The sequence below is a fragment of the Equus przewalskii genome, chromosome 2 (genome assembly GCF_037783145.1).
Source record: "Equus przewalskii isolate Varuska chromosome 2, EquPr2, whole genome shotgun sequence".
NCBI classification, from domain to species: domain Eukaryota; kingdom Metazoa; phylum Chordata; class Mammalia; order Perissodactyla; family Equidae; genus Equus; species Equus przewalskii.
The window spans coordinates 11,896,674-11,953,945 of NC_091832.1; the positions used below are offsets into that span (position 1 = coordinate 11,896,674).

The 57,272-nt window shown below is 47.5% G+C and overlaps 1 protein-coding gene and 1 long non-coding RNA gene across 4 annotated transcripts; one reads left to right on the forward strand and one right to left on the reverse strand.

Annotated features, from left to right (window-relative positions):
- Positions 1-7,052: 7,052 nt before the first annotated feature.
- On the reverse strand, positions 7,053-29,295 carry FAAH (fatty acid amide hydrolase). Of its 3 annotated transcripts, XM_070609742.1 has the most exons (16): positions 28,971-29,295; positions 28,392-28,688; positions 22,002-22,115; positions 19,810-19,944; positions 19,457-19,590; positions 19,169-19,375; positions 18,892-18,932; positions 18,558-18,682; positions 16,682-16,807; positions 16,047-16,144; positions 14,848-14,947; positions 14,512-14,552; positions 13,707-13,746; positions 13,118-13,226; positions 12,435-12,580; positions 7,053-12,182 (listed from the first exon to the last, which is right to left on the reverse strand). In XM_070609742.1, the coding sequence occupies exons 2-16, from the start codon at positions 28,584-28,586 to the stop codon at positions 12,054-12,056; spliced, it is 1,740 nt and encodes a 579-aa protein (XP_070465843.1). In that variant the 5' UTR covers positions 28,587-28,688; positions 28,971-29,295; the 3' UTR covers positions 7,053-12,053. The 3 variants fall into 3 exon arrangements, 2 of the variants coding, with proteins under 2 accessions (XP_070465843.1, XP_008532664.1); XM_008534442.2 differs by having other exon boundaries at positions 28,392-29,283; XR_011537379.1 differs by having other exon boundaries at positions 11,511-12,182; positions 12,435-12,672; positions 28,392-29,263.
- Positions 28,570-40,823, forward strand: LOC139081908 (uncharacterized). Its single transcript, XR_011537383.1, has 2 exons — positions 28,570-30,802; positions 36,344-40,823. It is a non-coding gene; the product is annotated as an uncharacterized lncRNA (long non-coding RNA).
- Positions 40,824-57,272: the final 16,449 nt, after the last annotated feature.

The window sequence follows — 57,272 nt, forward strand, 5'->3', positions numbered from 1 at the left end:
TGCCTCTTGGTAGGTCCTTTCTAACTCAATGATGTGAATTCAGGGGAGCTGACTAATGACGTGTCTCAGTTCATTTGTTAACGGTTACAGGCACAGTTAGATAACCTAAGAGGCATTACCCGGTTATACACCAGCCATCTAAGCATTCATAGGCCCACGGAGAATGATAACCACCACAAAGATAAATCCTGTCAGGGCACAAACCACTTCTGCTAAGGTGGCACTGTTAATGGACGGATCAGAGTTTTTGATGACAAATCCAGCAGTCTGAAAGGTTACCCGCCTTAGCAATGGCCTGGGAGATATGGATGATGGCATTATCTTTCCAGGCCAATCCAGAGTAAAGGAAAGAAAGAAAGGAAGAAAGGGTTTCACGTTTAGTTAAAGTAGGAAGTCTTGATCTGGCATCTTGAGTGGAAAAAGTCTACATCGATGTCAGCTATTTCTCCTCCTTGTCAGTTTGATTTGGAGGTCTCTAGCATCTGTACAGGACCAGACGTCAGCTGCTGCCTTCTTTAGCTGTGAGATGTGTACCCAAGGTTCAAGTTTGGCTGCCATCTGGGTAGTGAGGAGGACCTGGTATAGTGCTTTCCAAGGAGACTCAGGGCATCCTTTATTCTCAGATTCTCATCCTTTATTCTCAGATTCCAAATCAGAAGGGCAGGAGAAAATTAGAAAATTAGTTTGGAGAGTTTTAGGCAAATATTTGAGGAAACTAGAAAATTTCAAGATCTAGTCCAGTTTACAGGCATACAACAAAACCTCAAAGACAATTAATAGGATTAGAGAGCCAGCCCTGATGGCCTAGTTGTTAAAGTTCAGCATGCTCTGCTTTGGCAGCCCAGGTTCAGTCCCCAGGTGCAGAACCACACCACTGGTCTGTCAGTAGCCATGCTGTGACAGTGGCTCATATAGGAGAAGTAGAAGTACTTATAGCTAGAATATACAACTGTGTACTGAGGCTTTGGGGAGGAAGAAACAGAGAGAGGAAGATCAGCAACAGATGTTAGCTCAGGGTGAATCTTTCCCAGCAAAAAAAAAAAAAAAAGGATTAGAATCTAATATCTACAAAGGGGCAAACATAATTTTCCTCTCTACTATTGCCCCCACTTTTTACCTAAGATAATCACAGTAAAACTAATTTGTTTGCGTTAAACTTGGCCTGATTAGTTACATAAGTGGACTAAGAATAGTGATTAACCAGTTAAGCTCTTTTTAAGACTACGTTGCTGGATCTTTTCATAAAGAATCTCAGATTGAACTCTTAAAAGCTTCTGAGGCCAGGAAGCCAAGTCAAGGACTCGCTATGGGACTTTATCTGGCAAGGCTGCCAGGAACCCTATAAGCAAGATACCAAGCCAATTTTTCCGAGGGGCTTCATTAAGTCAAGCTTAGTTCCTTAAAGCTGTCTGGTCATATCTGAGTCTATGCACATCTCTCAAATATGACATTCCAGTCAAAGCCTTGGTAATATAGCCAATGTTTCCAATTATGTCCTGTTACAAGATGAACAGATTCTTATTGAACTTATGCAAATAACTATGTTGCCATGAAAAAATTACTCGAAAGTTCCCAAATTCTGGAGGGATTAGGTAGGGAGAAAAAGTAAACGTTTTATCCTTGTTTACAAATGTATACTTTACCGAATTGCTGTAAGTCATAGATAGCTTAAGAGAAAAGGTTTCCTTAAATCTGGAAAAACAAAACATTAAGGAACCCGGCAATGTTTCAAACAAGAAGTTATAAAAATTATAATCCTCCTCCTCAGCTCATTTAGTCCCATGTAATTAATACTTGTTCTGCTTGAATCCAGTTTTCCATTAGTTCCGGAAATTCTTACCCAGTTCAGTTTTATGATCTTAAAGTTATCATAAACCTATACTCATCAAAGTTGTTTCCATGAATCTCTTTGAAGATGGAGTACTTTACAGGAACACTTTTGCAAAAGCATCAGTGTAAAACAATAACTCCTTATAAATGACAAAGACTTAAAAATGGCCATAGTTAAGTTTCAGGTGAGAGTTCATTATAACAGAATTGACAAGGAAATTTGGGGGGTTTTTTGTGACAGACAACATTTTAAGGTAATAACTTGAATTATGACTGATAACGTTAAAACAGGACATATCAAATTTCCAAGAATTTCATACAATTTCTGGAACCCTTATAACATATACCTATAAAAATACAACATAAAGAATACTTCTTATTTGGCAGTGCTTCCCACGTAATTTAACATATAGAATAAGGCTAATTAGTTTAACATTTCTCTATTTATAAGAAGAGAGAACAACTCTTTAGAGATGTTCTAGGGACCCTCTGGAAAATTCCAAAGTTACTTCCAGGTCAAAAAGATTTCATTTAGAATTTGATTTTGGGGGGAAGTTTGTCTAAGATATCAAAAGGTTTTAAAAACAGTTGGTCTAATAGGATCATAGGTCACTGTGAAACAACATCCAGTTATCTATTTAACCGGAGTGACAATTAAAGACTTCCAGGCAAATACGAAATTACATAGCTGTAAAAATCTTAGCTCTTTTAATAAAGAAAAGTCTCAGTTTTCCTAAGTACTCAAAGACCTAATAAAGAAGACGGGAAGCACAGGAAACTACAGATCCTCCTCAACTTACAATGGGGTTCCGTCCTGATAAACCCATTGTAACCCAAACTATTATAAGTAGCAAGTACATTTAATACACCTGACCTATCGAATATCATAGCTTTGCCTAGCTCACCTTAAATATGCTTGGAACACTTATATTAGCCTATAATTGTGCAAAATCATCTACACAAAGCCTATTTATAATAAGGTGTTGAATATCTCATGTAATTTATTGAATACTACGCTGAGTGAAAAACAGAATGATTGTAAGTGTGTTGGTTGTTTCCCTCTTGACTGCATGGCTGACTGGGAGCTGTGGCTCACCGCTACTGCCCAGCACCACAAGAGAGTGTCATACCACATATCTAGCCCAGGAAAACATCAAAATTCAAAAAAGTATGGTTTCTGCTGAACATGTATCACTTTCACACCATCCTCAAGTTGAAAAATCATAAGTGGAAACATGGTAAGTCAGGGTCTGTCTGTATTTTGACAAAAGAGAATCTTTGTTCTCTAGGCTGATTACTTAAAAGGTAAAGAAAAACCTTTCACAATCTGTTAACAAAAGCAGACCAAAAATCCAAGAAAACTTTGTCCTTTTAACAAAGAGAAAATGAATTTTTAATTTTTCACTAGCATACTTTTGATATCAAAACTTATATTTTTCTTACTCAAGTAAATTCATTTTAATTTTAGACAGCTGGACCACGCATAAAATTCCTTTCCCAAGATTCATTTTTCACAAACCTTCTTCAACTTTCTTTTTTACTTTCAGATTTTGTCCTGTTTTTCCTCTTTCTCATTCTGAAATAACCAGCCTCACTTTAGGACAAAATTACATCCTTTTCCCTCAACAAAATGGAGCTCCATTCCTCAACCTTCTCTTACCAAAAACACACATCCTATTTTCCTTACATACAGAGATGTTTCTTTCCTCGTTGTTTCTTGTAGCTTTAAACAGTTGTGAATGGTCTGTTACTGACAAATTGATGAATACGTTTCATAATTCCTAATAGTATATTTTCCCTACAGTAAATTGTCCAATGTGGCACAAAACACGTTTGCCAATAGACCCAAATATCCTTAGTTCCTCTAAAAGGAAGCCAAAAGTGGATAAACTTATTTTTAGTAATGTTTCAGTATTTTATTTTATTAGGAGATGATCTAGATATTCAATGAATTTGACTTAACTCATCATTTGACTTAACTTAGCAAAACTTTAAGATTTCAAGTAACCAAAAGATCTTGCAAACTATTTGCTGAAAAGTTCACCTAGAAACTGTTATGCCATTTACATCTATTTAAATCATTTGTTCATAACAATTATGTTTAGATTGTCTACAAAAATTTCACTAAACATTAGACAAAGTCAGTTGTCATCCTAAGTTATTTTTCTGGTTGACAAATTTTGTAGCAGACGTAACATGACTAATTTGATTAGCAAACACAGGTAGAATAAAAGTATTATATTTAATGCTGATAACTCTAATGACATGCCTGTTTTAATTAAACCAACAATCTTAAACTAGCTTTCATTTACTAAAGATGAATCCTAGATCATGTGAACTTGAAAAACATTTGGGTTAACCTTTTATATTAACTTAGTTTTCTTTAGCCAATTAAATAGAGCTCTTTACAAATTAATTTTGGCAATACCATCCAGAGGTAGAAAATATCACTCATCTATAACACATACATATAGACACACATAAACATACAGACAAACAAAGACCTTACGGCTTCTGTTTTAAAATTTTAGCCATGAGTCAGATACAATAAAAGAAGCTGGATCCAGATTTTGTTTCTGAAAGTTGGAATAATCAAGGTTACTCCTCAGATGGTTAAAGCTTTTTACTAATATTTGTGGAGAAGACTTTTAAGATTTGTATTTGTCCTTGACAACTAATCTCGTGGAGACGTGGACTAGATTTTGGCAAGAGAGCTTCTATAGCAGTTTGTATTTTTAAAATCCTCTTTTCTCTTTTTTTTCTTTGTGTTAAGAATTACCTCCCTGAAGTTTGCATTTCAAGGAGATAGCCTAGATAAGAAGATAAGACTTTCCCCGGAGAAGATCAGGTAGAACATTTACATCTCAAAGGCACAGGGAAATAATGCAAACTCCTTCAAGAAGGACTTTTGTTCTCTAAGGCCATAAATTTTATAATACCTACAAGCCTTTTGAGATAAATAGGGGAGGTTTGGGGATTGCTAAAAAGAATAAATGGACTTTGAGTTGTTTGAGCTGTTTCTGGAGCCACACTTCTGGTCCTATAAAGACTCGATTGATAAGACAAGGACAGTTGTTTTTAATTTCTCCAAGAACTGGGTTGCGACTTGAATGACATCATAGGTTGATCCACCCATCCCATCACATTATCTTCAATTTGCTTTTTTATATCAGGGAGATTACCAACTAAGATATAAATCAAAAGATTTTTACGTTCTGTATTTAGAGCTGTTTGTCTTTGGAAAGCTTTAGTAAATACTTTCAAATATCTTGTCACTTTTCAGTAAATATTTCTGGCAGTATTGAACAACCCCTTGGATTTAAGAGGCATCCCAATGAGGATGAAAAAGATATTTTATTTCCTCTCTCTACCAGATACTAAGAGAGAGATGTGGGGGAGCTGACTTTGGTAAGATTTCTTACCCTGAGCTAACTTCTGCCAGTTTTCCCAGGATCCCATCTACAGGATCCAAGTGAAGTTTAAAGAAGAGTGTCGCTCTGGTATTTACCAAAATTTGGCAACATTTTCTATTAATTTTAATTTTAGTTTCCCTTGGCTATTTAAGGGAATAACATAGCAATTGACCAGGAAATCTCTCAGAGTCCTATCAACTCTGGGAGGGGCCTATATGAGGGGGGCCCTCCTTTGTAGGTAGATATAAGGCCACTAACTTCACAACTTCATTCACAGTTTTGTTCCAAAGTCTTGACAAAGTGCTGAGAATGGTGGACTCCTATCCTATTTTCTGCCTTTTTATCAATCCATTAGTCTCAGGAGATAGTCCATTTACAAAAACTTTTGAGGATCCTCCCCAGGTTTAGGAGATTCTTTAACTATGGCCCTTAGTTTAGCCTTTGACCAAGGAGTGAAAGATACCTAAGAAAGATCACCTGCAGCCTCAGGTGGTCTTATTTCAAGAGGTAACTGGTTAATAATCTCTTTAGAGTACAAAGGCAATTCAGACAAAGGACTACTAGAATGAGTACTCAAATAAAGGAGGCTAGAGGGGGAGCAGTAGGAGTTTTATCAGCCTTACAGTCTTTTGTTTTAGGTACCTTATATAGTATTAATTTTTCATTAGCTTTATGCAATGGATCTTTCAATGAAGCTATTTTGGAATTTCGAAACCCTTTGGAGACTTCATCATGCCAATGAAAATAGGTATCCCACTCTGTTTGTTTGAATTGGGAACCCTTGCTTTCAAGTGCACTTCTTAAATGATCTAATTAGAATGTTTCTCATGATGGCCATTGTAATTCTAGGTTGTTTTTAGTAAGATTTTGCCATTTTTATAGATATTTATAGCTTCCAGGTCTGTAGTTCTAAGCATAAAATAAGCTCATATGCCAAAAGGTCATGTGCTCAACTCCTTGGAATTTAAGGGTCCCATTCTTTTTTAATTAAGCTTCTGGGTCTCTTGGAGTCAAACTAACGCCTCAAGCAGATGTGCTGCTGGGTTGGAGATTGTGTGGTGTTTTACAGTGTACCTCATTGCATGGAAATTTTCTTGAGGTTAGTGGGTGACCAAGTGTCAATCTAACCCGTTCTGTGACTAACTTATCCTAACATGGGAGTTTCGGGGTTAGGTGGTGAGCACTTTAATAGCTATTAAATGCTCAACCCATGCCCACCAATTTTTGCGGCTTTTAACTTCCGAGATCCCTGTTAACAATAGCCCTTAGCTCGCGTGCACAATCACATCAGTGGTAACAAACAAGATGTTACTGTGGACCGGCCAGTAGAAGACCTTGTGCATACCACCAGCAGTTCCCAATGGGGAGCTGAGGATTGGGGAAAGGATTCAACCAGAAGACCCCAAAGAATGGAGACTTAGGACTGACTCCAAACAAATAGAGAACTGTAGCTGCCATTAGCAGTTCCCAACGCAGAATGTGGGGACAGAACCAAGGGCCAGGTTTTTTCCCTCAAAAATGGGGAATTGCAAACTAAACTACCAGCAGCTCCCATCATGGAACTGGGGACTGAACCAGCAGACCCAACAAATGGAACTATGGACCGAACCAATGACTAAGGGCTTAGGTTACAGGTGGAACCGTCTGCTAGCTCAAACTGACCTGCCCTAGACTTGAAAGGCAATTAGATCAGGCTTCTGTGACAATGCAGTTCTTGGTTTAAATGTCACTTCCTCCAGGAAGCATTCCCTGACACACATACCCCCCAGGCCAGATCAGGTCCCACTTGATTTACTCTCATAAAAGAAATGAAGCAGTGTTTCTGTTTTATTGCACTTTTAACAAGTGTTTTTGTATAACTAGGCATTTGATGTCTGCTTGCTAGCAGAGTGAAAGCTCCATTTAGCCAGAGACGCTCTCTGATTGGTTACCCTGAGCATACTGTGGGAGGAATTCAATGTATTTATTGGAGCGAGGAGGGAGGGAGGAGTAGGCAGACGGGGGAAGTGGATGAGGACTTGCAGACCAGCAGAAAGCTACAGGTTGAATATAAACTGCAATATATTTGACCTAACGGGCACTAATTAAGATCATGGCAGTAGATGAGATAAATGTTAAGAGAAAAAGGCAGGGACTGACTGGGAGATTTCCTGTTGGGGACAAGAGAAGTGATCGGGAGGGCCAAAATGGGTTCACTGGTAACAAGTCGCCCATTCCTCCCTTCCACAAGCCTTCGCTGGGTACTCACCGAGTACCAGGCACCACACTGGACATACAAGGGAAAACTCCACACAGCCCTGCCTCCAAGTGACCTCACCTGCCTAAGGCACCCAGGTTCGCCACTCCCAATCTATGTATGGAAAACTTGGGAGGGTCCAGCCAGGGCTAGTTGGGAGGCTCAGGACTTGATTTCAAGGGTCCTGAGTACAGTAGATCAGATTGCTCTGGCAGGTGGTCTGGAGTGACACATGCCAGGGCTCCTTCCTTGGCCCTGATCTGATCAATATGTATATCAATATATTTATTGGTGACTCGGATGAAGTTGGAAAGTTCTAGCGCTCAGACTTGTGGATGGACAAGCTGGGAGAAGGAGGCGAAAGAGTTGGCAAGAGAGCCAGGATCCCAAAGGCTCTCAATAGGCTGGAGCCCTGGGATGACCCTAAAAGATGTCTAACAGGGACAAATGGCATGTTCTCTGGCTGTGTCCTAAACCCTAATATCACAACCCCGTGGAGAGGAAGGGAGGGTGGACAGAGACATGACAGACACTCCCTGTAAACAGACACCAGCAGAGGAGCAGTGCATGGACATTGCTTCTGTCCCCAGTGTTTGTGGTCACCTGGCACAGAACCTGACACTCAGAGGGTGTTTAGTGCACGTTCTTAGGATGATTGTGCAAACAAGGAAAGTACACTAAGTTTAGAGTCGGGCATGTGGCTTCAAATCTTCAGCCTTGGACAAATCAGCAACCTCCTCTGAACTTCAGTTTCCCCATCTATAAAATGGAGGCAACAACGCCCATTGTTTCTGAGACGATGGATTATCATCTCCACAGCCTAGGAGAAGCTGGATTCTATTAAGTCACAGTCCCTGCTTTTGAGCATGAACAGACGCACAAAGAAGCCCTTTCAACACAGCCTGAGAGTTGTAAGAGGACGACAACCCTTGCCTTGGATAGGTGGGAGGTGTTTAGGTGAAGACATGAGAAAGAGCATTCCAAGAAAAGCAAGCATAGTCAGCAGACAGCATGGTGGTGGGAGGTGTGCACAATGTCTAGAGCACTGCCTGAGGGCCACGTGCCCACAATGTGGGCACTTAGGAAGGGGAAGAGACCAGAGTGGTTAGCAGCATGGTCAGGTCAAGCATGGCCTTGTAGGTTATATCCAGAGTCTGAACTGAGCACAGTGATACTAAGGGTTTTAGGCGTGATCAGCTTTGCACTTAGAAAGGTCATCCAACACCCATATGAAGCACAATTGGAGAGCAGTCCGGAGGCAGGGGAGGCTGGGCAAGAAGCTGTGGCAGTGGACACGGGGAGCGGGGTATAGGCTGAGAACAGTCACATGACTTAGAGGGTCTTGAGGCCACTGGACTGGTGGTGGGAAGAGGTGGTTGGCTTATGCTATCACTCCTCTGTGCCTCAGCACCATGGGACACCAAGAAGAGCTGGCTGCACAGGCTATAACGTTGAGTGACCAAGGTTTCTATTCTAATTCCCTTGCTTCTAGCTGCTAGACCTTGGGCAAGGTATATAACATTTTTGTACAAATGGGGACAAAAATGCCTACAACAGGGTTAACAGGAGAATGACATAATAACTATAAAGTGCCAGAAGGTAGATGGCTCACAGTAAGTACTTGATAGATATCATTCAGAATACCCTTCCCCTTTTTTCTGATCAAAAGTCACCTTAGCACTCCAAGTATGAAATGATTAGGGTCTTCACTAACACACCTGTCTGCCTCCTTGCCTCCTCTCACTCAACAAACATCCTCCAGAACGAAAGCTCCAGGAAGACAAGAACCTTGTCTGCCTCCTTCATCACTGCAGCTCCAGCACCAGCACGGAGCCTGGTCCCTAGCAGATGCTCACTAATGTTTGCGGAATTAACTGAGTGTCTCACAGGCACCACTCCACATGCCAAGAATACAGTGATGAGCAAGGCAAATCACAGCTCTCAGGAAGCTTGTTTGAGCAGAGGAGACCAAAAAAAACCCGTATGATTCCAGATAGTGATAATGCTACAGAGTACAAAGGGTGACATGTTAGAAAGTGTCAGGGAAGCTGCTTTACAAGTGATCAGGGAAGGGGACACTGGAGCCGAGTGTTCCAAGCAGCGGGGACAGCTTGAAACAATCAAGAAACCACAAGGTGTTCATATGGCTGGAGCACAATGCATGAAAGGAAGAGACACCCAAGATGAGGCCGGAGAACTGGGCAACGGCCATGTCCCACGAGGACACAAGGAAGAGACTGGCTTTTATCCTCAGCAGGATGGGAAGCCATTGGAAGGTCTTAAGGAGAGAAGTGACTCAATCTGATCTATACTTTGTATGGAGAATGGATTGGGGGACAGGCGAGGATGGAAGCAGGGAACCCAGCTGGGTTTTTGCAGTGTCCAGATAAGAGGCAGCGGCTTGAACTAGAGCACAACAGTGGAAGTGAACGCAGTGGATACTTACTTGCTGCAGTGACCACCTCCCCTGCTCCTCAGCAGCATCTGACCCCCTCGTCCACCCTCGCCCCCAGCCCTGACCACCTGGAGAGTAGATGTGTTTGTGTCAGTGTCCACCACCCACAAGCCCAGGAAGCTCTCAAGGATGGGAGTCAGGCCTGGTCGAGCTCCAGCACCGCTCAGCACAGGGCTGGGTTGGCCATGCTGGAGCTCCAAGGGTGAATCAATGACCCAGTGAAGGAATGAAAGAGAGGCACCCCCACTCTGCAGCCTCATGTCTCAAAGCACAAGAACATCAGTAACCAAAGAGAGAAATGGGGCAGTAGAGGGAGGAAGGTGAGGCAGATGGCAGGCAGTTCTATAAAAGGGCACAGCAGTTACGAGGAATCACAGCAAGGTGCAGCAACCACCTGGTCATCCCAATCTGGGTGTCCACGTGGGTTGGGCCCTCTAGTCAGCCCTGAGGTGTGGGGCCTTGTGTCTGCCCTAAGACTGGCCCCACCAAGACAGGGATGCCATTGGCAGAGAACGCAGGTGCCACTGGGCATGCAACCATAAAGAAAGCCCCTCCGGAGTAGGAAAATCAGGATGCAGGAGGCCTGGGGAAGGCAACTTGCCCTGATAAGAATTTGAAGTAGGCCAGGTAGAAGCTGGGGACCTACCCTGCCTGAGCACTCAGGCTCAGAAACATTTCCAGCAAGCAGGGGTGTCAGGGCTGGGGCCAGGACAAGCAAGGGAGCTCTTCTAGCAGGGCCAAGAAGCCCCCAGGGTCTGTCACAGACCAGCCACCCTTCCACCCGCCAGGCAACACAGTCCAGTAAGAGGCGAGCTGGCAGACTGGGCAGAGGTGACACTGAGGTGAGACAGCTCACTCCCATCCCAACTGTCAATTCCCAGACCACCTCCCTCTCCACCTCGGCCACAGCTGTAGCGCAGGCCTCAGGCCCGCTTCCCCAGATTGGGATCATGCAGCAGCCTATCCCTGTCCAGGCTCTGCCCTTCCAGTCTACTCTCCTTGCTGCACCTGTGTGATCCTTCAAGAGCTGCCCTTTGCCCTTAAGACAGGATTCAAGTTCCTGAACTGGGCCCCCAAGTCCACCTTGATCTGGCTCCCACCTATATCTCTGCTGCTTCTCCTGTGCCCATTTCCTCCATCTACCAAATTCATCTTGGTCTTTCAGTGTACTGTCCCTCCTCCCTGAGATGTCCTCGTCCCCTAGCTCAGTCACTGGGAACCTTGCAGATTCAACACAGGTCCTCCTCCTTCCCAGAACAATCCAGTCCTTGGTCGGGGCTGTCAGGGCTCTCTAGCAGATCTCTTTGTCCCGTGCTTGCCTCCCAGGCCTGTGGGTTCCTCTCACCAATGGCACCAGCTCAGGGCCAGTACGCCAGACTCCCTGCTGCGCTGCGCTGGCCACTGAGGACAAAGATGTAGCAACAGGGTCCCTGCTGTCAAGGAGAGCCAGTGTGCTACGGGAGGCAGACCCACCCACAGATGCCCACCACACAGGAGAGACCGGGAGGAAACAGCCCACCTACTCCAGGGCTCAGAGGAGGGAGGGGAGGCCTTCTGGAGAAAGAGGGATCTGAGCTGGGCTGAAAAGAATTTAATGGTAGAGGAGCAGAAAGGGCATCCTCGGCTGAGGGAAGGAGGCAAGGAAGGAAGAGGGCAATGTCTAGCAAAGCAGGGCTTCGTCTACTGTGGGGAGTGCCGCGGCTGCACTCTGAGAAGCCTGTGTCCGCTCAGCAGGTGATGGAAACCAGGGGAGCTTTTGGAGGAGACTGACATACTAGAATCGGGCTCTAGAAGGTCAAGTCTCCAACCCCCAGTACCCTAAAATGATGGCTAGAAAGGACACAGACCAGGAACCTTTCTTGATTGTTAGTGGGTCTTTGCCCATGTCATACCCACTAGCTGCCACATGGGAGGTCAGGGCAGAGAGAGGGGACCAGAGGGGGAAGCAAGGTCCAGACTCAAGGGGTCTGCACTTCCTGTAGGGGACGGGGAGAGGGGGACGTGGAAAGCTCTGCCCTAGGCTGAACATCTCCTCGCAGGGTGGCAGCTGTGCCCTGACTAGGCCGGGTACAGATCGAGTGGGTCTCAGGTCCTCCGGAGCCAGGCAGGCAGGCAGAAGTCAGGCTGGCCGTTTTGCAGGGGTCATCAGTCTCTCCACCTCCCGCATGAACCGCAGACACAACTCTTCCTGCCAGGGTAGAGCCACACACTGCACGGCCACAGGCAGCCCCACACTCTTCTTCATGGCCTGCAGGGGACACAGGCATCAGGATGGGAGGGAGCGAGGCAGGACCCCACCCCAGGCCCAGGCAGCACCCCAGCCGGAAAGGAGGGCAGCACAGTGGGCCAAGCACAGTCGTTAGGGGTCTTGGTTAAGAAAGACAGGCAAGGACTACACACGCTTACACTGCTTCCTCCACGGCAGCTAGAGTTGGGGCGCAGGTGTAAGTACAGGGGAAGGGGGTACCCACAGGGGCCTGGCCAGGACCCATGGCCTCACCTTCTGCAGCACCTTGTCCCAGATGTCCCCAAAGTAGCCCCTGTAGTGTTCCATCTGGGCCTCGTCCTCGGCGGTCACCGTGGTGACGGGCACCACCCCCGCTGGGAAGTTCAGGCAGTTGTAGAGCAGAGTATAGCTGACAGCCCCTGAGACACAGCACAGGTGGCTGGAGCTGGCGGTGACCTTCAGTGCCAACTGTCCTCTCTATGCCTCAGTCTTCCACCTGCGAAATGGCAGCCTGCCTCCACAGACAGGGAGAGGTTCTCTCCCAGGATGGAGTCTTAAGTGAGTGACAAAGCCCAGGAATGCAATTCAGGGCAGGTGGAGAGCCCGCTGATGCGTCCCTGTGCCTGTGCCTGTGCCCAGGCAGCTTCCCCCACCAGGGACACTGCTCCTATTTTCTCACCTGGACTTCAAACACCACCTCCCCAAACCACAGACTCCAACTTGAATAGTGCTGAGGACAGGGAGCTCATTCCCTCCGAGGGCATTCTACATGATTTCTATCTCTCCAGTCAGCCAGACTGCGAGCCCCCCAAGGGCAGGGTCCTCCCCCAGGGGTGCGTCCCTCCCCCAAGGCTCTTTTTCTACTTCCCAGCTGCCCTGCAGGGCACAAGGCTGAACTCAGGGAAGAGAAGAGACAAGTGGGCGTGTCAGGGGTGTGGCGAGGCAGCAGGCCTCACCTGTGGCCCTCCCTGGGGCATTCAAGTCCATAGCAGGGCCCAGCATGGGTGTAAGCAGCACATCCAGGTCCAGTGCTCTCCACTGTGCAATCACGGAGTTGCGGTACACCTGGGGAAGACACCAGCACACCAGGTGGAGCACTCAGACCCAGCCCATCACATGCACTCTCAATACAGGGACTGTGGCGGGGGTGGCTCTGGCCCCAGCATCTGCCCCAGGATCTGAACTGAGCCACAGTGGAATGCAGTTACTTGGGACATGCAGGCCTGGCTGCTTTCAGGGGGCATCAATTGCTGTACCTCCCACATGAACCATGAACATCATTCGTCCTGCGAGGGCAGCACCAGAGGTGTGAAGAGGCATCCAGGACAGGACCCCCAGGATGACCCAGCCCCCAAGGACAGGCACCCAGGCACGTGAGGCTCAGAGAGCAAGGCCCAAGCAGACCAGGCCAGGGAGTGGAAGGCGGAATGACAGGCTGCTCCAGAAGATCAGCAGGACCAGTGGCCCAAGAGACCCCACCGACAGGTGGCCTGTCCAATTCCACCCTGACCCTGCCCTACCCTAGTCTAGGGGCTCTGGCCTCACCTCAATCTCGTGTTGCAGTTCCCAGAGCTTTCCAGCCGACCTGGGCAGAGGGAGTGAAGTCACAGCTATGATGGTCTCAGCCGTGAGGATGAGCAACATCAGACCCCTACGTGTAACACCTCCCAGATCGCATTCCTCCATGGACCCTTCTCAACTCTATGGGAGCTCTGAGGGAAGTCGTGCAGGCCAGAAGTTCAAACCCCTAAGTTCATGTCCCATTGAGTCCCCAGGAGGGACTTAGGCTGTGTCACTTAGTGACTCCACAGCAGAGCCAGGACCAGACCAACCTGATTCCTATCTACTCTTAGGACACAGGGAAGGCCAGAGCTGTCACAGATCCTAAATGGCAAGAGAAGGAGCAAGTTCACAAGATGTCAGGGTCTGAAAACGGAGTGTTCAGTCCCTGATTTTCCCGATCCAGCCACCGAGGGGCAGGTCGGACCCAGTGCAGCTCAGTTCAGTTCCAATCTCTAAGAGAAGCATCTCTCACGGTTCCCCAGCATCCCCCTCTCCCCTGCTCCACACCGACTCTCCCTGGTCCTTTCCACCCATGCCCTAGCTAGTACGTCTTCTCCTCTCCACCCTCTCCCATCCTGTTCTCTCCCTCAGGCCCTTGCTGCCCAGCCAGACCTGGACCTTGCTAAGACAACTTCAAGGTCCAACCTGAAGGCCGACGAGGTTGCCACTCTGCTTGGGCCACTGCCAGCCTCAGAAGCGACTTCCCTCATCTTTTCCTGTCAGAAACCACTTGGACCCAGGTCAGCAAAAAAAGGGGCGGGCGTCTGAGCATAGGAGATATTCTTACCGAGACTTCATGCTGCTGAGAAAGGCTGCCAACCTTGGGAGCTGCAGAAGGACACAGAGTCAGTGACTCAGCTTTGAGCCAAGTGCTAATAACAATCCTCTTCAGGACAAGCCACCCATGCCTCCTCCCTCTGTCCCTCCCCCCAGGTCCCAGGCAGGCACTCTTTCAGCATGGGAGCTGGCTGAAGATTGAGGGCAGCGGGGAGGAGAGGAGTCTGGGTGGGAGCTGGAGAGAGGAGGTCATGCCTGCCCAAACTGAGAGAGGCTAATGGGAGGGGGAAGAGCCCCGGAGGCCCCTCCCAGACCAGCCCACCCCTTCCACACCCTGTGCCCTCACCAGAGGCTTCAGCAGGAAGGCCAGCAGTCCTCTAAGCCATCTGGGCAGCTTCAGAATTGACACCAGGTCCCCCAAGCAGGGGTCCACGAAATCACCTTTGCTGGGAGACAAAGGGTCCAAGTCCAGGTACTCCCACCCCGGCATCCCTCCCGGCTTACCCCCACCCACTGTACCCCACATTCTCTACAGTGACCCATCCACCTCCCTGTTCATCAGACTCCAGTCACCACTGGTCTCCAATCCTTCATCTGCCTCCTTTCAAACAAGTGACTTGTTCCTGCTGCTCTTGCTTTTGCTGCTCCCTGAAGATGGACTTGTTTCTGCCTGGGCTCCACCCCACACCCACCAGAGCTCCCCAAGGCAGGACTCCGTCTCTCCCTCCCCAGCAAACTCAGCTCAGAGCAATAAGGACTGAGGGCAACACCTCCCTGGCCCAAGCTGGATACCGAGAGCATCCCCTATCAGTGCTGACACCAGCCTGGAGGGACATGCGGTGCAGTCCAGAGTGGGCCGCCACAACACTTATCTTTGAAACTGTCTCCCGCTCTAGATCTCAGGGAAAGATCTCAGGTGGCCGACCCTGGGGCCTCACTCCCAGGGCCAGAGTGAGCGGTAGCCCCTTTGGAAGTCCAGGCACATGACCAGGAGGTACCTTCACAGGCCTGTCCTCTGCCCCTGTCACCTTTTAAGGACTGAAAACATCCAAGTGGAAGCAGCTTCTCTAAACCGGAGCTCTGCAAAGTCCCTTAAAGTAGGTCTGGTCCAACCCACCCACTTTACAGAAGTGAAAACAGAGGATCTGCTCAAAAGGCAAAGACGTGGCTCAAGTCAGAAAAGCCTGGAGTCACAGCAGGATGTCTAGACCCCTCCCCTCCTGCTAGATCCTGCCCTTGTCTCTCAGTCTTTCCCAGATAGGCAACTCCCTGCCCACCTCCTACCTCCCAACAAGCTCAGCTCAGGGCCAATCCACGGATGCTCACTCCAGCCTCCTCTCATGCAAGGTACCTCCAGGCTAAACCTGTAGTTGGAGAGGCTGCGAGGTGCCTGCCCAGGATGCTCAGAACTTCATGTTCAGCAGAGCCCTGGCCCTCATCTTCCCCTAGACTGCCCTGTCCTGAGGGTCATAGCACCCAGCTGCTCTCCCTGGGTCCACCCACGTCCTGATTGCACTGCAGACCCCGAAGCCCAGCATCACTCACAAATTCTGTAGGAAGCTACTGCCACCGTCACTGAACAGTCCACCAGTCGACAGGTTCTCCAGAGCGTGGGGGATGTTGCTCGGCAGGAAGGGAACCAGCTGCGGGGATTGAGGGGTGTAAGGCCCCCAGACCTATAAACTCTTGGTCCCACCATCCCCATGCTGCCCAGGCAGCCCTGAGGATGGACTGGACCAACTCTGCCTGCACAGAAGCCCTCACTGGAGCCACAAAGGCAGCCTTATCGGCCCATGAAAACTCCCAGTAAAATGCACACCATGAGAGAAGTCTGGAGCCACACATAAACTTGTCTCAGATAAGCAGACCAAAACCCACTGGCCCACCACCTCAGGGCCTGGGAACCTCCCGACACTGTGCACCACTGCTTGTGGTTGACGAGGCCCTCTCGATGCAGCGCTCACACATCCCCAGCGCCAGGCTGGGTTCACCATCAATCACTTACCCCAATACTCCCAATCAGCTCCCTAAATACTGGTCCCACAGCGACACAGTTCCCATCTCCAACCACAAAACAATCAGAGTGTGAGGATGCCAGGGAGGAGTGGCAGCCATGGGTAGCAGATAGGCTTCCCTGAACGAGGGGCCCTGCCAGGACTTCCGGGCTCCCACCACCATACCGTGTGGCCAGCAGCCTCAAGGCTCTGCTTGGTCTCCAGCAGGGCCCGCCTCATGGCCGGGGTGGGCATGGTGTAATTGTCAGTTTCATAATACCCCACACGCAGGGGCTGAGAGCTTGTGTAGACCTGGGGGAAGAACATGGGAGTCACGGTCAGGTCAGGGGAGTGCAGCCCAAGGCAGGGCTCCCAGAGATCAGAGAAGCTACTCAGCCCCAGAAACAGCTGTGAGGGCGCAGCCTAGATCCCCTGAAAACCAGCCCCTTCTGACCTGACCCTTTCATAAAACCCCTTCACGATGACTCCGCAGGTGGGCAGAGCAAGGAGGGGGATTTCAATTCGTCATAAGAGGAAACTGAGGCATCAGGTCTAGATAGGGAGATAGGCCCAGAGTGGGGCTGGGACTTGCCCAAGGCCACCCAATGCATAGTGACAACACTAGGTCCAGAACCCAGGCACCCTGTCTCTCAAGCCAAGGCTCTTCACTGCCTGTTCCAAGATATATGTCCTGGCTCCCACAATAAACTATTCCAAAGCTCAGGACAGGGAGCTCACCGCCTCCTCTCCTCCCTCTCAGGAAGGGCTTCATGAACCACTAGGTTCAGTTAGAACATCCTCCTCCGCTGGGGAGGGGGCACTCACCCCGCCCAGCCCAGATCTCCCGCCTGCCAAGGAACACTAAGGCCCACTCGCCTGTCCAGGGGCCCTCGGCCCTTCCAAGACAACTGGGCTGGGTAGGGACAAGAGGTCTGTAGAGGAGAGAGACCTGCCTGACTGCTGAGAGGTGGAGCTTACTCACACAGCCTACTGTCTACATTGCCATGACTTTCCCGTTCCACTGTCTGCATCCATCTAACTTGATGACTCCTGAATGCATTGTACATAAAGTATAAAGCACTTTACTGTCGATTCTTGAAAGACCCATCAACTCTTCAACAGAAGTATCAAGTGACAGTTTATAGCTCAACATTCGTTGAAACCCTCACCTCAAAATCCGCACCCTGCTGTGTCCACCGATCCCAAAGTATTACATCATGACCCTTACAAACCCCCAAGTTGAAAACCCAAAATCAAAATCTCAACCAACATCCCAACTTTGCCCCTCCCCCCGACCCCTCACCCCCGACCCTGGTGCTAAGGCTCTGTTGAGGCAGCACTCTCCCTCACCACAGAAAGTAATAAACTCAGCCTTGTCTGATCAGTAGTCTGTTTTGGTGACATTTTGGAAAGCCGGCATTCGACACTGCCCACAGATCCCAGCTTTCTCTGGGGGGAAGACAGCTCCTCTTTTAACTGTCCTTAACTCACTCAGCCTACATGCCGAGCATCCTACCGGAGGCTGGGGATAGCGACATGAATACAGTCATGCATCGCTTAAATAACAGGGACACAGTCTGAGAAATGCGTCGTTAGGCGATTTCATCGTGCAAACATCAACGAGCGTATTTACACAAACCTATACTACACACCTAGGCTATATGGTACACTGTCGTATATGCGGTCCAGACAGAAACATCGTTATGTGGCACATGACTGTACTGTAAGAAAGGCTCCTTTTTGCTGAGGGTCAAACACAGATGAGGGACAAGAGTTCTCCCTCAAGATGTTCTCGGGCTGGCAAGTGGTTTCTCAGACAGCGGCAGAGGCTGGGGCCAGAACGTGGGGCCTTTCCTCAGAAGAGGTTCCCCACCCGCCAGTTTCTGAGTTTCTGAATGCTGGCAAGGGTTCCCCCTGGTGGCCGTCTGCAGAGCAGCAGCTGATCCTGGTCTCAGGCCCCGGTGCAGGGGTTTTCCTCGAAGGGCTGCCCACACTGCCTGGGGGCTGCTCTCGGTGCTCAGAAGCACGAGGGATAACCGAATCCGCCCCTACCCATGCTCACCTCCTCTTTGAAGGGCAGGGGGGGCACGGTGGGGTCCAAGCGGAACATGTCTTCGCACAGCAGCGCTCGCAGGCACAGCGCCAGGCTCTCCACATCTCGGGCCATGGGGCCAACTGAGAGCTGTACTGTGGGGTGTGGAGGGGAGGGAAGAGAGATCACCCAGCCCCAGTGGGCTCTGGAGCTGGGCCCAAGCAAGGGCTGGGCCATGGCCCAGGAGTGTGAGCAGAGACAAGGAAGGAGGAACTCAGACCTAGAGCACCCCAAGGAGAGGCAGGGGCAGAATTGGATCAGGCAGACCCCCTCCTCCAGGCACTGAGGGAACAACAGATCTCACCTGCCACCTGTCCATAGACACAGCCCTTCAGGCCACTCTTGCTGAATAAGAAACACAAAATGTCGGCAACAGGAAACAGCCACCCGCAGCTCAACCCCACACCCATACGGCAGCTCCCAACTCACCCCACTTTGAAAACAAGGAACCAAGGCCAGTGGTACTGTGACAGTCCCTCCCAGCAAAACCCCAGTGAGGGAATCCCTGCCTGGAGCCCAAAGAGGTGGGATGCTAGGCCAAGCTCACACAGCCAGAGGCCCAGAAGCTCCCTCCACCTTACCTGAGGCGGTTCCCCGTGGGCTTGAGGCCACAGATGCCACAGAAGGCGGAGGGAAAACGGATGCTGCCCCCGATGTCGGTGCCTAAGCCCAGAGGGGAGCCTCCAGCCCCAATGAGGGCCCCCTCGCCCCCCGAGGAGCCACCTGGGCTCTTGGAGGACTTCCATGGATTGATGGTCTGGCCGAAGAGGGGGTTACTGCAGTCATAGCTGGAGGAAGCAGGAATGGGTCAGCCCATGTCACGCTGGCATGGGTGCCCCGGCCCCCGCCCTGCAGCCCTGAGACCCAACCTGAACATGGACTGGGGGATGTTGGTGTGCACGAAGGGCACAGCGCCCTGCAGCTTCAGCACCTGCACCACCACGCTGTCACACTCTGCTGGTACCCCCTCATTCAGGCTCAAGCCCAAGGTCGAGTCCTGGCCCTAGAAGGCAGGAGGGGCACCGAGAGGGACATGGCTGATGAGTCAGGGGCCTGTCAGCAGCCCCTCCCACCACCATCTCCCTGGCCACGGCAAGGCACATCATGGTCCCCTCTCAAGGCCTGTGGGCCTAATACTTCCTCTGAGGGCCCAGGGGACCCAGGACACAGGGCTGGCTGGCAGGGGTGGAGGGTGGGGGCCTGAGACGACGGCAGCACATACCTTGTAGCTGAAGCACTCCTTGAGGCTCACAGGAACACCATAGAGCAGGCCCTGCCTTGGGGCCTGGGACAGCTGAGTCTCACAGTCTGCCAGGTAGGTGGTCACACAGTTAGTCCCTTTGTTCACTTCCCAGGCCTGGGAGAGGGAGAAATGGACACAGGTAGAGTGAGGCTGGCCTTTTGGATTGTGGTAAAACATACATAACATTAACTAGGCCTTTTCCAGAATACCCAGGGAAAGGTAGCCAGCCACCAGAGCCAGGAGCACAGGGGATAACCGAGGGCCAGCACCGCGTCCAGCTCACTGGGGACATCTGGCCCCAGCCTCACCCTGGTTGTCTCTGGCCTCCAACCCAAGACGGAGAGAAAGTACTCCCAGGACCAGGACACAACAGTCAAAGGAGCAAGATCCTAGCCTCAGATGCCCCCCAAGGGATGAGCTGGGAGGAAGATAACCCTTGGCCACTGCCCCCTCCTCCTCCGAACCGCATCCCTGCCCAGTGAGGCAGAGGGGTACTAGACAGGAGCAGATCCCCATCTCAGGTCACTCTGGAAGGCGGCGCAGAGCAGGGCTAGCCCCAGGCTCCAGCCTCCCAGAGCCCAGCAGCGTCTCTGCCCCATGCCTGGCCTGCCTCTGCCCCAGCTAAACCTCCCCTCTCCCAGGAACTCTCTCTGATGCTCAAGCCACGTGGAGGAGGGACTGACTGATCCCAACTGCAGTAAGGGGTGGGAGCTTGACTAAAGGGAAGGATGCACTAACAGTGGCCATCTGCCGCGGGGTCTTTCCAGAGCCCTCAAATCACTCAACACGGCCCTACGAGAGGGAAAGGTCAGGGCAGAATGGGGTGCAGGCTTCGGTAAACATTCCTGTTCCTGTGAAACACCTGAGGAAAAGGGGTGTGGGCCCTACTGCCACACTCGGGCACACCAAATGTGCCCATGCAAGAAGGAAGGAGGCCAATCTCTAGCCAGAATGCTCTCTTCTGGATGATAAAAGAACGGTGGGAACTTTTTCAGGGAGTTGGGGCAGGAGCAACATGTCTGCTGAGACTGTCTGTCCTCTCAGCGCACTCCGCCCAGGGGCTTCCAGGCCTTACTCCACAGGCAGTCTCTCACCCTCTGCCAGCTGCCGTCACTCACACCACTGGCATACACACCCATCAGTCACCAGACACTCATGTCCACCTGCTTAGTGGTCACACTCACTATCACACACTCTCTTTCAAGAAATCATACAGAAGTCACACTCATAAAGCACAATTCTTTCTTTGCTTCATTTCCAACATTTCTTGAGCACTAACTATATGAAAGACCTAGTGTTCAGCACTGAGGTGCAAAGACAAACAAGACAATCTCTATCCACAAAAAGCCCACATTCAACATGGAACAAAGAAAGACAAGGCAAGCCCTGTGACGCGATGAGAAATGTGCCGTTAGAAAGTGAACACTGAAGAGGAAATCCTAACTTGGGCTGGGAGGGAAGGAGAGTCAGGGGAGGCTTCCTGGAGGAGGTGACTCCTCTCTGAGCCCTGACTCAGTGCCGGGAGCCTGCTGCACCAAGCAGGGCAGGAAGAGGGAGAAGAGCCTTCCAGGTAAAGGGAACCTCATGCAAGCCACTGCAGAGCATGGCAGGCCCCAGGTGCCCGGGAACTGCCAGCAGCTGAGCTGCTGAGGCCCCAAGTTCCAGAAGGCCTGAGCCAGGGAGGATGCTGGAGGTGGGGGAGCAGCAGAAGAGCAGAACCTGAAGAACTAGAGACCTGAGAGGGCATCTGGCCAGGAGGCTGGCACTTGGTCATGGAGGTAAATGGTGGTGGAGGACCAGGGGGGCTGAAGGGGGTGAGGAGAAGAGAGTGAACTAGTGAACTAGAGAGAGCTATAAGAAGAGAACAGACCAGACTTGGTGACCGACAGGGTGGGGGCGGGAGAGACAGAAGTCTGGGCTGAAAGCCAGGTTTCTAGCTAAGACAACATGCTCAGTGTCCCCACCACCACACACAGAGTCAGCCTCTCTTCCCTCTCACTCCCACCACACACACACACACACACACACACAGTGCTGTCTCCTTCCCTTCCTGGCAGGCCCTGGCACTATGGTCCCACCATGGCCCTCAGCAGGACAAATCCAGGCCAGGTTTCCCCTACAGCCTGTGCAGAGAGGGAGGGAGGAGCCAGAGGATTACCAGCAGGCCTTACCTTTCCCACATAGGTAAAGAGCGCGGCTTCTGGGGACAGCTCCCCACCATGTAACTTCTGCACCAGCTGAGGCAGCGGCAGGGCCAGCAGCGCCTCTGAGTCCAGGTCGGGATTCTGGGGAGACACCTCAGGTCAGCCCTCCACTCCCCACACGCACTGTGTGCCAGCAGCAGACACCTGTGGCCCGAGGCCCAAAGTCCCCACACCCACCAAGCAGACGCTCACTGTCACATGCCAATCCATGACAGACAGGCCCGCCCCCTGCTCTGACACCAGAAACGTGGCCTGGCCTGGGTAGGCCCTTGCCACCTGTAAACCGTACAGATACATATCTTCGAGAAGCTTCCTGGAGGGGGTACCCAGGAGAAGCTACATCAAGCTGATTATTACACGGTTACAAACAAGGACCAACGATGGCTGCCTACTGTGTGCCAGGCACCATGGTGGTGCGCTCTGTTTTGATTAAATCTTACTACCATTCCCATTGCACGGATAAAGAAACTGAGGCTCAAAGAGGGAAGTGCGCTGCTTAGGACCATACAGATAAACTACAGTTCTCTGTCCACTCAGCACAGGCTGCCCGCTGGCTGTCCACCTGCACCTGACCACCCAACCCTGGCAGGGGAGGGGGAAAACAAGATCTCGTCCTGAGTGGTTGGGGCTGTGGCTGGAGGTCACACTCAAGAGAGAGGATTTTTCATTCATCCACAGGATTAGGTGTCTACTCCCTACCAGGTACCACAATAAGCTGGGGATACAGCCATGAACTGTATATAATAAGGCATGTAAAATCAGTGAACTGTATTATAAGGCGCATCCGTGCGCTGTGGAGCTTATAGAAGGAGCAAAGTTGGGGGTGAGCAGATAATTAATAAGTAAACAAATAAGAATTTTAATAGTAGGGGCCGGCCCAGTGGTGCAGCGGTTAAGTGCACATGTTCCGCTTTGGTGGCCCGAGGTAGGCAGTTGGGATCCCAGGTGCAGACCTACGCATCACTTATCAAGCCATGCTGTGGCAGGTGTCCCACATATAAAGTAGAAGAAGATAGGCATGGACGTTAGCTCAGGGCCAGTGCTCCTCAAGAAAAAAGAGCAGGATTGGTGGCAGATGTTAGCTCAGGGCCAATCTTCCTCAAAAAAAAAAGAGAATGTTAATAGTTAGACATAGCTTTAAAAAAATAAAACCATGTACAATGAGTGGGCAGCATGCAGGTAGAGGTTGATCAGGACAGAGCTCGCTGAAGGAGGAGGGACATCTGATCCGATGCTTGACTGCCAGGCCTCGAAGTCTCCCAGAGTCATCGCATTAACCCACTTGCTTCCTCCTCAAGGGTATTGGACTAATTAGTAAACACGGCTAGAGAGGACATCTGAGTCACAGCCACCTCTACCCTCCTCTGCTCTTGCCATAGTCCCTAGGGGCCTCCTTGTTGCCAAATCCAACAGATACTTGACTCTCTTTATTCTGCTCTGTGTCTCACTGAGGCGCTCAAAGGTGCTGAGGCCACACGGCAGCTCTCTTCAGTTTCCGCTTGGGCATGGACATTCTATCCTCCTTGCGGTTCCTCCTGCCTCTCTGCTACTTCTGTCATCCACTTATTCAGTCAGTCAACAAACATGTTCTCAACCTCTATTATGTGCCAAGGACCTTGTGAGAGGCTATGAATTTAGAGGCAACCAAGACAGATGAGTCCTGCTCTCAGAGAACTTACATTCAAGAAAATAAACAAGTTTACCAACAATGGACAGATCGTGGTAAGTGTGAGAAAGCAAACAAGCAGAGCATTATGATGGAAATAGAGGGCTGACTAAGATGGAATGGGCAGGGTCTCTGAGGAGGCGACATTTCAGCTGTGATATGAAGAATGAGAAGGAGCCAGACGTGGGGAGAAACAGAGGCTCCTTGAGGTTCCCCTTCCCTCTCCGATGCTGGGAGAAGTCATTCTTTCTTGTGGCTTCCACTCCACGCTCTCTAGGTATCCCAGAGCCTCCAGATCCTGCACCCAGCCTGACCCAGCTGAGCCCCAGCTGCTCCCATGCCCCGATGTGCTTCCCCCCGACTACCCCACTTTCCATGGGGAGGCTCCTCCTCCATGTCCCCTCACTCAGGAAGGGCGCTGCCATCCATCCAGATGTTAAAGTAAGAAAACAGGATCATCCTGGATTCCTCCATCTCCCTCCCACCCACATCCGGTCAGTCACCAGGCCCCCCAAGTAGCTCTGGGAAACGGCCACCTCTCCATCTGCTGTACCCAGACCCTCAGCGGTGCTCCTCCCTCGCCCCCTCGGTCACACAGGGGCCACCTAACTGGCTACCCTGCCCAAGGCTTGCCGCTCCCACCCACGCTTCCTGTGAGGCAGACAGTGCAAAGCCCAACCACGCCTTACCTCTCCCCTAAAAACCCCCATTGCACCACCAGCTCCAGAGCATGCTCCAAGAGGCGCCTCCAGGCTGCGGCCCTGTCAAACTCCTCTGCACCCCTCAGTGCGACACCACCCACTCACATCCGCCACATGCCCAGAGCCAAGCACCCACCACACAGACCATCACACAACCTTTGTACCCCGGCCTCACTATTAGGACACTCTACCCCCCACTGAATTTGTTAAATGGATACAATACTTACTTGGGTTTTTTTTAATAATGCAGGGAGCTACAATGAAGAAAAATGGATCCCTGGTCTCTCCCCCACCCCAACACACTAGGTAACCCCTGGTGATATATTTTTTTTTAAAGATATACAAAATGAAAAGTGAACATTCCCCTCACCTCTAAATGGGACCACCTTGTCCAGTGCCTCTGCTGAAAAGGGAACTACAGTTAACAGTTCCTTTTTTTTTTTTTTTTAGATTTTTTTTATTTTTTCCTTTTTCTCCCCCAAAGCCCCCTGGTACATAGTTGTATATTCTTCGTTGTGGGTCCTTCTAGTTGTGGCATGTGGGATGCTGCCTCAGCGTGGTTTGATGAGCAGTGCCATGTCCGCGCCTAGGATTCGAACCAACGAAACACTGGGCCGCCTGCAGTGGAGCGTGTGAACTTAACCACTCGGCCACGGGGCCAGCCCCATCACCTAACAGTTTCTAATGAAACCTCACAGGAAAAAAAAATGTTTATGAGAAACCCACAATGTACGTAATTGCCTGTATAGATTCTATTTTTGCACAAAGGGGTCATTCTACACACACACTACTATATCTTGCCTTTCTCACCTCACAGTGAAAATAGCAAGATTGCTTTATGTTTTTTCTGATTGTATACATATGTGCACACTGTTAAAAAAGAAGCCTGCCTGACAGCATGGGGAAGAAAGTGAAGATCACCAGAGAACCCACCACACTGGTAACTACCACCGACAGTCTGGTCACCACCATTTTCCATCTCGCTACAAGGTGCCCACTGAGTCCCTGTGCACCTCAGCTAGAAGCCACCAGCAAGCTCCCCTCTGTTCTCAGCACACATTTTAATTCTTTCCTATGTTCTTCTGTGGTGACAGTGGATGACATCATTGCTAACAGCTATTTTTAAGTCTTCAACTAGTTATCAGGCAGCTAAGACATTTTTTCTTTCACAAGACACCAAAAGAAGTCTGCACCTCCAGGAGGCTGATCTGCGAGCAGGATGGAAATTCGCTTTGTGTGGAGAATGCAGGGGAGTGTACACATAACTTCACCTAAGCGTGTGGCCATGTTGTATGCACTCTCTTTCAAGGGAGGGACACCAGAGCTGTCACGGAATCACTGCCCCTCCTCCCTCTGTTTTTCTCCCTCCGAAGCACCTACTGTCCTAATTTCAGGCATCCTAGATTGTCCTCCCTCTCTTTCTCATTCTCCCTCATGGTTTTGATCACTTCTGTCCTATTTCAAGAGATCTATTCCATTTGATCATGTAGGCCACTGATCCTGGTCTCAAGGAAAACCACACTGACCTTCAATTCTTCTACTGAATCACTTTGTTCTAAGGTCAAGTTCAGGATGGGCTTGGAGAAGGCCAGGAGATGGAACTACAGGTCAGATCCAGTTGAGGGAAGTGGCATTTGGAAGCCCAGTGGGATTTTGACAAAAGGGGTTGCAAGAGACATAGGAAAAAGGCACTGTGGATAAAACCACAAGTGCACTGGCACAGCTGTTGTGTCCTATCTCTTTCGGCCAGAATATCCTATGAATGGGGCTCGCTCTCCTCAGTCTAGAGAGTATTGAAACTCTTTCAGGGGGCAGGGTGGGAAAAAACGGGCCAAGAGGTGTTACAGGCAAAGCCTCACCTGGTCAACAGAGAGCTTCCAAAAACATGCCTCACTCCAGAACTGCTCTAGAGTCTAGAGAGAGGTGGGCCAGCTTGTGATGGTTGAGGAAGTGCTGAGGATTCCCGTGCCCCAGCACTGTCTTAGAACACAGGAGGGAGCTGGGCTCCCAGCTAGCTTTGCCCAGAGTCTCTCAGGCAGGAGCTGCTGGATTCTCTCAGGGCCTGCCCAGGGCCCTGCTCACCTCAGTGCCCCCTGCTAATCGGGGCTGAGCTGAGAAAGCTCCAGAAGAAAGGCTGCTGAGACAGCCTCAAAACCCGCCTCTCAGTCATCCAGCAACCCCAGAGCCAAGCAAAAAGATGCCTTTCCGCCAGGCAGGGAGGAGGAAGGAGCTGGTCCCAAGGCTGGGGCTGAGTTCAGCTAAAAGCCCACCTCCTACCTGCCCCCAAGGCCTACAAAGCTATTGTCATCAGGATCCCACCCCTTTACTGACTGCTCAAAACCATGGGGCTCCTGAAATTACTCTCCCTTTGTTCTCCACAGTCACTGGAACACTAAAAGGTAAATTTCTCTACCGAGAAGGGTCAAGCCTTGGTGTTCTGAGGCCAGGCTCTCTTGCCTCATGGAGGGTATGTAAACAGCTTTTTGTATTTCAGGGTCGAAACTTCTACCCTGGACGATTCAGCTCTCAAAAATAATGAAAGGTGGTCGCTCCAGAGGGACGCTGTGTAGACACTGATGTTTGGAGGTGAAGTGAGGAAGATTTCTACCACCTTCTACCCTTCTGCCATCCCACACTCCTGCCAGCCCGTGGGTTCCTTGTGAATAGGAGGGGAGTTCTGTAGGCAGGAACCGTGGGCACATTCCTGCAGCTGCCTCCACGCAGCTCCTGGAGCTGACAGAACTCAGCTAGCTGCACAAAACGACTTGGGGCCTCCAGAGCAGCCGAGGGGCTCCAGGCTGAGCTGGGGGTCATTGCAAGGATCCCTGAGCACCGCACCTGGGAGCTCAGCCGGAGAAGGAGAACTAGACAGTGCAGAACCTGTGCTCAAGTAGGGGAAGTGGCCAGTTTGCATTGAACACCTGAAAACTGAGTGATGGAATTTTCAGCCAGCTTGAGGAGAGGAGGCTGGAGCCAAATACATTTTGATTGGCATCCAAGGCCCGGTCTCCCTTCCTAATCTCTCTCCCCTGCTCCTCTTCACTGGAATGAAGCTGGATAGTCCCACTGGGCCTCTCGATTCTAGTTACAGCTCTGCCTCAACTAAAAAATCACTTGCTACAGCTGAGCACCTGCTAACTGCGATTTTCTGTGACTCCCTCTCTGTCTCCCACCTAGGCACATCCTCCTGACTCCTGCTGTCCCCATCACCTGGAATGTCTTCCCACCATCAGATCCAAATCCTTTCAAACACTCCCAGCAAGTCTTTCCTCCTTCAGCAGGTAAGAACATCTCCCAGAGTTCAGCATTTTGACTTCTACCTGGGTTCAGTGTCTCACACACCTGGAGGAAAAGCTCCCTCTTCTGGGCCCCTCTTCCACCGACACACACAGTGAACTGATCCAGAGGACAAAAAGCTTGCTCGGCAGATCACCCAGCGAAGGGCTGGAACTACCCCTGCTCATGGAAGGGGCTTGTCGGGGTTGGACACCACAGCCTGGGCGGCAGGAGCTGGGGAGACGTTCATTCCAGCCCGGCTCTGCCAGTAACTGCCTGTGCACTTAGGCAAGTCTCCTTCGGGCTCCCTCTTTGAGTCCTGAGGCACAAATCAATGAGTTTGAACTGTAAACTCCCCGGCTTTCCTCGGCCATCACTCAGTGATTCCAAAGTCCTAAACTCTAGCCTCCCGTTGGTTCTCACCCTCGCGTTTTAGCGTTCTAATAGTGATCTTGAGACTCTTTGGCACGGAGCAAAGCTCCTCTTTGACCCAGTGCAGCGAGGGCCTCCACAACCTGCCCTACCCCTTTCGATTCCCTTCCTCCCCTTAGCCCCACCTGGCTCAGGAAGAGTACAGAACGCATCACGGCGAGGAGGGGCTCCGAAAGTTACAAACCTGCGCTGCCCGCCACCTGCCCCTCCGAGCGCGCCGCGCGGCTTAAAGTGCCGCTGGGGATGCCCCCCTTCCCCCCGTACCCCAACCCCGACCGTCACCTGGAGCCGGAAGCGCTGCGCAGCCTTGTCCATGTTCTCCAGGGCCGCTTGCTGCCGCTGTCGCGCCCGGGCCGCCGCGCCCCGGGCGGTCCGGCGACCGCGCCAGCGCAGGACCACGGTCGTCGCCACCAAGCAGCAGGCCAGGGCAACCCCGGAGGCGCCGGAGAGCGCGTCCCACAGTTCGTCCAGCATCATGGTCTCCCGCCGCCGACCGCTGCCGAGAGCGACAGCTGAAGGATCAGCACGCGCCGATTCCGCCGCAAAACTCGGCCTGGAACGCCGGGATCCCGGGCCCGCCTGCGTGGGAGGGGCGGAGGAGCGCGCCGTTGCCAGGCAGCGGGCGGGAGGCCGGCGGCGCGCAATGGTCAAGGTCAGGCCCTGCGGCCCGGCTGGGGTCGCTCCCCGCGTCTTCCCACCCTGAGCCAGGCGGAGCAGGAGGGACATCCGCTTCCCGGGGGGCGCCCTCGGAAGTATGAGCGTAGCAGCCTCCGCCCCGCGCACCCCAGAATCCCAGAGCCCCAACTCCCGGAAGATGCAGCTCAGCCCCAGCCCTCCGCAGCGACAACTGGGCTCGCGAACCTGATTAGTCCCTGCAAACAGTCTAGCGGCATCTTTCCTGGAGAGTCTTGCGTGGGGGCCGTGCACCGAAGGGCGCCCACCTCTCCCCTGCGCGGGGCTTCCAGGGCGCCAGCCCCCCCAACGGACACAGGAATTTTATCTCAGTGCTCCCACCTGCTGCCCCCTCCCCTTTCCCCAACGCTGGGGGGAAGCCCGTGTCTCTCGCCCTGGGCTCTTCTTTATGGCCAAAGCACTCATCACTTGACCTTTTGCTCAGCCACCTCCCGCAGACTGGCCTTCCCAGGGTCACCCTCTTCCGGTCCTGGGCCCTACTGGACTTCACCCCCGGAAGTAGGAAGAACTCTTGACCAGGAGGAATCTGGGGACCTGGCACCGTTCATTAGCGGGGTGGGGGGATTGTATACAAACACAAAATACTTCTCCCGTCTAGGCTCTCTCACAGGACTTTATGTGCTTTATTTCATTTGTCCTCCCAACAGACCTATGAGGAGGGCCCTGTTTTATCCTCATTTTACCCATCACTTCTGTGGGTCACACAGGTGACTGAGTGGGGATTCAAACTCGGGTCTAATCCTCAACCATTGCTCTTAACCATCAAGCAGAACTCCAACTACGGCCCCCCGAAGTGAAGCTCTGTGGGGTGGGGTATAGCAAAGTGCTTTGTGACTGGAAACACTGCTGAAACTCTCTGCTGTCGCTGCAGTTCTGTCCTTACCTCTGAATCTCTGCCTTTACCTGTATAGGGGGAGGGTTACAATGCCCACCTCACAGGATTGGGAGGAGGAGTCTGTGAGGTCCTCTATGTGTGGTGCCTGGCACATAGCAGGCCCTCCATAAATGTTTAGTGACTGAATGAAAGGGCTAGCTCTGAAGACCCTTGAGTGTTGCTGGAAGAATCCGGACCTGAGGGCATTGCAAGTCACTGTCAGGCTCTCAGCATATTTGGGAGGGGCCAAGGACTAGGTCATTAGTCATGGTTGAATGCTGCTGAGTTGCTACTTGCTGTTGATGGCCCTTTGTAAGTTTCAAATCCCTGGAGCTCAGTTTCCCTAGAAGAGGAGAGCTGACAGATGCAGGGGGATGGAAAGCCCAATCTGAAGTAGGTCTTGCAAGGTCACCTCTCCCCATCTCCTGAGAGAATAAAGGGATTCTAGCCCTTGATTCACCCATCACTGGCTGGGGTACCTTGGGTAACTCAATTTTTCCTTTTGTAAAATGAGAAACATTCTTCCTGACCCCCTCTCTCTCTCAAGAAGGAGAAAATCAGATTATAGTTATGGGGAAACTCTGGCCATCCCTGAGGCTTAATCATAAAGTTTGTAACGTGTTGTGAGTTGGGCCAAGATTTGTTAGTTTAGGAACGCCATTAACAAAATATTCACTTAACGTTTGTTTGCTGTAATGGTAGTTTTTCTAAGTAGTAGCTTCCTGGGGGCATATTAGACAGGATGTAATTTCCAGAAAGGATCTGGGGGATCTCGGTGGGGTATGGAGGCCAAGGCCCCAAGTGCTGGACTGAGACTAATGTTCAGGTCGCTGTGGGCGGCCACGTCGGTTCTCTGAGAGACTCCGGGGACTCTTGCCCTCTGACAGTCTGTGGTTCAGTTCGGCAGACACCCACTGAGCCCTGCTACTGTAGGCCCCTTGCTGTGAGCTAGGGGAGCCAAGGCAAGTACCAGATCTCAAATCCGGCCTTGTGGAGCTCTGATTGGGAAGGAAAAACCGTGCAGAGACCAAAAACGAAAAGGCATGCTTTGCTGCAAAGGCAGAGATCATCCTGCATGAACCCAAAGGGCCTTGGATGCCTGGCCCTTGGGCTGAACAGCCCTCAGGTAAGCCAGATAGCACAGTGGTTCAGAGGTTGGCTCTGGAGCTGGAGCGTCCAGTACCCCATTTGTTGTGTGACTGTGCCCCAGTTTCCTTCCCTGTAAAATGAGGATAATAATAGTGTCCCCCTCCCCCAATTCTTCAGTACTATTGTAGAATCAAGTGAGATAATAGAGGTAACACAGCCTGAACAGGGCCTGGCATATAGTAAGTGATGCAGGGTCGGTGAGCCGAGGAGTCGAAAGAAAGATTTCTTGGACTCTCAAGATCTGGCAGTAGTGCTCTTTTTATTTAGAGAATAGTGTGGAATAGCATGGGGACAGGACCCATGGGCAGTGAAGAGCTCCTGCTGCTGCTGCATGGGGACAGGACCCATGGGCAGTCAGAGCTCCTGCTGCTGCCCTGAGTTGAGGGTTAGGGCTAATTTTATAAGGCATGGATATGTGACTTATTTTTACTGGAAAAAGAAAAGATGATGTAAAAAGTCATTAAATGATTTCAGTGCAGATGGGGTCTGGTTATTGTGCGGTCATATAACTTTTAGATACGAATCTGGCCATATAGATCGGCATGTAGGTGAGGATGCCCTGGGCTTCTCTCCCTGGGGCAGCCCTAATTCATACCATAAAAAAATCCACTGGGTCATATAGTTTGGCATGTAGGCCAGGTCACCTTGGGCTTCTCTAGCTGGGGCAGCCTTAATCCACATCAGTAAGCAATCTATGCACCTTAATCATTATATTATTATTGTTATTATTTATTATTAGAGAAATAGAGAGCTACAGAGAAAATAATCCATAACCAATCTATAAATGAAAATTTGGGTGAGTTTATTCTGAGCTGAAATCTGAGGACCATGGCCCAGGGCCTTTCTTCCCGAAGGGAGAAAGGGCACCAAAGAAGTGGGGTGCACAGAGTGGTTATATATCCCCAGAGAGGATGTTCCACATAGGATTGAAATGTCCCTTTTACAATAGTTTCGAGACTGCTCTGTCGGCACAGCAATTGATGGAAATAGCAGGTAGGTCTTCTGTCTCAGTGAACACAGCAGGGTGGAAGTCTGTTGTCTCCAGCTGAGTGGTCAAAGGTGAGTGCAGCAATCAGTTCCTAGCCTAAGGAAAGATGCTTATCCCTAAGAAAATGCCAATGTGGGGGGAAGTTGCACCTTTATCTCAAGGGCCTTTGTTCTGGCCATAGGAAATGTCTAAGCAGATATACGGTGTGTGCTCAATTGCCACAGTCAGGCCCTTTTGGAAAAAACAAAGTCAGGCCGAATTAGGTTTATACCAAATGGCTTCCTCATATACTCCAATATATCCTATTGCTTGCCATTTTTATTTGTCACTTCACTGTAAAATGAGGATAATAATAGTGTCCCCCTTCCCAATTCTTCAGTACTATGGTAGAATCATGTAAGTTAATAGATGTAACACAGCCTGAACAGGGCCTGGCATATAGTAAGCAATCTATGCACGTTAATCATTATATTATTATTGTTATTATTTATTCTTAGAGAAATAGAGAGCTACAGAGAGGTGTTTTCTGGCCTGAGAAGCCCAAGCTCGGGAACCAGACTGCCTGAGTTCAAATCCTACCTCTGCCACTTAATATGCTATGTAACCTTGAGTAAGCCACTTTAACTTCTTGTGCCTCAGGTTCCTTACCTGCAAAATGGAGGATAATAATAGTGACTACCTCACAGAATTGTGAAGATTCAACGAGTTGATTCAAGGAAAGAGCTTAGAACAGAACCTTGCCTGTTGAAAGGGCTCAATAAACATTAGCTCACTATTTTAAGCAGAGATGTGATGCAATCCTACCAGTGTTTTGGGAAGGCAATGTAGAGGAGAGTTAGGAGAGGCGAAGGCCATGGAATGGAAGAGCAGGGGGTCGCGAGGATCTGAAACCGGCAAACAGCCATTGATGATTAAGTATCTAGGTACTAAAGTTTTTCCTTTCTGCAACTACTGATTATAGCTTTTAGCTGTTTTTTTTTTTGTTTGTTTAAAGATTTTATTTTCTTTTTCCTTTTTCTCCCCAAAGCACCCCAGTACATAGTTGTATATTCTTCGTTGATGGGTCCTTCTAGTTGTGGCATGTGGGACGCCGCCTCAGCATGGCCCGACAAGCAGCGCCATGTCCGGGCCCAGGATTCGAACCAACGAAACACTGGGCCGCCTGCAGTGGAGCGCACGAACTTAACCACTCAGCCACAGGGCCAGCCCCTGCTTTTAGCTGTTTAACCTGCCCATGTTAACTGTGCTGCTTAGGCAACATGCTCTCTGACTCCCACTAGGCTCCTATAGATAACATCTCCCTGGAGCCTGGGTCCCCATGGTAATGGGTGTGTGAGCTGTTTTTCAGGAATTAGAACTCCTTGTCCATTTCAGGCTGGTAGAAACCACCAACTCATCAACTGGGCCCATGCAGATGTCCGATAGGTGACATTTTGACGTCAAGAGGCTAAAAACTCCACCCTCAGATCATGCTAACGCCACCATTTTGTGAACACGGGTCCTGTGAAGAGGCACGGTCTGACTACGCCTGCGCAGATCATCAATGACCTCACCTCTCCTCACCTCCAATCACGTCTCTCCACATCTCTGACTATCTTGCCCCCATCCCATAAATATCCCTGAGTCCCTATTTTCAGGGAAGCAAATTTGAGGCTCTTGCTCTCGCTTCCTCACGTGGCTGCCTTGTGAGTAAACTCTGTCTCTGCTGCAATCTTGCTGTCTCGGTGTTTGGCTTTCTGGGCAGCGGGCAAAAACGAACCTGTTCCCTAACAAATGGCGAGGCAGCTAGGAGCTAAGTCCAGATGGACCTTTTTGCCTGAGATTCGTCAGCCCCTTGCCAGTGTGGAGAACCTGTGGGCGAGTCTAGCAGCTGCTGGAAGCATTTCTCCTGGGACTGTTCCGGGATTCTTTCCTGGTTTGGCGCTGCCGGCTCCTTGGCGCATATTTTCACTTTGCAGTAGAGAGACGGTTTCTTGGTGACATCTTTTTGGTGAGTAACTTTGGTACAAGTGACAACATTCTTTTTTTTTTCTTTTTTTTTTTTTGAGGAAGATTAGCTCTGAGCTAACATCTGCTGCCAATCCTCCTCTTTGTTTTGCTGAGGAAGACTGGCCCTGAGCTAACATCTGTGCCCATCTTCTTCTACTTTATATGTGGGATGCCTACCACAGCATGGCTTCTGCCAAGCGGTGCCATGTCTGCACCCGGGATCTGAACCAGCGAACCCCAGGCCGCTGAAGTGGAACATGCGAACTTAACCACTGCACCACTGAGGCGGTGCCGACCGCATTCTTATTTCTCCTTCCTTTAAGTCTGACTTCCGAGAGGAAGCCTTGGTTTGGCAGGGGACGCCCCCTGCGACTTCCGACAAAGGAAGCCTTGGTCTGGCCTTCATTGTGAGGGTCGTTTTCGAGAACGCTTAATAGGGAAGAATTAGGGGATCCACTCACAGAAGTGCACTTGGCTTGGCTTGGCTTGGCTTGGCTTGGTTTGGTTTTGAGATCTGGTTCTAGCTGCAGCATAAGTATACTTTGACTGGCCGTGTCTAAATTACGCTAATTTGATTCCCACCTGCAGCCCCCTAAGCTGCATTCTTCAAAATTGGACAACTTTCAGTTATGAGTCCATGAAAAAGAAGAAGATGGTATTTTTCTGTAACACCACGTGGCCACAGAGAGCTCTTACAATAACTAATCTTAAGAACTTAATCAAATTAAGAATCGCAGCTTCCATGTTGATCTTACAGATGCTAATAAAAGCCCCACCCCCCAGCCCCACCCCACCTCTGCCTGGCTTCAATCCACGCTCCACCCTGGGAGCTCTTCTCTGCCTGGCTTCAGTCCATGTTCCACCCCAGGAGCTCTCCTCTGGTTTTTGGGCACCTGGAATGATTCCAGGTGCCCAAAACCCTGCTTTGTCTCCTGTCAAGAGCTTGTTGAGGATTTTAGGCACCTACTAAGTCAGTTGTGGGGACAGGAGACCGGTAATCTATTCTGTAAACTGTCTTGCCTGGGAACTGTTGTTTGTGTGACCTTTATCTTGATAACTCTTGGGAAGAGGCTGGGAGGGCAAGGCCTGATCACCTCTTTCCCTTCCTTATCTGTCTCATTCGTCACCTCCTCTGTTGTCATCAAGTCGGGGGTTCAGTTCAGGCTGGACCCGAGCAGAACCTAGACCTGTAAAATCAAAACTTGAAAAACTTTCTGCTAGGGACTTAACTCTCAGCCCTAGCATTGGGAGCCCACCCTGGCCAGCTCCAGGCCTTTGCCTCTTGCTTCCTTGGCTTACCTTATGCAGGCTCAGGGACTAAGTGCCTGGGCTGAATGGGACTTGGCTAAATCTTATAACTATGTTGACACCTGCACTCAGGCTCTGCACCCTTCTCCGGCCCACTGTCAGCGAGACACTGATGGTGCTTTACCACCATGGGGAATGCCCTAAGCATCCCCGGAGACTCACCCATTGGGTGCATTTTAATTAATTGGAAACACTGTCAACTTTGGATGGGTTATGCCTCAGAAATTCCATCTTGGAGAAAACTTGAGGGGTTTCTCTGCACCTTTATGATGTATTTGGACAGGTAGATCAACCCATAATGTCATTTGAGTTATAACCCAATATCTGAGAAATCAAGAGCACCTGTCCTAGGAAAATCCTTGTGAGACTGGAAATACAGCTTTAGGGGCAGTTCCACCCATTTCCCTTGTCTCAGAGAGCTTGCAGATCCTCTGGGGACTATCTAGCCCATCACTAATTCCTCAAACTGAAGGAAAAAAAAAGGAAAACAGCCAGAAAAGCACCCTTGCCAAAAATCGAGCATCTGGAGTGTCTTCTCCACAAATATTAGTAGAAAGGCTAAAAACAAAATTTGGATTCATTACTAGGGAGCCTTGTACCTGATTCATGGCAGTAATTTTAAAACAATAGCTGTGAAGTCTCTGTGTATGTGTGTCTATACATATGTTACATGTGTGTGATATTTTTACCTTGGGATGGTATGGCCAGAAATTAAGAGCTCTGTTTAATTGGCTTAAAGTAAGCACTTCTAAATGGAAAAGAAATTAACCCAAATGTCTTTTAAGTTAACATGATATAAAATTAATCTTTGGTAAATGAAAGCTTATTTAAAGTTGCTGGTTTGATTAAAATGGACATGTCCTCCAGAGTTAGCACTGGGTATGATGCAGACATGCAGCCTTTATTCTACATTTATTGGTCAAATAAGCTGATGTTATCTCTATTACAAAACTGGTTCCAAAAATAAGAATTTAAAATGATGGCTAATTTTGTCTAAGCTCTCATGAAGTTTTATAGGCCATGTAAATAATTATTGGGAACGACTAAACTAAATAGATGTGAAAAAGATAAAAGTGTCGGGTGAACTTTTAAAAATAATTTTGTCTTATGATATGTATATTTAAAATAACTTCAAAAATCTTTCTGGTAACTTGAAACTTTGAAGTGTTGCTAGGTAAAATAGAATGATAAAAAACTCACTGAATATCTGGGTCATTTTTCTTTTTTTTTTAGGAAGATTAGCCCTGAGCTAACATCTGTTACCAATCCTCCTCTTTTTGCTGAGGAAGACTGGCCCTGAGCTAACATCCATGCCCATCTTCCTCTGCTTTATATGTGGGACACCTACCACAGCATGGCTTGCCAAGCAGTGCCATGTCAGCACCCGGGATCCGAACCGGCGAACCCCGGGCTGCCGAAGTGGAACGTGCAAACTTAACCGCTGTGCCACCAGGCCAGCCCCTGGGTCATTTTTCAAATAAGATAAAATACTGAAACATCATTAGACATGTCTAGATTTATCTACTTTTGGCTTCTTATTACAAAGAAACTAAAAGGTGTTTGGGTCCAATAGTAAACATGTCTTGTATTTTATTTATTTTTTAATTTTTTTTTTAAAGATTTTATTTTTTTCCTTTTTTCTCCCCAACGCCCCCCGGTACATAGTTGTATATTCTTCATTGTGGGTCCTTCTAGTTGTGGCCTGTCTTGTATTTTATTAAGATTATACCATAAAGTAGCATGTTTCTAGAAATTATAAAACATATTTATAAATTTGCCAAGCCATAGGATGCTAATGTAAAGAATAGTTCATAATTGGTTAGTTTTTAGTTTTTACTAGGGTCTGTAAGGGTTAAAAATTCTAATTAATATATGTAATTAAAGCTACTAAAAATTAATAAGGCAAACAGCTCTGTATACAAGGAAATTAAAATGTATGTTTTCAGTAAAGAAGGTATAAAGAATGAAAGTATTTTTGTTTGTTGGGTTAAGAACGATAAATTTGTCCTCAAGTACTAGAAGGGAAGAAAGCAAGCATGGGACAAATTCTGAATGTAAAAAGAAAGTTATAGAAGTTTTGTGAAAGAGAAATTCTGAAAGGAGTTTTATGCCTGGTCAAGTTGGCTAAGATTGAAGTAAATCCAATTAAGAAAATGAGTTTTAATGTTAAAAAAATATACATATGAGCTGGTGCAAAAATTAAAATTTAGTTTCTCTCTCAGGATAATTTTCTTGAACTTTTGGTCTGCTCTTGATAAAGAGGTTATAAAAGATTTTTTTTCTTTATTTTTGAGAAAGTGTACCTAAAAGACAGAGAATCTGTTTTCTTAGAATAATTTCCTATGTTCAGAAAGACTAAGGTCTCTCTGTTAAGATTTTTTGATTGTTTTAACTGTTTGCCCTTGACTGTTTCTATTGTCACTTTGAATAGATAGCCGAGTGTTGTTTCCTATATGAACAAGTGTTTTAAAACCTTTTGATATTTTTAACAAGCCTCCCCCCCGCCCCACCAAAATATTCAAATCCTGAATAAAGGCTTTCTTTTGGCCTGGAAGAAGGGAGAGAATTTCTCTGAGGATTTTCAGAGGGCCTCTGAGACTTCTCAAAGAGATTTTCTCTCTCTTCCTATAAGGAGGAAGACACTAAGCTAATTAGGCTTATGTGGTATGTTAAACTACATGGGAAGCATTGTCAAATAAGTGATAATAAACTTTCTTAGGTGGTATTATGTGGATAAATGTTATTGATATAAATGTTTTAAAAATTATATAACATTCCTAAAATTCTGATCGGTTCTAGTTGCCAGCCATAATTCTGGTTATTATTTTAAAGTATTGCATGTCACAAAATTAACCAAATTTCTTTGTCAGTTGCCATTTTGGAATCTTGTTGTTTACGGACAGTTAATGTTTTACTCTGATGCTTTCGCAAAATATGTTTCATCTTCAGAGAAATCCATGGAAAGGACTCTGACACTTTAGAATACAGGTTTCTGGTAAACTTTCAGATCATAAAACTGAACTGAGTAAGAAATTACAGAACTCTAACAGAGAAACTGATGACCTCATAAAACTGCCAACGGAAGATGAAGATCAAGGATCGATTTCACAGGACTGAATGAACTGATGAGAATGATTATGATTTATATGACTTTTCATTTGAGATATTGCTGATTTTTTGATGTTCTGTTTTGTTTCCAGATTTAAAGAAGTCTTTTTCTCTTTTTCTCTCATGCTAACTATAACTTATATCATTTTGATAAATTATACCTTTGTAAGCAGACTTGAAACATTTATTTCTCTCCCTACCTGATCCCTCCAGGATTTGAAAACTCTTAATGAGTGAGTATTGTTTTCATGGCAATATATTTATTTGCATAAGTTCAATAAGAATCTATTCTCCTTATAACAGGACACAATTGGAAACATTGGTTATCTTACCAAAGCTTTGACTGGAATGTCATATTTGAGAGAAACATACAGACTCAGATATGACAAGACAGCTTTTGAGGAATAAAGGTTGACTTCCTGGAATAAAGCCACTTGGGAATATTGGCCTAGTACCTTGTTTACAAGGATTCCAGCAACCTGGGTAAGTAAGGTAGCTCACTTATCTGGCAGGTGCCTGGGACTTCGAAATACTTTGGGGAACCTCAAGAGAGGAATCCCCCTAAATCTGCAGGTATTGCAGGCAAAATCTGATGACAAGTCTTTGACTTGGCTTTCCTGGCCTCGAGAGGCCTTTGAAGTTCAATCTGAGATTCCTCATAAAGAGTTCCTGCAAAGCAGATTTGAAAGAACCTATATAATCAAGTGCTATTCTTGCTGTACTTATGTAAATAATTGGGCCAAGTTTGTTGAAACTAAACTTATTTTGCAAACCAATTAGTCTTAATTTGGCTATCTTTGGTAAAAATGAGGGTGATTTTAGAGAGAAAAATTATGTTTCAGTAAAAACTATAGTACACATTTGTGGATATTAGGTTCTCCTGATAATTGTCTTTGAGGTTTTTATTTTATATCTGTTAACTGGACTGGATCCTGAATTCTTCTAGTCTCTTGAAATATCTGGCTACAAATCTCCAAATTAATGTTTTCAATTTTTTCCGGATCATTTTCATTTGGAATCATTGAGAACTGAGCCTGCCCTTTTTCCTGAAGCCTTGCAAACTGAAGCAGGACAACTTAATATAAACTTAAGAGAGATTCATGTCTGTTGCTGTGTAAGACACTCAATAAGATGCCTGAACACCTGATGACATCATCAGAGACATTTCAAACTGCAAAAGAGGCTTCAACTCTGACACCTAGAAATCTTTTGACTGGCTGCCACCTGGGCTCAGAAAGGTTTATAATTTGCTGGTGTATAATTTGCTCCCACTGTTAACCTTGTTTTTCTTTTTGTGCCTCTAGAAATACTTATTAAATACCTTGTTACTTGCTAACACAATATAGGCTGAACTTTGGGAGACCACCTGCATCACCATCTTACTAAGAGACTGGTTCAATGAGATGGAACAACCTATGCCCTCATCAACAGGATAATCCCTCAGGATTGAAGATGAACAACAAAAGGGGAGATTGATACCAGTCAACACAAGGTTGACATAATGGAAGCCATATTGTAAAAAAGAAACCATATTGTAACTTTGAATGACCTCTGATTAACCCAGACATGCTCTGTAGATTTTATGGACCCTCTCAGCTGCTATAAGTTGATAACTTTGTTCTTTTGAGTTCCTTAGGAACGTGATGACCCCCAGGCAGAGAGTCTGTGCTGATGGCCATCATCAATGACAACTAAAAGATCAGGGTATAGGCCATTGCTCTGGTCTCTGATGCATATCCAGTAAAAGAAATGACTATCAGGAACTGAGACCAGATGTCTGCCCCCACCTGGAGATCAGAGGACCCAGACTTGCACTGGGATTAGGTCTATTTTTCAGGGACTGTTAAAATTTGGGTTGTTTATACTTCTTACCATTCTGGTAAGCCAGAAACAAGAGAATATTTCCAAATGAGTGCTAAAGAGTTTCGTTCCTTTAACTCAGATCTATGCCCCAATTCAGCAGGAAGTAGCTGGATTGATCATTGCCCCAAATCCCTCAAGAACAAGGAATGACCAAGAATAGGTGGGATTGAAACTGACAAACAGCCATTGATGATTAAGTATCTAGGTACTAAAGTTTTTTTTTGTTTTTGCAACTACTGATTACAGCTTTTAGCTGTTTGACCTGCCCATCGTTAGCTGTGCTGCTTAGGCAACATGCTCTCTGACTCCCACTAGGCTCATATAGATAACATCTCCCTGGAGCCTGGGTCCCCATGGTAATGGGTGTGTGAGCTGTTTTTCAGGAATTAGAACTCCTTGTCCATTTCAGGCTGGTAGAAACCACCAACTCATCAACTGGGCCCATGCAGATGTCTGATAGGTAACCTTTTGATGTCAAGAGGCTAAAAACTCAGATCATGCTCATGCCGCCATTTTTTGAACATGGGTCCTATGAAGCGGCATGAAGTCTGACTATGCTTGCACAGATCATCAGTTACCTCACCTCTCCTCACCTCCAATCACCTATCTCCACATTTCAGACCACCTTGCCCCCTATCCCATAAATATCCCTGAGTCCCTATTTTCGGGGAAGCAAATTTGAGGCTCCTGCTCTCATTTCCTCACGTGGCTGCCTTGTGAGTAAACTCTGTCTCTGCTGCAATCTTGCTGTCTCGGTGTTTGGCTTTCTGGGCAGCGGGCAAAAACGAATCTGGTTTGGTAACAGATCCCATGGAGATGGGTTTCCAGGCCTCCACCAGTGTCATCAGAGAAGCAACTGTAAGTCAACACCACACCATTCAGTGAGCCAGAAGAGCATGGACCTGCACACAGGTGGTGCATGTAAGGGAGAATTACTCTTCCATGCAGCAGGTAAGTCCCTCAAGCAGGTCCTGGTGGGTTCCCTGAGCAGGATCAGGGTCCTCCCCAGTTAGCTGGTGACCTTAAGCAAGTCATCCTTATGTGTCCTGAGCTGTCGAGTGGGAAGACAGGTGATATTTTGCTAAGTTCCCTTGGAGGTGGGGGCGGTGCTGCAAGGAGTTGGGGAGAGCTTGCAGAAGGGAAGGGAGCTTCTCAGATTCCAGAGCTTTTCAATCTGACTTTGTTCTGGGGTGAGAACAGAGAGAGTGTTCCCCTGTTCTCAGTAACTGCCCTGCTTCTGTTTCTTTTCACTTCTGTGAGCCTTTCCTCAGCCTTTGTGAGGAGAGGGCCGGAGGGGGACACAGCTGTGCTCCAAGGAACTCACAGTCCCACAGGTGAGGTAGGACACCACACTCAAAAGCACTATGTTGGGCGCTTTATAATTTTCAAAGCAGTCAGGTCTTTGACCTCAGTTGTCTGAGCGCCCCCCCCACCACCACCACCTCAGAGGCCCCCTACTACCCCTACACTTTCCTCCGCGTTAGGGGACTCGATCAATGCTACATAGCCAGTGGGGGGCCCAGCTGAGAGTCAAACGTGGGTATTTGAGACTCAGAATTGCTACTGCCTCTGTAACAGACATCTAGACTTTAGAACTGTTATTAAAAGTTCCTAGTTGTTAGCTTGGAAACACACCAACCACACCTCACCTTAAATCTTTTTTCCTTAACCTATTTCAACCCATGCCCTCTTTGGATATACGTGAAATGCTATGCTTTCTCCCTTCTAAAATTTATTTGAAACTGTGGGGTAAGTTTCTTTACCATTCTGTAGGTGAGTTTCCTAATCTGTAAAATGGGGATATTGTACTCCCTCACTGGCTATTAATAAGAATTAAATGAGTTAATGTTGGTAAAGTGTTTAGAATGGTGCCTGACATATAGCAAGGGCTATATAAAATAATGTGACTAAAAATGAGCCACAGCAATAGCAATTTTCTTGAAACCTTTTTATTTTGATCCTGAGAGCTACATATTTTTCATTTGGATCTGGTTACATCAGTGTGAGGGTTGAGTCAGCTGGTATGCCATAAGCTCTATCCAAGGTGGTGTGGGAGACATCTTGTGGGTGGCAAACCAGCTTTTGAAAACCAGACACACAGAAAAGCACATGCCTCCTTTCTCGAGAAGCACTGGCAGGACATTGTTACACATCTACCTCATATTTCACAGAGAGTATATTCTTGGTAGGTGGTGTATAAATCAAATCCTAACATAAATGTACGTTATGCAAAGAACTCATCTGTGGAATCATTCTGCAAAGTGAACATGGCTTTTGTAAAGTAAATCAGTATCCCTTTGAGGGACATTAAAAATTTTAACTACAGATGGATTGAATTTCTGTGTGTCTAAAGCAAACCTGCCCATCTAGTCCCCTCAGGGGACTCTGGTCCTTCTCTCTCTTTCCAGGCTCCTCCCACAGTTTCCAGGGCTGCATGCCACTGAGCCTCAATACAACCCCAAGAGGCCTCTTGCCTCCTCTCATTTGGCCTCTTGCCCTTGGCCCTTTAGGACTGGGACCCATGCGATTCCTGGCTCTACCAAGATGAATCCCTTTGAAACCAGAAGGTGCAGGACTGTTGTCCTCAGTGACTCTGCTGTCACGCTGTTGATAGTCTGAATATTCAGCTATCAAGCTCTCTGGCTTCTGCCCTAGCTGGCAACAACCTGTTTACAACTTCCTTCACAAACAGGGGCATCTAAGAGAGATGTAGCCCACATCTAGCAGATGCCCACATCTAGTTCTATGAGTTAGCTGTGATATCAAACCTGAAGTGAGTTTGCTCACCCGTTACACAGCAAGCCAATTGCTGACACAGGGTGTAGTGGAAGAAAGTAGGACTTTATTATTGCACAGTGCTGAGCAAGGAAAAAGGGAAGCTAATGCCGAAATCCCAAACTCCCCAAAAAGCTAAAAGGAAGGGTTTTATTTGGGGTTTTAGGTAGGGGAGGGGGTGCATATGGCCTTGCTGGTCAGAGCTTTTCCACCAGCCTGTGTTTGGCCTTGAGACTACTTGCAGAGAGGAAGGAGCCCATGACCTTGCTGGTCAGCAATTTTCCCACTAGCCTGTAGCTCCTTGTGGGGAGGAGATAATGAATCCAGGTCGTTTTCCTTGGCCATTTGTTTCCAGGGCAGAGAGTGGATTCTGGGGCCAGGAAGCCAGGGAGTAAGCAAGGAATGAGTGCTTGGTTTTAACCCCATATATGCTAGGTTTAATGTAGGGAAACTGATGTCAGGGCCAGTATCAGGTGAACAAATGGATAGGGTTAAAACTCAGTATCCAATGGCTCTGGCAGGCTGTTGGAATGAGCACAGGTATGAAGGAAGGTCCTAACTAACTTCTAAGCCTTCCTCAGACACGTTAGGCCCTAGTATGATTCTGTGCCTTTGAACACACTATTCCCTTGGCCTCTAATGCCCAGTGTTCCTCTATATTCTTCCTCCAACCACCCCCACCCTGTGACACATACTGCCTGGCAAACTTCTATGCATCCTTCAAGACCCAATTCAGAGGCCTCAGGTTCTGGATGGCAGATGAAGCACATGCATTTACCTTCCCCATTAAAAGAACAGAAAAACATATTTTTAAAAGAAAAACAGAGGAGTTATTGGCAAGCCAGAAAAAATGTAAAATTCTTAGAAGATAACAAACTTATTCAAACCTATGATGAAAAAGAGAAACAGGGGCTGACTCTGGGCCAAGTGGTTAAAGTTCCATGCGCTCCACTTCAGCGATCCAGGTTCACAGGTTTGGATCCTGGGAGCAGAATGACTCCACTCATCAGTCATGCCGTGGAGGCATACCACATACAAAATAGAGGAAGATCGGCACAGATGTTAGCTCAGGGCAAATCTCCCTCACCAAAAAAAAAAAAAACAAGAGAGAGAGAAACAAAGCAAACTACCATAGACATATTTTGAGACATAACACCTCCTCCACAAGAGCCTAGGCAGGTCCTTCTGGAAGTATTCCAGCAAAGGCATTGTTATCAAAGGAGATGACAGCTCCATGCATGTTACTGCCCCTGAAGACTTTCTAGTGGAACAAGATGTGGAGGTAGGAGACAGTGATATTAATGATCCTGACCTTGTGTAGGCCTAGGCTAATGTATGTGTTTGTGCCTTAGTTTCCAGCAAAAAAGTTTAAAAAGTAAAAAAAATAAAAATTTTAAAAATGGAAAAAAGCTTATAGAATAAGGATATAAAGAAAATATTTTTGTACAGCTATGCAATGTGTGTGTGTTTTAAGCTAAGTGTTATTACAAAAGAGCCAAAAATTTTTTTAAAAATAAAAAGTTTGTAAAGCAAAAAAAGTTACAGCAGGGGCCGGTTCCGTGGCTGAGTGGTTAAGTTCACGCGCTCCGCTGCGGCGGCCCAGGGTTCAGATCCTGGACGCGGACATGGCACTGCTCCTCAGGCCACGGTGAGGCAGCGTCCCACATGCCACAGCTAGAAGGACCTGCAACTAAGATATACAACCATGTACGGTGGGGGGGGGGGGGGGGGTTGGGAAATAAAGCAGAAAAAAAAAAAAAGATTGGCAACAGTTGTTAGCCGGTGTGCCAATCCTTAAAAAAAAAAACCGGAAGATTGGCAACATTTGTTAGCCCAGGTGCCAATCTTTAAAAAAAAAAAAAAGTTACAGCAAGCTAAGGTTAATTTATTATTGAAGAAAGAAAAACATTTTTTATAAATTTAGCGTAGCCTAAGTCTACAGTGTTTACAGTCTACACTAGTGTACAGTAACATCCTAGGCCTTCGTATTCCCCACTCACTCACTGACTCAGCCAGAGCAACTTCCAGTCCTGCAAGCTCCATTCATCGTAAGTGTCCTATACAGGTGTACCATTTTTTCATCTTTTATTCTGTATTTCTACTGTACCTTGTCTATGTTGAGATACACAAATACTTACCATTGTGTTACAATTGCCTACAGTATTCAGTACAGGAACATGCTGTATAGGTTTGTAGCCTACGAGCAATAGGCTGTACCATAGAGCCTAGGTGTGTAGGTTTGTGTAAGTATACTCTGTGATGTATACACGATGACAAAATAGCCTAACGATGCATGTCTCAGAACATATCTCCATGGTTAAGCAATGCACAACTCTATATTAAAAAAATCTTTAAAAGAATCTGATTGGGGGGCCAGCCCCGTGGCTGAGTGATTAAGTTCATGCTCTCTGCTTTGGGTGGCCCAGGGTTTTGTCAGTTTGAATCCTGGGCGCAGACATGGCACCACTCATCAGGCCATGCTGAGGCGGCATCCCACATGCCACCACTAGAAGGACCCACAACTAAAATACACAACTATGTACCAGAGGACTTTGGGGAGAAAAAGGGAAAATAAAATCTTTAAACAAAAGAATTCTGATTGGGGGCCAGCCCGATGGTATAGTGGTTAGGTTTGCCTGCTTCGCTTCAGCAGCCCATGGTTCGCAGGTTCTGGGTGCAGACCTACATCACTCATCAAGCCATGCTGTGGTGGCATCCCACATAAAAAATAGAGGAAGAGTGGCACACATGTCAGCTCAGCAACAATCTTCCTCAAGCAAAAAGAGGAAGACTGGCAAGAGATGTTAGCTCAGGGCCAATCTTCCTCATACACACAAAAAAAATCTGGTATTCTTAGAGAAGTTTGAAAAAATACTGTAGAATCTGAAACATTTCAGAATAAATTAAAAATACTACAAGCATAGGGGCTGGCCTGGTGGTGCAGCAGTTAAGTTCACACATTCAGCTTCTCGGTGGCCCAGGGTTCACCGGTTCGGATCCTGGGTGCGGACATGGCACTGCTTGACAAAAGCCATGCTGTGGTAGGTGTCCCACATATAAAGTAGACGAAGATGGGCACGGATGTTAGCTCAGGGCCAGTCTTCCTCAGCAAAAAGAGGAGGATTGGCAGTAGTTAGCTCAGGGCTAATCTTCCTCAACAACAACAACAACAACAAAATTACAAGCATAAAAACAGATCAGGTTGCTATGGAAAAATAGCAATCCAAGAATATGGGGAAGTTCCTGGAAATTAAATATATGGGGATTGCTGAAATAAACAAATTCAACGGACAGACTCAATAAAAGTCATAAATAGGGGGGCTGGCCTGGCAGTGCAGCGGTTAAGTTCACACGATCCCCTTTGGTGGCCTGGAGTTTGCCAGTTCCATCCTGGGTGCGGACATGGCACCGTTTGGCAAGCCATACTGTGGTAGACGTCCCACATACAAAGTAGAGGAAGATGGGCATGGATGTTAGCTCAGGGCCAGTCTTCCTAAGCAAAAAGAGGAGGATTGGCAATAGTTAGCTCAGGGCTAATCTTCCTAAAAAAAAAGAAAAAGTCATAAATAGGACAACAGGCCAACCTGGTGGTGTGGATGACAAAAATACAGAAATCTCCTAGAATACTGAACAAGAAAGGGAAATAGAAAATGTAAGAAAAAAATTTAAAGGCAAGAAAACTGATCCAAAGGTTCAACATCCATCTAGTGGCATTCCAGAAGCCAGGAAGTAATAAAAGAAATATTTTCCAGGGGCCGGCCCAGTGGCGCAGCAGTTAAGTTTGCACGTTCTGCTTAAAACACTTAGCTTAAAACACACACACATTGCATAGCTGGCCCTGAGCTAACATCCATGCCCATCTTCTGTTATTTTAATGGGGAAGGTAAATGCATGTGCTTCATCTGCATAGAAGTTTGCCAGGCAGTATGTGGGATGCCTACCACAGCATGGCTGCACTTTGGGGGCCCAGGGTTCGTGGGTTCAGATCCCATGCACAGACTTACACCCACTCATCAAGCCATGCTGAGGCGGCAACTCACATACAAAATAGAGAATGATTGCTACGGATGTTAGCTCAGGGCCAGCCTTCCTCAAGCAAAAAAGAGGATTGGCAACAGATGTTAACTCAGGGCCAATCTTCCTCACCAAAAATATATATACATATAAAAGAACTATAAATGTACAGTTGGGTGCACAGTGTTCAAAGGATCGTAGTTGATCTTTTTTTCTTTTCCTCTTTTTGGCATCTACTTCATTACTGTGCAGCTGGTACACTTGTCTTTCCCGTCTCAGCTGAAGCATCCCTTCTCTGGGAGGACTGCAGCTCCCCAGCCTGGGCCGGGGCCATTCCTCTGTGCTCCCAAAACTCCGTGTTCTCCTGATGGGAGGATTTATCACACAGTATTGAAACCATCTGCTTACACGTCTGTCTGGATGCTCCTTAGAGCAGGGACTGTGTCCTATACCATCGTATTCCTAGCACTATGCACATTTAGTGAACATTTGTTGAATAGATTGGATGAATGAAGGAACAAATGAATGACAGCAACTGTATTGTATTGTATTGAATTGTACTAATGACACCTCTGTTTACATCCCAGTGGCTAGTGTATGCAACTGGTGGCTACTGTCCTTCCTTAACACATTTAATGATAAACTATCAGGACTTGCTGGTCAAACCCCAAGACTGGTAAGTTTCTAAAAATCCTTCTCCTATGCTAAGTGCTGGCAGCCTACAATCCACTGGATCAGGAGCAGAGTCCCCCAAAGCAGGCACGATTCCTTTGTCCTCTAAAGGAGGAGGATGGCCATGTTCAAACTGAGCCTCCTCAGACTACCCTCTCCTGACTTTGTCGCTGCAGATGACAGTGGGGTCCTGATAAACTGCAGATATATCTGTGTACACCCAGAGACACGTGTCCCGTGGGCTTGTGGAGTGACTGAAATCAGGTGTGGTTCACCTGAGAAGCCTTCCTGGCCTACCTGGAGGAATAGAAAGCAAAGGGCCCAATGCAGGACCAAACAGGTGGCTCTGAGGCCTGGGCATGTGCATCTCTGGCTCCTTCCTGCTACCCACCACCTGCAGCTTCTGGCATCTGGCTGGCTTCTTGGCAACAGCTGGCACCTAAGACTCAGAATAAGGTGGCAGCCCAAAGTCACTGGGCCATCCTCAGCACTGCAGGCAACAAATGTCCCTCCTGCCTGCCCTGTGAAGTCCCTAGGACTCCATAAAAGACCCAGCTGAGCTCACTGGTCAGTTGTCTACTCTGATTATTACTCTCCCCCTTTCCTTTGGGCAGCCCCAGGATTCCCAGAACCAAGCCTAGGCTCTGGCAGCCACTGATGCCTCCTCCGTGTCCCATCCTACTTCAGCCACGGAGGTAACAGTCAGCCCTCATTGAGTGCTTTTACATGTTAAGCATGTGACAAATATTTTTTTCATTTCACCCTATCGGCCCTCTGAGGTAGGAACTATGTTTTTTCCCATTTGACAGATGGAACTGAGGCTAACAGATTGAAGCACCTAGTTGACCATCCCCTTTTATTAATACTTTATCTCTCTAGAGGGTTCTGTAGTTTATACTGTACTTTCAGTCATGTTCTACCCTTTAATCCTGAAAACATGGAGGCTCAGAAAACGGAAGTCCCTAGTGGCATCCAGGTGAGAAGTGGCACGTCAGGAAATAGAAGCCAGGTCATGTGACCCTGAAGCCAGGCTCCTCTTCTCTTTCGCAGCTGACTCCAGCTCGAGGGTAACTTGTGTGGGGTGTGTGCTCTTATCTAGGGCTCAGATAGGACGGTCACCTTGTGATTCTGAGTGTAAAGGGCCATCGGAGCCCAAACTTCAGCACCCTTGGCTTGCATGTCACAGACGCTTGGAAGAAATTAAATACTGTACCATGAGTAAGTGCTGCTGGAAAGGCAGCTCAAGCAGTACAGAGGATTAGGAATGCTCCAAGACAGAAGTAAGCTTCCACCGGGCTTATTTGGGTAGGATAAGGGCTGGCCAAGAGGAGAGAGAGAATGGGAGAGATGTCAATGAACTTGGGCTCGTGTCAGCTCTTAAGAGAGACCTCAGAGGTCATTTGGTCCAGTCTCCAACAGTACCCAAATCCCGCCAGTAACATCCTTGTGTCAAGCCGATCTAGGTCACTAATTCTCAGTTTTTAATGTACTCTCAAGTCATTGGAAAAGAATTCTAAAAATGCATATTTCTGCAGAAAGCCTGAATCAGTAGAGATGGAACCTAGATATCAGTATTTTTAACAATCACTCCAGATGATTCTATTCTCCACACTTGGAAGAACATCAAATTCTGGATCTTATTATCAATACTTCTATAGCAGTTAGGTTGCCTTCAGTTGCAAGTAACAAAAAACCCAACCCAAAGTGGCTTACGTAATAAAGATATTGGCCAAAATAATGGAAAAAACCAGCACGAGGGTGAAATTTGGTTTGATCAGGATGCTGGCACTCATTCTCTGCAATACTCCTGGTTTTGCCTTCACTCTCGGCACATGTCTAATTCAGGCCCATGGCGGTCTGCTCCACACAGTTACTTGGGGACTCAAGCTGATGTACGTTCCATCTCAACAAATGTTTCCATGATCACTGTGATGGGAACGACATGGCAAATCTGGTATCAGCTTTACCCTCAGGCTGGTTTTTCTCATGGTCCCAAGATGGCTGTCAAGCAGCAATGCTTCCTCATTTTCAGCCAGGAAGAAAGCATTACTTCCCACAACCCTTGAACAAAAGTCCTTAGTTTTACTCTGATCCACTGAATCAGTTGCTGAGACAAGAGGGAAGGGTTTACCCCGACAGGGTTAGACCAGTCTTGGGGCAAGGGGTAGGGTCGCTTCCACCCAAACTATAAGACTGACAAGCATTACAGGAACATGGATGACAAGGAGGGAACCACAATGTCCACTCCAACTTCTAAAGACTAGAAAATATCAGAGTGCAATACTGTATTGGTTATCTATTGTTGTGTAATAAATTACCCTAAATCTTAGTGGCTTAAAACAAGATGTATCATTTACTGTCTCACAGTTTATGTGGATCAGGAATTCGGGCATGGCCTAGCTGAGTTGTCTGGTTTACGATGTCTCACCAAGCTGCAATTAAGATATCATTTGGGGCTGCGATTAAGATATCATTTGGGGCTGCAGTCATCTCAAGGCTCAACCGGGGAAGGATCTTTTTCCACACTCACGTGGCTGTTGGCAGGATTCAGTTCCTTGAGGGTTGCAGGACTGAGGGTCTCAGTTCCTCGATGATGACTGGAGGCTGCCCTCAGCTTTTTGCCAGGTGGCCTTCTCCATCAGGGAAAACATGTAAGAGTCAGAAAGAGAAAACCAGGGGCTGGCCCAGTGGTGCAGCGGTTAAGTTCACATGTTCCGCTTCAGCGGCCCGGGTTTGCTGGTTCGGATCCCAGGTGTGGACATGGCACTGCTTGGCAAGCCATGCTGTGGTAGGCGTCCCACATATAAAGTAGAGGAAGATGGGCACAGATGTTAGCTCAGGGCCAGGCTTCCTCAGCAAAAAGAGGAGGATTGGCGGCAGAGCTCAGGGCTAATCTTCCTCAAAAAAAAAAAAAAGAAGGAAAGAAAGAGAATACCAGTACAATGGAAGTCATAGTTTTTTGGAATCTAATCATGCAAATGACATCTCATCACTTTTGTCATATTCTGTTTGTAGAAGCAATAACTTGGTCCAACCCACACTCAAGGGGAGGGGATGACACAAAAGCATGAGTACTAGGAGGCAGAGATCTCTGGGAGCCATGTCAGCAAGTGTCTAATACACTTACAAAGTAGCACTCTCCATTGCTAGACCACTGTCATTGTTTAAAGGGGTGTTTTTTATACCTTTTTTTTTTTTTTTACCATGATTCATAGAATTATGAATAGACCTTAAATTAAAACCTAGTAATGTGTGTGCCCACACACACACAAGCAAATACTTCACAAAATGATATTTACCCTTACTATATGTGATGTACTCTGATGTTTTCTGTTCTATTCTGTTTCATTAAAAACGTGTAGCTGGTCTATACCTGCTGTTATCAGTCAAGATAGACTAAGTTATACTGCAGTAACAACACAGACTCTCAGTAGCTTAACACAATGGTTTTTTTCACTCTTGCCACATGTCTAATTCAGGTCCATGGCGGTCTGCTCCACACAGTCACCTGCGGACTCAGGCGGATGTAGGTTCCATCTCAACAAATGTTTCCATGATCACTGTGACGGGAATGACATAGCAAATCTGATGCTCACTCTCAAAGATTCTATCCAGAAATGACAGATGACACTTCCACTAATATTTCATAAAGCAAGTTACAGGCCACGCCCAACCGCAGGGGAGTGGGAAAGGAAACCCTGCCAATTGCCCAGGAGGAGTAACTAGTACCTGTGCAGAGCCCTAATGCCTACCACACCCACAAAATTGATTTTGTGACCACTAATGAGTCATGGTTGTGAACTATTGTTCAGAAAACACTAGTTTAAAGTTGTCTCATGTTGACCAGAATCTGGCTCATGACAACTTCCTTCGACTGGCCCCAGCTTTCTCCTGGGGACACTCAAAACACATCAGCTCCCCCTGCCTCAGCACAGTACTATTTAGAGACAGCATCTTTCTTCCCCAATTCTTCCCCTCTCCTGGCTTAATACTCCCCATTCCCCCAATTCTTCTTCCCAAGATGAGACTTTCAATTTCCTCTCCATCCTGGTCTCCCTTCTCAGGCTACACTTGAGTTTGCCAATCTACCTTGTAATGTGTCACCTCAAAATGTGGTCTGAGCAGCTTGGAGTTCAGCAGTTCCCATTTACTCAGAGATATGAGGGCTGAGTAAGCTTAAGGACAGGACTAGCCTTGAGCATTTTCTGTTGAGCCAATTATTTAATTTCCTCATTTGGCAAATATTATTGATAATCATATTCCCAGTGGGAGGCCCATGGAAATCTGATCAGATCATTTTCTGGCTTGAAACTCCTGCAATGGGTTCTAATTACTCAGGGTAAAATACCCACTCCTTCAAGTGGCCTGCAAGGTCCTGTGCAGTTGGCTTCTGCCTGCTTCTCTAACCTCATATTTCACAACCATCCCCTTCTCTCTACACCTTGCAGAACACCGAACCTCTTTCATGTCCTAGAATGTACTCTTTCCTGCCTCAGGAGCTTCACAGTAACATGACTTGTTCTCTCTTCTAGAGAATATCCCCTCACACAACACCCCCCTTGGCCTCACTAATCTAATCCTCATCATCAGGTCTGTTTAAAAATCTCTTCACCAGGCTAGGGTAAGTCCCCAGGGATATGACCCCCTTCTCTCAGCACTTTGCTCACCTATAATTTAGTTGTAATTCATTTGTAATTACTTGTCTGTCTCGCCCACCGGATCGTATGTCCCGTGAGAACAAGGACCTTGTCTGTTCTGTTCACCACTCTCTAGTTTCTAGGATTAGGCCTTGCACATAAGAGATACTCAATATGTACTGACTACCTAATGTGTACCAAACATATCAGTGCTTTTGGGTTAGGGATGCAAAAATGAATACTAGCTTCCTGCTCTGAATAATTCCCAGTCTGGGGATGGGGTGAGGAGAGAAATCAAACATGGGAAGTGCTGTGTTCACGTTACACACGGAGGGTTGGGGAAGCATAGAAGAGGGCAACTCAGTCTGCTTTAGAAGGATCGGGGAAGGCTTCTCAGAAGGGAAATTTGGGCTAGCAAGAAGAGCCGAGAGAACAGGGCATTTAGACAGAAAAGACCACGTGTCATGACACACAGGCATCAGTGGGGCACGTTACACTTGGGATAGACAAAGAATCTGTGAGAGAAGAGAGCAGTGGGGAATGGCAGAGATGGAAAAGAATCAATAACCAGGGGCCAGGGCAGAGTTTAGACTTGATCCTGCAGACAACAAAGAGAGAACAAAAGATTATAAATAGGTGAATGATGCTATCAGATTTGGGCTTTTAACATGCGTCAGTTACTTATTGCTATGAAACCAACCACCCTCAAAATTTAATGGCTTAAAACAACCATTTTATTTGCTCATGATTCGAGGGTCAGCAGCTTAGGCTGGTTTTGACTGGGTCATGCATGCAGGCTGGGTCATTTGACCACTTCACTGAGGTTGGAAGGTCTGATATGGTGTCCATCACATGCATCCAACAGGCTAACGTGAGCTGCTTCACATGGCAGTAAAAGAGTTCCAGGGAGAGAGCGGAAGCTGCAAGGTTTCTTGAGCTCCAAGCTTAGAACTTACACAATGTTCCTTCCACCAAATTTAACCAGTCAAAGCAAATCATAAGGTCAGCCCAGGTTCAAAGGGTGGGAAACCAGACTGTTTCTTGATGAAGGAATGGCAAAAGTCACACTGCATTGGGACGGGATAGGAAGAATTACTGTGGTCAGCTACCACATAACAGATAACAGGTGGCATGAGAGGGTGGGGAGAACGGAAGGATTTAGGACTGGTTAGAGTCCTAGGAATCAGTTTTCAGGCTACTGTTATTGTTCTGTGAGAAATAAGGCCTGACCTAAGATACAAGAGATATTTCAAGAAAGAAATTTCAGATTGTATGTAACTTTTTGGAAGTTACGTAAGTGGTCTAAGTGCATTTCCTTATCTATAAAATAGAACTAAAAGAGTACCTATCTCTCAGGGGGTTTTGAGGACAAGGAAAAATGCTGCGTGTAAAACAATGCTCGGCATGGGCCTGCCTCAGGTAAGCGTTCGATATGCAGAAGTGACTCCTGTCACTGCTATTATTACATAGGCATCAGAAGCCACTGTGGTTTCTGGCTTGGGCAGCAGGGTGGACGGTGGCGCTGTGTTTGGAGATGAGGAATGCAGCAGGGAAGAAGAGCAGGTGGGCAGGGGAGGGAGTGGGGACTTGAGTTGGCCTGGGGGCTCTGCTTGCCCCCTTGGCTTCCTCTAAAGACCCTCAAATTCTTTTTTTTTATTTAAAGTTTTTTTTTTTTTTCCTTTTTCTCCCCAAAGCCCCCCAGTACATAGTTGTATATTCTTCGTTGTGGGTCCTTCTAGTTGTGGCATGTGGGATGCTGCCTCAGCGTGGTTTGACGAGCAGTGCCATGTCTGCGCTCAGGATTCAAACCAACAAAACACTGGGCCGCCTGCAGCGGAGTGCGCGAACTTCACCACTCAGCCACAGGGCCAGCCCATTAATTAATTAATTAATTTATTTTTGAGGAAGATTAGCTGTGAACTAACATCTGCTGTCAATCCTCCTCTTTTTTTTTGCTGAGGAAGCCTGGCCCTGAGCTAACATGCGTGTCCATCTTCCTCTACTTTATATGTGGGACGCCTACCACAGCATGGCGTGCCATGCAGTGCCATGTCCACACCCAGGATTCGAACCTGCCAACCCCGGGCCGCCGAGAAGCAGGACGTGTGAACTTAACCACTGCACCACCGGGCTGGCCCCAAGACCCTCAAATTCTGAGACTTTCTAATCCAAAGGTTTTTAACTTGGGGTTTACAGATCGGCTTTAGGGAGTGTTCAAACCACTGAGATTATGTGTAAAATGTGGTGTTTTATTTTTTTCCTGAGAAAAGCCAAAGCTTTTATCAGACTCTCCAACAATCTGTGACTCCCCATAAGGTAAAAACCACGGACCCAAGCTGTCTCCCTACCATGACCCATGGCTGCCTCAACACCTGGTCCTCTGCCAACGATGGGCTGTTGTAGATCACAAGGAAAGAGAACGCAGGAGCAAGTCTGGGGCAGCTCTCTAGATATGGCCCCTCCCACAGCCCACATCAAGCCACATTTAGCACAGTTATACTCTACAGTTATACTCTTCATTCTCTACCCCCTCCTCTCTTTTCTTGGACATCAGGTGCACAGAATTAGACTAAGCATAATCCTTGTTCACGACACAATTTTATCATGCACAACATACTTTTTTTTGAGAAAGACTGGCCCTGAGCCAACTGCTGCCAATCCTCGTTTTTGCTGAGGAAGACTGGCCCTGAGCTAACATCCGTGCCCATCTTCCTCTACTTTATATATGGGACGCCTACCACAGCATGGCTGGCCAAGCGGTGCCATGTTCAAGCCTGGGATTTGAACCGGCAAACCCTGGGCCACTGAAGCGGAACGTGCACACTTAACTGCTGTGCCGCTGGGCCAGCCCCCACAACACACTTTTAAGCACAACTTTTCACTAATTTAGTTGTTTTGACAATGTAAGAAACACCAAATATGAAAGCCAGAACCTTGACAATAACCTAATCTAACTCTATGCTCCCTCCAGCCCCATCTTATCCCTCTCCCTGTGAGAAACATCATCCTGAATCCCACAGCGAGAACCATTCTTCCCTTTTTACATAGTTTTACTGCACATGTTCTTTAAAAATGTTTTAAAATTCTTAGTTGTATTTAACTTTATAACATCACTAGTCATCAGAGAAATGCAAATTAAAACCACAATGAGGTGGCCTGGCTCAGTGGTCTAGTAGTTAAGTTTGGTGTACTCTGCTTTGCCGGCCCAGGTTTGGTTCCCGGGTGTGGACCTACACCACTCATCAGTGGCTATGCTGTGGCGGCAACCCACATACAAAATAGAGGAAGATTGGCACAGATGTTAGCTCAGGGTGAATCTTCCTCAGCAATAAATAAATAAATAAAACCACAATAAGACATCAAAACACACCAACTAGAACAAAGTTTAAAACTTAGAATACCAAGCGTCATCAAGGATGTGAAGCAAAGTGCTCTATCTTCGGATGGCATCACCATGATTTGTGTGAGGAATCTTGGCTTTGGGAGAGCTCAAGTTAGAAGTTCCAGGCAGAGTTTTTATGCTATTCTGGCCACATAACCAACACCGGTTAGGCCAGTTGTAAACCATCAGTAAAGAAAGCAATCCTGGGAGTCACTTTAAGTGGCACATTAGGAATCCCAATGCCCTTACCTTGGCCAAGAGTGAAAAACAAGACATCCAGATAAAGACAGAGCTTTCGCAATGCAGCTGTAAATCAACTCTATCTCCCACAATATGAAACTCTAGAAGAGGCAAAACCATAGTGACAGAAAGCAGATCAGTGACTACCTGGGACCAGGGAGGGGCAAAGGGAATTGTGCAAAGGAGCACAAGGGAACTTTTTAGGAGATGGAATTTTCTTCTATATTTTGATGGTGACAGTGATAATACTATCTGACAATTATCAAAATTCATTAAACAGTACACTTAAAAGTGATAAATTATATTGTATGTAAATAACATAAAAAAGACAAAAGCTGTTTCTTTTTTAAAAAAAAAGACATCATGCTACATTTAATATTCTGAGACTAAACTTCAATTAATATTTTATTGCTAAGATTCATCCATATTGTTATATATCACTGTAGCTCATTTGTTTTGACACCAGTATAATATTCCATTGTGTGAATATTTCAGTTTATTTGTCCACTCTCTTGCTCATTGACATTTGGGTTTGCTTTTGTGACCAAGGCTGCTATGAACATTCTTGTACATGTCTCTTAGTGTACATGTATGAGTTCCTCTTTGATTTGCCCCTAGTATTGGAATAACTGGGCTGTAGGTTAGGTAAATGTTCAATTACAGGAGATAATAAAAGTGTTTTCCAAAGCAGATCTCTGTTTTTCTTAACTGGGTCTGTCTGTCCCCATTAGACTAGGACCCCAGGGGCAGGAGACCCCCTCTTGAATTATCACTGCTTAGCATTCAATTAGCACCAGGCTGGATGCCCAAGCACCTGAGACCTCCCAGCCTCAGCAAATACTGAGTGCAGAATAAACAGCAGGCAGAGATCACATACAACACACGGAGGCTAATTAGGGTCCTACTCCCTGGAGCTCTATCCGCTCACCTTCACTCTATTTTGAGCCTGGAAGGTCTTCAAGGGCCCTCAGTTACAAGGCAAATCCTAAGAAAGAAGAAGGCTTAACCTTATCTAAAATCCTTCTCAGCTGACACCTGTAATATGCAAACAAGGATTAGCAGGAAAGGCATAAGGAACAAAGGGAGTGACAGAAAGAGGAAGAGGAGGGATGAGGAAGAGGAGGGATAAGGAAAGAGGGAAGAACCCTTTTATGCACAAGAACCAGTTTTTCAGATTTTTTTTTTTTTTTTTTGTGAGGAAGATTGTCCCTGAGCTAACACCTATGCCAATCTTCCTCTACTTTGTATGTGGGACGCTGCCACAGCATGGCTTGATGAGCGGTGTGTAAGTCCACATCCAGGATCCAAACCAGCGAACCTTGGACAGCTGAAGTGGAGCACATGAACTTAACCACTATGCCACCAGGCTGTCCCAAGAAAAAAAAAATTTTTTTTTTTTAAAGATTGGCACCTGAGGTAACATCTGTTGTCAATCTTCTCTCTTTTTTTTTTTTTTCATGCTTCTTCTCCC

Bases quoted from the DNA above. Each gene is read 5' to 3' on its own strand.
- FAAH (XM_008534442.2), bottom strand. From the start codon at position 28,835: ATGTCCCTCCTGCTCCGCCTGGCTCAGGGTGGGAAGACGCGGGGAGCG. The intron at 14,948-16,046 runs GTGAGTGATGCT...TTTGTCTCCCAG, and splicing joins AGTAGCTTCCTACAGAATTT to CAAAGGTGATTTCGTGGACC. The intron at 14,553-14,847 runs GTGAGGGCACAG...GTCCTTCTGCAG, and splicing joins CCTTCCTGCTGAAGCCTCTG to CTCCCAAGGTTGGCAGCCTT.